This window comes from Choloepus didactylus, chromosome 5 (genome assembly GCF_015220235.1).
Source record: "Choloepus didactylus isolate mChoDid1 chromosome 5, mChoDid1.pri, whole genome shotgun sequence".
Lineage (NCBI taxonomy): Eukaryota > Metazoa > Chordata > Mammalia > Pilosa > Megalonychidae > Choloepus > Choloepus didactylus.
Window position 1 is genome coordinate 154,675,270 of NC_051311.1, and position 72,089 is coordinate 154,747,358.

At 35.7% G+C, this 72,089-nt stretch overlaps 1 pseudogene; it reads right to left on the reverse strand.

The window, feature by feature from the left end:
- Nucleotides 1–13,408: 13,408 nt before the first annotated feature.
- On the reverse strand, nucleotides 13,409–15,605 carry LOC119535479 (annotated as a pseudogene).
- Between the last annotated feature and the right edge of the window lie 56,484 nt (nucleotides 15,606–72,089).

Sequence of the window (72,089 nt, forward strand, 5' to 3'; positions counted from 1 at the left end):
ATATAAAAGCAAATATATATAATACAAAAATATATACTATAAGAAATAACAAATGATATTTTATATATATATATATATAAAACGTCTTATATATCCATTGCCTCTTTTATTTACTGCTATATCTCTAATGGCAGGAAGAGTATGGGGCACAAAGTAGGTGCATAATAAATATTTTTTTGTATGGAAAATATTTTACAATGGATTGAGAGAAGTAAAGGTATCAGAACAGAGCCTTGCTTCATCAGCAGCATCAAGGATGAGAATGGAGGCCCAGGTTCCCAGATATCGGGGGCTCAGAGCACAAGTGTCAGGGCTCAGAAACTTAGTGCAGGGGGAGTGGGCAAGCTATGTGGGACAAAATCAATTTTACATGATAATTAAGAGAATGGGTGACAAAAAGGATAGGGAAAAAGAATATATATATATATGTACACATACATATACATAGGATAAAAAAATCTTAAAGGAAACAGTTTAAACAAAAAAGAGAAGTCAATATTAAAAATAACTTAAAAGACAAAGATTTAACTTAAGAATTAGAAAGGACCCAAAACAAAAAGGAAAATAATTTAAAAAATAAATGACTTAAGGGGCATGAAAATATTATTTAGTAAGAAGATAAACAAATGATTTTTGGAAGAACTCATCAACCTAATCATTAAATAAATATCTTAGGACATACCATATTGGTTATGATTTTCTTTTAAACTAAAGTCCAGTTTTGTGGAGAGCACAGATGAGTGGGAACTTACTGCTGGTGGCAATGGAAATGACTGTAGACTCCCTAGAGAGCAAATTTAAAAACATATATTTGTAGACTTAAAGAATTCACGCATTTTTTCCCACTCTATGAGCGTCTTACTTTGCCAGAGCTGATATGACAAACAGCATGAACTGGCTGTATTAAACAATTTAGAGCTTTGGAGGCTAGAAGTCCAACATCCAGGTCTCTGCAGGCCATGCTTTTTCCTGGATCTGGTGATGGTGTTCCAATGATCCTCCATCACAGAGAGAGCTGTCTCTTTCTGTCTCCTCTGGTTCCTGCTACTTCTGGCTTTTACTAACTCACTGCCTCTAAGTTTCTTCTGATTATTAGGACTTCAGCCATATTGAATCCAGGCCCACCTTCGTTCAATTTGGCCTCACTGTAACCAGTAACATCTTCATAGGTCATAATGACAAATGGGTTCACAGCGACAGGACCAGGGTTAGGATTTGAACATGTCCTTTGTGGGGGGCATGATTCAAGCCTCAAACATCAGTTAAGATCTGGTCAAAAGAAGGAAGCTATGCCAGTTATTTCAGCAGACAAAAATTAATATAAAGAATTTTAATCAGGTATTGAGGTTGAAAAATAGAACTTTGAGGTATTATGGTGGTACAGCTGCAGGAATCATCTCTACACCTAGGTCTGGGGGAACAGAAGGAAAGGGATGAGATCATTGACATTTAGAAGCTTGGAGGAGCAGCCCAGCCCAGCTGACATGCAGGCCTCTGAGAAGGAAGCGCTGCTCAGCTGGTACTGATGCCCCAGAAACCCAAGGACGGACCAGTGCAGCTGGGCCCTGAGACTAGGGTGTTTGGGAGGAGGGGAGGCACAATGAGGCTAGTTCTGGGAGCGTTGCAAAAACTTCAGACTGTAGTCAACAGCTGCTTGCTGGAATCAACAGCCACAGCTTGGGAGATGCTCATAGGGAAATGAAGCCAATTAGGAACAGACAGAGCAAGTCCTCACCCATTCTCAGCCTTCCAGAGTCCATCTGAGATCCTCAGTGGCAGAACCTGACCAAAAGGCAGTTAGAAGAAAAAAATGTGTTTTGCTGAGTCCTTATGCTAAGCATACAAAGCCGAGTCTAAGTGGGTTTGCGGCTGAAAGACACACTGGCACGCCATGCTAATTCTGTCTTTAGGACATTGATCTAGTAAGTTATCTCTGTTATACAGGATATGGTTAAATAAATAGCAAAACTATCATTGGTTGAAACATTACATAACCATTAAATATCATATTTACAAAAAATTTAATAGGTGGAAGACTGTATTCAATAAGGACACCATAGAGGGCATAGTTCGTAATTTCATTTTATACCGAGTGACAATAATATGCTATTAAATAGCAGTAGGAAATGCAGTGATAACATAGCAATAACAATAATAAAGTAATAACAAAATAGTAGCAGTAAAAATAATATCAGTGATAATGATGAAAGCCAACACTTTTTCACTAATACTTATTAAGCTACCTCTCACTTCTTGCTAGACATTATGTTTTTTATTCATTGTATGTTTCAATCCTCACAACAAGCCCGTTGGTAGCTATTGTTCTTAACTGACAGTAAAAAGGAAAAAGAAATTCTGAAGGTGGCATGCAAAGATGCTAACTCAGGTATCTGAACCTAAAACCTATGAACTTCATATCTGACAAATTTCGATATCATACATATGGTATACATCACTTATATGTGTATTAAACATTGAAAAATAAGGCATATATATATATTCTATACATATCCTCCAAATACATCTTTCTATGTGTTTGGAAAGAAATTTGTCACTTGTTAGCAGTTTCATCTCTGCTTTTAAAATTATGGGATATAATTTATTCCTTTTTTCCATTGAATTTTCTTTTTTCTTTATTTCCACACATTTCTAGAATGATCCTTTTCATTATACATTGCATTGATACATTGTCCCATGTCATTAAAACATGATTTTCAAAGCTTACCCATATCATACTGCTTTGAATACATTATGGCTCATTTAACTTCTTTCAATATATTCACTATTATAAATAATACAATAATGGAAATCCTTTTACAAGCTCTGCATGAATATCTGTGACTTTTAAGGGGATACATTTCTATAAGTGAAATTACAGGATAAAATAGTGTGGTCATTTTTAAAGCTCTGGGGAAAAAAAGCCAAACTGTCTCTAAGAACTTGTCAATTCAGACTCCCATCAGCTGTGTATAATAAAGCAGGAATTATAAAGTGTGCCTTCCAGAGTTCTACATTTAACCATGATGTTGGTTGTTTTTTATTATTATTAATAATATTAATATTTTATGCCTTTATTTCTAGTAGTTATTATTTTATTTTACACAGAAATGGATTAACAAATATCTTTATAACATCTTTAATAATGATATGGCTTATTAGATTACTTTGATATGATGATGGATTTATTAGAATTCATTACTAATTTGCATTAAAGAATAATTTATAACAGCAGGTACTGACAAGCTTTTTAAAATGAATGTAGGAAGAAACAAATAACGCAAGGGAAGTAGAGAGCACATAAATTTGAACAGACTCTTCAACAAAGAAGAAAAAAAATCCATATACAATATGCTCATGAAATGGTGCTTGCCATCAGTTGACATTGGGGAAATGCAAGTTAAATCCACAATGAGACACAACTTTATAACTACCAGGATGGTTAAAATTGAAAAGACTGACAATAATAAGTGTTGGAAAAGATTTGGGGCAACTGGATCACTCAGTTATCTGGTCAGTTATCTGGTCAGAAGTAAAATGGTAAAATCACTTTGAAAAATTGCTTGACACTTTTTTATAAAATTAAACACACATAGACTTCATTATCCAACAATTCAATACCTACATGTTTACCAAGAAAACTGAAAAAAATGCCTTCCAAAAACCATATGATCTAACCACATATGATCCAACAATTCTATACCTATATGTTTATCAAGAAAAATAAAAACATGTCGGTCCCAAACTGTGTTATCAAACATTCATGACAGCTTTAGTCATAGTAGCCAAAACCCAGAAAAAACCCAAATGCCCATCATCAAAAGAAGAGATAAACAAATTGTGGTACTTTCATACAATGGCACATTACTCAGCAATACAAAGCAACATATTATTGATACATGTATCAACATGAATAAATTGCTAAACCATTATAATGAACAAAAGAAACCATATATATTGTATGATTCCTATGTAAATCCAACCTATTGTGATATAAAAACAATGTTTACCTGGTGAGGGTGGAGATTGACTGGAAATTGTCAAAAGAACGTATCACAAGAAATCCATCAGCCAACTGTGATGGAAATGTCTCCAATGGATGTTGATTTCACAGGCGTATAAATTTGTCAAAACTCATTGAACTCTATAGTTAAGAATCCATGCAGTTCATTTTACTTGAATTAGATCTCAACAAGTCTCATGCAATGTTTTAAACAAAGAGCTAACAGACAATGATAAAGAAACCTGGGCAAAATGAGATAAAAAGATAAAAGAATATTGGGTGCAATTCTTCTCAGGAATTCAGCATAAGAACCAGAATTGTCCCATGCAGTATTTGGGAAACTGAATAGAATGTTATTTGATGAGGCACCTAAAAATTCAACCGCAGTGACCTGAGGTCCAGGGATGCATTTTTAAAAACCTTCAAGAGCCAATAATTCCTGTGTTACATTAGATGATTTAGAGCAAAAAGTAAAGAACATACCTAAAGCCAGAGCTATAATTATTCTGCTCCTAAAACAAAAATCCTAGAGTAGTAGATTTTAAAACTACAAATTATGAGCACAGATGCAAAATCCAAATATTAGAATAGCAAATCAAATAAAAAGATATACTAAAAGATGAGCATTACCATGACTAAGAGTGGTTTATTCCTGGAATTAAAAAATGATTCATTATTTTTTTGTATAGGAATAAGGGCAAAAGATTTTGAATGGCAAGGAAGGATACAGGCATTCAACTAGAGGCTCTGGATTAATGGATTTGAAAAAATACAAACAAAACAGAACATAAAATACAGTTTTCAACCTAGAACACAATGGGAGCAAAATATTATCCTGGGGGAATTTTGGATACAAATACATATACTTTAAGCAGAGTCTGGATTCCCATCTAATTTAATAATTCTCCTTGTAAGCCCCTCAATTTTTAATCAATTAATTAATTTTAAATGAACTTTATCTTTAGAGCAGTTTTAGACTTACAGAAAAATTGCACAGAAAGTACATAGTTACCATATATACCTCCAACACACGTAGTTTCCACTATAACTTATGGCTTGCATTAGTGTGGTACATTTGTTAAAATTGATGAACTGATGTTAACACATTATTAATAACTAAATTCTTTAGTTACATTAGGGTTCACTCCTTGTGTTGTACATTTCTATGGGTTTTAACAACTGCATTTGCCCTCAACATGGCATCATACAGAAGAGTTTCAGTGCCCTAAAATGTCCTTTTCTCCATCTCCATCCCACCCCGCCCTGCCATAATCCCATTGCAACTACTTAACTTTTCATTTGTCTCTACATTTTGCCTTTTTCAGAATGTCATATGGTTGGAATCATACAGTCTGTAGCCTTTTCAGACTGCCTTTTCACTAAGTGATAGCGTTTAAGACTGCTCCATGTCTTTTTGTGGCTTGATAGCTCTTTTAAAAAAATAATTTATTTTTAATTGTGGTAAAATATATGTAAGTATGATTGATATGGGCTGTAGGTTTTTCATAGATGTCCTTTATTGTATTAGTTACAGTTCTCTAGGGAAACAGAATCAACAAGAGATATCTATAAACATAAGATTTATCAGAGTGTCTCATGTAACTGTGGGGATGCTCGAGTCCAAATTCCATAGGGCAGGCAGCAGACTGGCAAGTACAAGGAAGATGTTCGATGAACTCCTCAGGAAACAAACTGGCAACTTCAATGAAGTCCTCAGGAAATGCTTCACTGGTCAGCCAAAGAAGAAGTGAAGGTCCTCAATTTGTCTCACTTAAAAGTTTTCAACTGATTGGATTAAATCCAGCTGATTGCATCCTCTCATTGTGGAAAACATGCCCTTCATTGACGTAATCAGTTACAGCTGCAGCCAATTGACTGATGATTTAATAAACCAGCCTTCTGGTTTATTAACCAGCCACAAATGTCCTTGCAGTAATGGTTAGGCCAGTGCTTGCTTGAACAGACACCTTGGCACTATCACCTGACCAAGTTGACACATGAACCCAACCATCACATTTATCAAGTTGAGGAAGTTCTCTATCCCTAGTTTGCTGAGGAATAAAGTTTTTAATGTATTTTTCTCATTTATTAATGATTCCTGCTAAATAATTATCTAATTTATAGATTTTTAAAAGGACCTGTTATTGGATTAATTTATCCATTCTACTGCCTTTTAATTTATCTTTTTTGTTCTATTTCTGAAATTTGTCTTTCTGTTTTTCTTAGGTTTATGTTGTGTTATTTTTTTCTTTGAACCAAGAGCATTGTATAAGGGATATTAAGTCACTTTCAAGGAAGTTTAAATTTGGGGGCATTTTGTTATTTTGTAGTTTTATTTTTGTCTCTGTCAGCCCATGGGTCCTATATTATTATTACTTTGGGTAGTATATGAGATATTTTTTAATGGCTTTGGATGTAATCAATGTTTTTTGCAATGGTCTGAAGAAATTTGAGAAAAAAAGAGCAATAGTTACGAGGCAAAATATTTAATATATCTTTGTCTAATCAAACTTCTTAATTATATTACCTAATTATTTATTTTTCCATGAGATACATTTTTTTTCTAGTAATTTCTGACACTCTTTTAAAAATACATGGATATTAGTCCATTTGCATTGTATGACTCATTCTGTGGCAATTACTTATGAAGACTATCTTATCTACGTATAGGATTTTTACATTACAATTTTTTTTTCTCACTTCAACACAGTAGCCAGTATTTCGCGGTTGTCTTGCAGGACAATTCCAATTTCTTTTGTATACAAGTTTTTCCACCCTGAATGTTTCCTAAGTTTTTATTCTATTCCTGAATTTGGAAAAAGAAGAAGGAAAGAAGGAAAAATCAGGATGGCTTCTAGTTAGTGACAACATAGAAAACTAGCAAAAGTAGGTGACCTGTTCCCCCCCCCCCCCCAAATAGTCTTTCAGAGAAGTGCTGGACAAATGAGAAGTAGGAATCTGAAAAACTAACTCATGAACTGTGACATCTATCTGAATTTATAGAAGACAATTCCTAATCAGGTGCTTGGGTGAGGGTGGGGGCAGCTACCTAGGAAGGTGTGGGCAGGTCTCCAAGTTCAGGATTGAGACTGGAGAAAGCTTACTGCTACTCTCTTTTCCCCACAGTTCCTTGGGTACTTTTTTATTTTTTGTCACTTAGATACATGAGGTGATCTCTATCTTATACAAATAAAAGCAGTAAAATTGAAAAAGAGAAAATTTTCCCAATTCATTTTATATGGCTGGTCTAACTTAGATTTTCAAACCAGGTAAGGACAGCATAATAACAGAAAATTAGAATTCATGGGATCTGGGCATTGCTTAAATGTGCCTTCTGCTCAAAGTCTCATCAGGCTGGAATCAAAGTGTTGGCCAAACTTCATTCCATCCAGAGGCTTGACTGGCACAGAATCTGTTTCCAAACTCATTTAGTTTGTTGGCAGAATTCCGTTCTTTGCAGGAAAGAGGTCCCTGTTTTCTTGCTGGCTGATGGCCAAGGTTTGCTCTCAGCTAGTGGAGGGCACCCTCAGATCCCCACACATGGGCTCCCTCCGTAGACAAGTAACAGTGAGGCTGCTATCTCTTCAATGTCCACAGGAGAATCACTCTCACCTTGAAGCTTCAGCGAAGGCCTGGACCCTTTTTTACAGGGCTGACATAATTGGGTCAGACCCACCCAGGATGTTGGGGCTAGAATCATGTTCCCCACAAAAAACATGTTGCAATCTTAATCCACATTTCTGTGGGTATGAACCCATTTGTAAACAGGACCTTTTGAAAATGTTGTTAGTTAAGTGCAGCCAAATTTGATTACCATGGGCCTTAATCTGTATGACTGGAGGCCTTATAAAAAGAGAAAATTTAAGCACAGTCAGTAGAAGCCCAAAGTCAGTGGAAACACCAACTTAGAAGAAGCCCAGAGAGGAGAAAGAGATCACTATGTGATGGAGGCCTGCCATCACCAGAACGATACTAACCCTGGGAGAAAGCATAGCCTTGATGAGATCTTCATTTTGGACTTCTAGGCCTTCAGAACCATGAAGTAATAAATGCTTGTTGTTTAAGTCAACCCATTGTGTGGTGTTTGTCATAGCAGCTCTAGAAAATAAGGCATATTGTCTTATTTTGCCAGAGCTGCTCTGGCACAAGATGATCTCCCTTATGACTAATCCACAGTCAACTGATTGGAGACCTTAATTACAAAATCCATTCCCCTTTGACATATTACATCATCTAACTATTGGAATGAAATCCCGTCCTGTGCATAAGTCTTGCCCACACTCAAGGGGAAGAGGTCAGGCAGGGCTTGCACAGTAAGGGGTGGGAATCTTCGGGTCTTCTTAAAAATCTGTCTACCACAGTTGGGAAAGATCATAAACCTAAAACCTACAGGAAACATCATGCTGGATAGAGAAAGCTTAGAGTCTTTTACTTTAATCTAACAATGTCTGCTATTTTTGCCCCTTAACACTATACTAGAAGCTAAAGACTCATCTATAAAACAAGAGAGAGGAATACGTGGTATGAGTTTTGGAAGGAAAAGAATAGGATCTATAGATAAAATTAATAAAAGATTCTGGAGAGGTTTCTGGATGCAAGAATAATTTTAACAATTAACTGCACTTTCTAGACCTGAATAAGAGGCTAGAAGTTATATGAAAAAAAAATTTTCAATAGTAATAAAAGAATAATTAGAAATTATTGAAGCTTAATTATTTGTGTATATGTGTTTATATACATACATATAAGTCTAAGAGTTTTAATGGGTATAAAAGAGATATGAATAACTAAAAAGATACTCCATGCTAATACTTAACAGTACAAAGACACCTATTTTCTTTATTTTATTGGGTATATTTAATATAATCCTAATAAAAATGCACATTTTAACACACTCCCAGCCAATTCTGATGTGGTTCTCAGATCTCATTCTCCTGGGAACACCTACCCAAATGACACTCAACTTTATTAATAATATTTTCTCCTCATTATATATTAACACCCTCACACTTACCCAGATTGAGGATGAGAGCTATTTTTGAAAACCACTAGATCTGGCTTTTAGGTTCTCTTTCAGAAGAAAAGTGTTGGAACAATTCCTATCAAACAAAACCAGGACATAATCTATGATCAATAAATATTGGACTTATGAAGGAGTTTACTAAGTAACACAGATATTTTTCTTATTGGTGATTTTATGATACATGTTAATTGGTTTGTGAAAGCCCGTTTCCATGATAAGTTTTTATTTAAATCTTCAAGTATAAATCAATGTAAACAATTACTTAACGTAATATATCTTATATTAAATATTTTTTAAACTCAGGTCCACTTACATTTTAAAAAATCTACACTATGTAAATTATTGTCTTTTATCTATTTTCTTCAGATGTTACCTCTTAGATTCTTTTGTTCCTCCATGTAAACCCTATGTAAAAGCAGACTTTGGCTTAAATTATCTTGATACTTAATGTTTCCCTAGGGAACAGAGTTATGGGGTTTCTCTATGTTTTTGATACTATTACTTCAGAAAAAAAAGAAATATTTTGCTTTGTTTTTTTAAAATGTTGCTTAGACTTACCTAGGAAAGGAAAGAATTCTGCTTTCTTACAAGCTAGTCCAATTAGGTTAGGATTTATGAAACTATATGCTGTGTTAGCCCTGTTCTAATTTAATTAAGTGAAACTAAAATCTCTACATTGCTAAATCTCCCTTTTTATTGAAAATTATTTATATTTGATGATCATATATATTTCACCAAGATATAAATTTAATAGGGAGGCCTCTGTCCTGTTTGCCATAATTTTTGCAGTAGCTAAGGAGATAAGGCCATTTTGAAGCTTCTCTCTTTGACTCTTTTCTATTTAAAGTTTAAAAAGTTTTCTCAAAAGTTTTAGGAAAGAAAATTTTCTATAAACTTTTTAAGTAGGCTTTGCTTTCAAGCTACTTCAATTCTATTCAAGATTATTGGAAGATGGTCTGATTTGATTGAAAAAAAAAACTGAAATGATAGTTTGCATATAAGACCACTAATTCAATAATGACACTTCCAATAGGTCAGAAAAAAGAAATTTGGATCTGAACATAAAATGACCCCCTACGTAGTATTCTTACATTAAATATTTATTGAATTAAACAATTGAATAGCTGGAACAGAAATATGACCAACTCCACCCTCCACAACATTTTCCAAAGTCAAAAAGCCCAGAAAAATTAACCAATATCTAGATATAACTCTAGACCATGGCAGAAAAGAGACTGGAACCCACCTTTCAAATTTACTGGTCAATATTCTTTTCATCAAATGATACTTCCATGGAAACACTGTAGCCTTGGGTTTTCTGAAATAAGAGTGAAAAGTATTATCAGGTACCCCTCTCCCAATATCCCAATTTAAAACAAGTAAAGCCATCTTATTAAATGAAATTGTTAATACCCCAAACCAAAACATCAGTTATCTAAGCAGGGCTTTCATCCACTATTTGTGCAAAAACAGTCTGTGAAAGCTTTTGGTGTCACACCCCTGGGAGAAGGTAGGCAGTGGGGGCATAAGAAATATCAGATTTGAGTATTATAATTCAATTTCACAAATATTTACTGAATCTAGCTCTCAACCTGGCCTTGTAACAAGTGCTTGGGTAAACCAAAATGAATACGACGTGAGATCTTTGTCCAAGAATTTCACAGTCTGGAGTGAAATAAGTGCAAAGAAAGTAGTATTTTAAAGGGAGCACAGAAGAGCTGACCTGTGAGCTGAATATTAGACATTGAGTAAGCATTTGTCTGGAGGAGGACAAGGAGAAAGGAGAAGATATTTATGCAGATGAAAGAGAGTGTGCAGCAGCAAATTCCTGTGAAACATCTTAATACTCAGGGAATTTTGGTAGCTCAATTTTGTTAAAGGAAAAAATGTCATAAGTAATGGAAGGAATGATTTTGGAGTCATCAGGGTCAAGGTTATCAAAGAGTTTGTAAAAGATGCTAAAGAAATGTGAATTTATTTTTGGTATTATGTGGAGCCATTATTTATTTGTTTAAAAAGAATATTTAGATTAGCAGCCCCTGAAAGAGGTGACAAGAAAATGGCCCAAAATTTGAATTTAGAGAGGCAGCAGTCATGGCAAAGATCAAGAGAAGGAAACATGATAAATTCTCTCAAATAAAGGTGTTTGCTGAAGAAGCATAGTTTAGTTTGGTTGTTACAGCTTGGTAAACAGGTTCTGGCAAGACCTGGCTCAGACTTCATATGGTATCATTATTCTCTGAAGTTTTCCCTAATCTTACCAGCACTATATATGAGAGATATTCCCTCTAGTTTCAGATACACATTACAGTCCAAATGGCACTATTTGGTGGCAAAGAGGAAGTAGCTAAGGGATGAAAAGCAAAGATGCTGACTCTCAAGTAGTCTCAAGTCATAGTCTCAGAGGGGATCAACACAGGGCAAGTCTAGTCCTCACCCCCTGGATTCAGGATCCTGTTTTTGTCAACAAGTCAAGAGAAAACTAGTTATAGGCCATGGAAATTTTTTTTTCCTTTCTTTCTTTCTTTTTTTTTCTTTTATTGTTCTCACACAGTTTATTTAGAAATTTAACAGTTAAAACATAGACATCTTCCCCTAAAATATATCACCCCTGCCACTCCTCAGCACACAGGCTCCATCCACCACCACTCCTGTCACTTTTCTCTACCTGGGTTCACCACACCCTCTTGCAATACATATGGTGTCCAAGACCCCAGCTATTTGGTAATACAAAAAGACTACAAACTTACACAAAAGAATCCCATTTACTTCCTTTTCATTAACACTATGAATGAAAGATTGAAGGGCAAACACATTACCTTCATCCAGAGTTGAGACTTCCCAAACATTCTTCTTTTTTCTTCCCTTAAGACATTAAAACCCAAAGCAGTTTCACAGACTACTGTAACTCTGATAATCCATTTTGCTTTTCTGGATGGCTAAGCTAGGGCATACTTTCCTTTCAAAGGTGATCTTAACTTCAAGACTGCCAGAAAGCAGTCTCCCAGTTGTAGCTTGGTCATGACTCTGCAACAGGCAAAGTTACCACACAGATGCAAATGATGCTTTAAGAGTTATCAAAACTTTTAAAAAAGTAATAGTGCATTAATATGGAGCCTCCGCATTTTTATGATGCAGCAAATTTCTTGATAGGTGGCAGCTTGAAAGGGAAGGCACTTTGTGCTAAAATTCAGAGGGTCTCTCATGAGAGAATGCCACAACAGAGAGGCTCCGTGGGCCCAAGCTGCAGGTGACCCTTTAGAGTGGGGAAGGAGTCTCCCCCAGCAAGGCATCTGCAAAGGAAAAAAATTTCAATCTTGCTTCCAAGGCAAAATGGTTACTTAAACTTGGAGAATAGAAATACCAAAAGAGAAGATAAGACACAGTTGAACAAAGGATTGAGGAGTGAACTTCCCAAGGCTGGCTCTGTACTCTCTATTGGATGGTTCCTTCGCCACTTCCAAGGAGCTTTTGGAGATCTTGCAGGAGCAGGAGTAGCACCTTGGCCGAGAGTGTTCCAGGCCTCCTGCCTCTGACTGGGCTTTCCTAGATGTGTTCTCAGGAATAAACTGAGTTCCTGTTGGTAGCACTTGCAAGTATTGATGGTTTGTGGCAACATCTGCCTTCGGGGTTTTTTGACACAGCCATGAAGAGAAAGTTAGGGCTTTCCACAGCAGCCAGGATTCCATGGCAATGCCCAATAGCTTTCTGGGCCTTCTAGAGCAACAGTGGATCAAGATGGTATCCCATCTACACTCAGAAAAGCATCATGAGTATTTTAAAGGGGGTAGGAGGGAAATAAATGAATGGATTGAGGATCTTTATCGTAGTACCATAAATAAAGTGCACCATGAATGGAGGCTATAAAGAGTCACTCGCTAGACACCGAGGTATAGGGAGAACTAGTGTCACCCCCTCCTCAGAGGAGGGTGGATCAATTCCTTCAGCCAGAATGCAGGCTGCTGAGGCTTTCTTTGTTGCTTTATTTCCTTAGTACTATGGCAATTTTAGCTGTAAACTAAAAAGAAACACTTAGTGGGCTTGGCAGGTAACATGTCACAGAATCACAGAAATTGGCTGATATTTGAGGAGTGTACGTTACAGTCTCAATAATGTTGGATGATGGCTGTTTTTTTCCCCCTTCATTCTGATGAACTTAGGAAAACTCAAGTTTTTTAAAATACCTATCAAATTAGCTTATGTGCCTTCTAAAGAAGCTGTTTATGGCTGATGTAGTAGAAACAGTTGTCTTTGTTCTATAAGTTTTCAGATGCATCATGGAAAAGAATCTATTTACTATCACATTTCAGGAGACTTTATATGACATACTGTGGGTTCCATAAACTTCTTGGAAGCTCTTTAGAAAGAGTTTATGTGATGTTGTATTAAGGACTCTGCTCGTTTAGGGTTCCAAGACAAGAGTACAATTTTGCTTTCTTCCTGTAGGAAGGTATTGTCCCCCTTAAGCCCTCAAAGTGCTTGTAGGTATAATTGATGAAGACCCAATCTTTGTTCTTATAGTCAGTCTCAGGGTGATTACTTGTTGTCTTAAGAATATCAGATTCTGGAAACTCATCGAAGTTTGAGGTATCATCAATGCTTTTGATTTCAATAGAAATTGCACCAGGTGTGTCTCTGATATGTTCCCATTCGATGCCTTTAAAAAAAAGAATTACTTTTGATTTCCTCAACACCAGGGGCTCCAATTCTATGTTCTCATTCACAACAGAATCTCAAAATTAGATCCTTGGCTTTCTCAGAGATGGGAACTTCTGGAGAAAAAGTCAAAGTTTCTTTCTAATTCATCACCTTCTTACATGTTTCTTGAGGGGTCTCAGAACAGAAAGTTGGGTAGCCGAGTAGCATCTTGTACAGGATCACCCCAAGTGACCACCAGTCACAAAGCTTGTACCAGGTCTGTATGAACATCTCAGGAGTGCCCACTGCAGAGAAGGCTAGCTGGCATCTATTTCTTTTCCAGGTTTCTGCTTTCCTTTTGGAATTCATGTTTTGGAAAGTGAAATTATTGGGGAGGCTGTGGTTCAGATTCCTGTAAATTCTCTTCTACATGCTTTCTTGAGTCTCATGCAAAGGCCAAAGTCAGAAAGTTTCACATGGCCCTTGTTGTCCAGGAGAAGGTCACCTGGTTTGATGTCTCTGTGGATGAACCCAAGTTGGTGAATGGAGTCTATGGCTAATATTGTTTCTGCTGTATAAAACCGAGCCTCCTCTTCTGTCAGAGTGTCTTTTTTCAATAGGGTCTTCATGTCCCCTCCAGGCAGGAACTCCATGATTAGGTAGAGGTTTAGCCTGGAACTTAAAATGGCAACTTGTGAATTTATGATGAGAGGTACATCTGTTGTCAGCAGAACTGAAAGTCTGAGTGGACAGATGAAGGCATTTGTTAAGCAAGTTAACTAAATGGAAGCTGAGTTTTGGTGGAACATTTGCCTGTGGGTGTGGAATCTGGAGAAAAGGTTGCATATGTATGATATATAAGGAAGACAACTGACCCAAGGACCCATATGCTCTGGCCTCTGTGAAGACATCCTCTCCCCAGCTGGGACCATATTTGGAGTCACAGGGAACAGTGATGCTGGGTTTCTGGACTCCTTGTGCCAGTATGGTTACCACTTTGAGGTACACAATGTCTTTATCCCAACATATGTCACTATAACTGATTGGATTTGTACTTATTACATGACAGATTCCAGCCCAAGTTTTCTGAGATTAGATCTGGGTTGCAGTTATTAGGGTTTGAGTGTTTCCAAACACTGACAGAATCTTGATGTACTCCCAAAGATGACTAACGCTGTCTGTTGTGGGTGGGTTTACTCTTTTCACATTTTGCTTTTCCACAAGTTTTGAGAAAGGACCACATGGCAGCCCACATGCACCCACAGCATGAACAAAATATTGACAGGCAATATTAAAAACTTAGTTGACAGTGATGAGTCTATTTCTACTACTTCTGTACATTATAGCCAGTTTGGTGGAAATCTGAAAGGGTGAAAGTTGGCACTTGTGATGGGGTGGGCTGCCATCTTGTTTGGACCAATTCAACATAGAATCAATGGAAAGAAAGACCACAGCAGAAAAAACAAGAGCAGTGATTTGTGGTCTCAGAGAAGTATAATCCTTCAATGAAACATATTTTTAAAACAGAGGATGTGGAGAGAATATTACATTATTGTAGACCAAAACAATGGTGAGGTGTGTGGGTGGGAAGTAAACATATTAAAGTCCTATTTTATAAAAGGGAGCCAAGAAATACTATTTTGGTTTCCCCTTAAATGTATGTAAAATATTAGGGACCAACTTTCACAGTCTAAGTGAGATCTGTCTCTTTCCAATCATTTTGGACTCTAAAATCAAGCAAAACCCATACATGGAGAAAACTAAACACTGAATAGGAGAAACTAAACACAGGAAGAAAAAGATAGCACCATGATCTTTTAAAAAAATGACTTACAGATATCTTGGATAAGAGGAACGAATACCTTTAAGATTTGAGGGCTTCTTTGTGTCGAGACAGTGGGAGTATTCCAAAAAGGACTGAGCCTGCGGATGATTCCCGGTCATGACAAGTGGAGCACCCACCAAAGGTTATGGCCATTTGTCTGCCCCAGATGAAGGAAAATGTCTTCTTTCAGATCTCACACTGACAGCATTCGAATTTTGCTTAGGCTTTTCTATCATTTCAGTTATTTTGTATGGACACATTCATTAAATGGGAATTGAAAATAACATTACTATTTGCTTCCAGAAATTGGAATTTCATTAAGTACAAAATGCTATAAAAGAAGAGACATTGAATTTTGAGAGATTCTAAGAATATAAGGAGGGAAATTATTTCCGGAGAATAATGTATCTCTCTCAGTGCTATTAAGACAAGCATGATTAATTTAAATTCATTGGTAGAGGAAAAAATATTGACTCTTTATCAATTTTGGGGGCAAATAAATTTAGGGGGCAGTATTAAATTATTTGTGACAGAAGGAGGATTTTATTTTTTGGCGTTTTATTTTTTTTCCTCTTTCTCTTTTTAAATTTCATACCACCCTTTGGAAGGAAAGCACAATAACAAATCCCTACTCCATGTCACTTAAATATTTGATTGGGAAATTATTTTTAAAGGCCCATTTTTATTCTTATTATAAGTTATCTCTAGTTTTAAGCATTTTGAATAACTCAGAAATTAAAATGTGCTATCAAAGAGGAATAAAATGTACATGTAGCACACAATAATAAATTGAAAATGACAGTGACATTCTGGGCACAGAGCCTTTATTTCAGCCTCTTGGTTAACATTCACTCTTGGTAAAGGTTTGATTTTTCTGCTTGCCTCTTTGTTACCAACTGTGACACTAATAGGGCTTAATTTCTCTTCACAATTCTTATAGACATATTTCTGGGCCAACTGCAAATATCCGTGAGACTGGAGGAGTTAATTAGGGTTGGCAAACTTTTCACTGAAGCATTGCAAATTAGTTACTTCAGCTGCTTCATATTTCAAAGTAGGATCTAATCTTAATACAAAATTGAACTGAAGGAATTTTTCAATGTCTTTTGAAAGGCTTCCATGCATTTAAGCAAGTGGAGGGCAACTAATTGTTGGTGGATGTCTTTGTTTACTAGAGCTGCATACCAAACTGCCAAAACCTCGGTGCTTTAAACAACAGAAATGTATTGTTTTAAGGTTTTGGGGGATTAATGTCTGAAATCAAGCTGTTGGCAGAGCCTGGCTTCCTCTGAAGCCTGTGGAGTCCTGGTAGTGTCTTGCCAGCCATCCATGACATCCTTCAGCTTGTGGCATAACTCAGTCTCTACCACTGCCTTTCTCTGTTTCTTTGTGCCAAATTTCCTCTCCTTGTGAAGACACCAGTCATACTGCATTAGGCCCACCCTAATCCACGTAGACTCATCTTAACTAATAACATCTTTAGAGACCTTCTTTCCAAATAAGGTCACATTCACAGGACCATGTCCATTTTGGGGAACACAATTCAACCCATAACTGTGGACTTGATGAGGATGCATCCGGAGGCAGTGGTACATGCATGGACTCTTCCTGATCTTAGAGATGTTACTCATTTCACGACCGTGAAACAGAACATGTGATTTGAGTGAGCATGATGCTATATGCACTTGTTTTGTCAGTCAGAGTTCTGACCCCCACTGTGTTCATTCACTGCTTGATGGGCAATCGCCCGGGGCCCACTCATCTGTCACTGACAAATGCCAGATCCTCTATGGTCAGGCCTTGGAGCAGCCTCCAAATGACAGCAGTGACTGAGAGGAGGCAGATGCCCAGGTGCTGAGTGTGCAGTTTCTGAGTGTCCTATTCTCCACTAACTTGCCTGTCCAGGAAAAGTGGTCTTGCAAAGGAAGACTGACAGTGTGAAAACTGGTCATAAATCATGAAAGGGCTCTTCCGATTGCATGGGACTGGCTACAGAGAATGAAGGTGAGAAGGGAAATGGATAAAGTCTTTTGAGAAATGTGTGTCTGTAATGTTGACTTTGTAGGTTTCATTATGCTACATTACACCTTTGAATTAAATGTTATGTGTTAGTGCCTGCCATCACAAGGATATACCATTCTGCCTGTGATGTTTGAATTTTATTGCAACACCTTGCCTGTGTCTACATAGTGGATCATATATATTATTACAACAAATTTCTTAATGCTAATCCATTCTTAAAACATTCTTTGGTCATTGCAATTTTTTTACCATAATAATGTAGACTATTTACTAGTATTTTATTTAGGATTTCTGCATCTATGCTAACGAATGATGTTTCTTTTTGTGAGATATCTCTGTTGGGTTAAATTGTATGTAGCAACAAAGCCATAGAAATTTTATAAACTTTAAAACATGTATTTGGTAGCTATTGGCCCATTCAAGGTTTTTATTTCTTACTTAGGCCAACTTAATTTTTTGTTTTATATTTCCATGCAAATAGAGACAGAACATGTAGGCTAAACATGTGTATAATTTTCTGACTCCATAACTATTAAGAAATTACCCCATGTGACCTGCTAAGATTATTATTCATTTGCCTCCTTAATTCGATGGGGGTGGGTGATCCCATATGTTTAAAGCCAGAATATCTGTTATCACATTTTCTAGTCCCCACAATTAAAGAAACCTACTAGGTGAGAGGGTACTCCATCTACAAATGATTCCAAAGTCCTTTATGACAAAGTGTAAATCTAGGCCTCTCAAGCTAATTCTATACTGGCGAGCAGGCAGCCTTCACTGCAGCTACTTTTTTTTTTTTTACCTATTTTATTATGTTGAGAAGAAAAACATCAGTGTTTACTCCTATATCCTCATCCTTTGACTTTGCTTCTTCTTCCCATCCCCATTGGCTCTCTTTTAGTCCACATCAACCTTATCTCTTGTATGAATCTTTTTAACAGCCCTTTAAATGATCTCTTGTCTATTCCTACTCCATTCCAATTAATTAGCAACACTATAACTAGGGAAAAAATTTAAAAAATGCAAATATGAGCATGTAATCATATGTAATCATGTGCAATAATTTGTAATCACATGTGATATAGTGATGTAATCATATGATCTCTACTGAAATAGAGATCCTATGAGTCCCCTAATTGCCCTTAAAATCAACTCTGACCTCCTCGACATAGCACAATAAAAGCAGCTCTCTAACCTCTGGCCCCATCTACATCCACAGTCCTGTCTCACGCCCTTCCTGTTGCAAAGGACCCTCCAGCCACTTACTTCCTTACATGCCCCTGGGTCTGTCACCATATGACCCTTCCTAGGCCTCCTCCCTCCAGCACACATCCCCTCTTCCCTCCTATAAATATTTCTCCAAGCCTGATCAACTCCTGTTTATCCTCCAGAGTCCATCTTCAATGTGACCCATTGAGGCTTCTTTTAGCCCCTCTCATGTTAGCTTAGGCCCTCCTGCTATTTGTTCTCATGGAATCTTCTCTTGGGCTGACAATAACACCCATGCCACTTTTTCCTAACACAGTGTTTAGTGTCTGTATGGCTCAGTAACCTGTAAACTTTACAAAGTCAAAAGCCAAGTCTTTCTTGTTCAAAGCTCATAGCTGTTCCCTAATTACTAGCCAAGTGCCTGGCATACAGTAGGTAGTTAATGTTTGTTGAAAAAAATGTTATAGCAACAAGGAAATAAGGAAATATAAAATGACAGGATTTTGCTAAGAGATATATTAGATGCGACTAAAAGGAGCAATACAGTCTCCGCTCATATAAGAAGATATTTTAAGAAATTTTCTCAAGTATACTTATTTAAAAAACTCAAAAATTATAGAATAGATTTTGTAATTCAGAAAAAGTATTCTAAAGTTTATCCAGATGAATAAACACAAAAGAGGGAAAAAAGCATTTTGAAAAACCATATGGGAGTGTTATAGTTTAACCAGATACTAAAATGTACAATGAAGCTGAAATAATTAAAATAATGTGTTATTTGAGCAGGAATAAACATAAAAATTAATTTAACAGCATAGAACCTTCAGAGATAATTTCAGGCACAAATAAAATTGGGTGAAAACAGGATAGCATTCTAAATGAGTGTTGTGATAACTTAATAAACAACTGTAAAAGAAAAAAATTAGATTCTCAAATCTTATACATAAGAACTAACAAAATTTTGTTATAAGAATGGAAGTGTTTATAAGTGAGCTTGTGCATTACCATTGGCTAGGCAAGGATCTTTAGGCATGACAGCAAAGGCAAAATCATACATTAAAAAAGATAGATATGAATACATACATTTAAAAATATGGTAATATACTATAAATAAAGTTAGAAGATACCCATAGTCTATAGAAATAATTTCGACGTAAATTGAAAAAACTGGGTTAATATCCCTAATGGTTAAGCTTTTTAAAAAATCACTGAGAAGACCAATACAATATGGAGTAATACGCCAATGGCAATCGATTTCAAAGTATGAAAAAGGTCTAGCTAACTAATGGACGCAAAAAATATTCAATCACACATAATCTGAGAAATGCAACTAGAAGTCAAATCAGATTCTACTTTTTTCAACTAGACATTGATAGAAATAAGTCATATCCAATATCGGTGGGTGACATGGGTGCGAAGGGGACATGCTTCTAAGCTGCTGGTGAGAGTTTAAATTGGTACTGATTTTATGAAGGAGCATTTGGGGATGTTCACATCTTTTAACCTTGTTATTCCAATCCTGTTTCTATTAGTGAATAAAGTTAGGACTTTATAAAGCAGCATATTTATTAACTGAAAGATGTGCCTGGTGTTTTGTTGATTCGATTTATATTTAAAAACAAAAACAAATTATAAAACACATGTTTTGGAAACACATGCTGGTTAAACCAACAAAACTTGCATGTGTGTGCATAGAAAATTAAGCATGAAAAGATAAACATGAAATATTTGCGGTAGTTATGAATTTCAGAGAATTATCTGGAATTTCTCTCAATCCCTAGTCCACGGATAAGGGACTGTTGGAGGGAGGGTACAAAACTCTTTTCTTGTGGAAACACTACCAGTGCCTAGTTATCTTGCTTCCTCTTGGGACTCTTCTTTCTGCTGGCCAGTGGAATCCTTCTTATTTTATGATACACCATATATTCATCCAAATATTGGTCTTTGACAGGACCTCAAAATTTAAATGCAAAAGCCAAGAATTTAAATAGTTTATTCTTTATACTCTGATCTTAAAAAAAATCCTCCCTGTAGGCAATAGTGCAGCCTGGTGATCTAACTGCCCTGATCTGAGAGAGTCTCAGGGTAACAAATGTAGCAAGGGTGGGGGAAAATGAATCACAATGATTAACACAATTAAAATAGTATCCTTCCATATTTTTCTATAATGAATATTTTACTCATGTAACTGAAAATGGAAATAAGACAGCATTGGCAACAATAATATTTCAAAATACATAAGATAAAGCCAAAACTTCTCTCAGAATTCGTAGATGAACTGCTTTTGTTATTACATTAGGGTAATGGATTGCTCTATGCCAAAAACAGTGATCGCCATTTTTTCCACAAACATGTGGCTAACACCTACTATGAACTAGCCTCTATTCTAGCCAGTTAGGATATAACCAAGAATCAATGATCCCTAACTTCATAGAGCTTTTCAGCTTATTCCTCAGCTTTCACATCATTGGGAGACAAAGGAGAAGAGAAATTGCTTGCAAGAAAGTGGTGACTGTAATTGGAAAGTAAATGTAGATGCTTAGCTGAGAAGGGATTAATTACATTCACCTTAGTGATCAAAACTGGAGCTGTAATTTGGGGCTGTCCTGGGAACAAACAATGAGGTACTCTATCACTGCTTCTGATTCAGAAAATACCAGGTGTCTACATTTTCCTCTTCATCCTTTTCCAAATGAGCTTAGACGGCACCGCTACTAGAGGGAGAACTACCAGTTGAGAGGACTCATCCAGAGGAACAACTACCAGTTCAGCCAGTGCTGCTACATCCAGGAGAAAAGCCCTGACTTGGGGGCAGGAGTGGGGTGTGGTGCAGGAGAATCCCTATTCTTTTAAGCCTGCAGCTATTACATCATTTTTGTTTGAATAACCAGCACATCCACAGTGCTTGCTTTGATTTTCCCCTTGGCAGAGAAAATAGACTGGAACACTGGCTGCATTCAAGTGCCCAAAGAATTTCCAACAAGGTTGTCTCATGAAACCCCAGTTCCCAAGAGGCATCTGTATCCATGCATAAGGCTCACCGCATTATCAAGGTGAACAAACACATGTAACCACCATTCAAGTGGGGAAAAACAGGAACAAAAAACAGAACATTTCCAGCAACTAATGTAAACTGTTTCTAAGGAGAACAATGCTATAACAATTCCCCATTTTATGGGGGCAAAGTATACCTGTAAACTGAGGCTTACACCAGAAAGGAAATGGTTATATTACTGCAATGAAGTCCTGATGCGTGTGAGCAGCCCAGAATGCCAGAAAAGCTGGTGGGTTGAAGCTTACTCTTGACGAACATGTAAGCAGGGGAAAGATGCAATCCCTTATAGTTCTGTTACACAGAGATAACATTGCTAATGCTCTCCTACACAGCTGTATCCTCTCTGTAGCACTTATCAGCCTACCTGCCATATTATATATTCAAGTATTCATGTGGTTTTTGACTCTTCCTCCCAAATTCTCAGGCTGTATGCTCCATGAAAGTATGACCTTTTCTTTTCAGCTATAAGCCAAGAGACTAAAACAATGCTTGGCATATAGTAGGTGCTCCATAAATACTCATTAATTTGATGATTGAATTATAAAATAAATAGTATCTTTTTTCATTTTGTGCAGAGCTTGTTATAGAGCAGGGGGAATATGTAGTGACATGGGAAATGCTTCTAATGAAAGAATAATGCCAATAACAGGATATACCGATATCCCGACTAGAAATGAACCCTGGAAGGAAATGCAGCAAATATTATGCCTAAATAGTAGAATGATTATCGCTTGGTAGGGATGCATTGAGTTTTATTTTCTCCTCTATGCATTTTTAAATTGAAAACACTGTCTACAATAAGCACACATTGTCTTTGTACCAAAAACAATGAAAAAATAAAACAAGCAATAGGTGATTTATTTTTAGGAAAGTTATTCATTTGATATTGAGGACATTTAGGGAGGGACACGAGTCCATCAAGGTGAATAAAGCTTAATTTTACAAAAGCAAGAGCCAATCAAGGATGTTTAACCTAATCATGATTAATGGAGGAAGATGCAGCCCAGTCAGGTTACACAGGAATCATTGTACTCAATGCATGAAACTGACCTAATCACAATCAATTGTGTGGTGATGGTCTGAAGAAAGTTGGATTGGAAGTTTCTGAAGCTGCAATTCTCTTTCTATTCAATGTTGGTATAAGAAAGAATGAAAAAAAAATCAACCCCTTAAGGTACCCAAATAAAGGCATTCCAAAAATGTTTGGGGGGATATGAAAGATAAAAGAGTCAGAAAGCAATATTTAATCAATATACCTCAAATAAAGTCTTATTCTGACAGACAAAACTATTACAGTTTGCTTGAAAGGTATAACCTAGAGGGATTTGTACTTTATTTTGTAGGTGATAGGAAATCATTTCATACTTTTAAGCAGGGGATACGAAGTCACTTTTATTATAAATCATCTGAAAAATCACTTCAATTCAGTATTTTCTTTGCCAGTATATGCACGTATGTATACGTTAGTACATATATATGTATGAGTTTAAAAATATTACTTGTTTGTTAATTATTTATGACCATTTATCCTCAATCCAATGAATATGTTTAAAAAATATGTAATTGAGATAGAGTGCATATGATTCCTAATTAGGTTTTTCACTAGAGGCCAAAAAAGAGATTCTGATCATTTTTTGTGTGTGTGCGTAACTAAATCTATTCCTGGATTAAAGGTATCTTAGTGATTGAAGTGATTTATCTATCTTCCCCACTCATGACTATTTTATCCTCTTCCCTACATCCTTTAATAGTCATTTCTTTAATTGCTCTCCAAAACATATTCAAGTTCTGGGTAATACTAATGGTAAAAAAGCCCTTGATTTTAATGAGTTGATAATTGATTCCCATATTAAAGCAAAGGAGAGCAAAGGAGATAAAATAAAATGCTTGCTTTTGTGGGAGCATAATCTTACTCACAAATACATTTTTTTCATGACCTGCCTTCCTGGATCCCCAACATGAAGAGTTCAGTAATCTAATGACTCAGAACCGGAGTAGAGTGGTAGCCAAGAACACATTTTATGACACCTTTAAACAGTTTCAATCCCCTTTACCAAGAGTCTTTGCTTTGACTTGGACTTATACCTGATTTACCAGCAGTGATAATTAGCTAAAAACCAGTGAATCAGAAAGGAAGTCTCAAATGAGGGTGGGAAAAAGTCAAATGAAATTAGTGTCTTAATTTTGCTGAACCACCCATTTTAAATGCCAAAAAGGGAGCTGTCGATTAAGCATTTTAATTGATTCATTCATTTGTTCATTCAAGTGTTCATTGAGTACTTACAATGTGTGAGGTATAGTGCTAAATTTACTTTAACATGCATTTCATTTTCAAATTGTTTTGGGATTATTGTGTGGTAGAGTCAGTCAAAAAAGGGTATTTTTATTCCTCCCATATGCAGGGAAGTTTTTGACGTAAACATTTATTTACCCAAAAGAAATATGCTGCTCACAATGTTGTACTAAGGAACACTGAATTATTCTTTGCACTTATTTAGTCTTCTTCTTAGGAAGTTCCATCTATATTTAGATAAATATAATCATAATATACCATCTGCAAAAGAGGAAATTAGCATTATGCAAGAAACAATAAATGAGCAGGATATAGTTAGAATAATAAAAATACTTAGAAATGTGCATATTGAGCAATAAATATGCTTCTCAGTTTGCTATTTCCCACAAAGGAGCAAATCTCAACAGTCACAAAGGGTATTAGGCAGCACATATTTCCAGAATCTACATTTCATTAAATAGTCATATTTCTCCTTGGTTATTTTTAAGATAGCTCCCTCATTGTGTAGTCCAATTAAAACTTTCCAACTTGAAAATATGAATGATTATGATTAGCTAATTTCCAGAGGCAGAGTGAGTCACAGATTGGCAAAATAATGTATCTTACTGATTGGAAGTGGTTAAAACCTGATTTTCAAGGAAGGAGTAGACTATTTTTCTTTTAACTACTGGACATGTCAGCTAAAGGTATAATTCTTTGTGCAGCTCCATGTCATGTCCTAAAAAGTAGGCAGATTTCAGACAGAACTTGTTTTTAACACAAGGTTCATCCAAAATCAGAATGAGATTTGTTGCAAGGGAATAAACTACTCTTTGGAAAGCATTCTTTTGTGTTATAGAAAAAAATATAAACATGCTCAGTGCCTCTAAGCTCTCTTTATCATTCTGCTAGGGAAAAATATTGAAATACTGAGAAGGAACAGGATGCAGGGCTGGATATTGGTGTATAAATCAGCCTCAACTGATTTCTTAAAAGTAATCTCTTCTCTGCAAACAGAAATAAGGATCAAGATATATAAACCTGGATTGGTTAAAAGTCCCTTTCTTGCTGTTGTCTCAGCCCATGTGGTGCCTAAGACTGGAGAGAAGAGTTTTTAGATTTGGCTAGAAGATGTTTCTGAAATGTTTAGTGTTATAGGACAGAAACCCAGCTGGGAAACACCACAGTAGAGTTATCCAGTGCCTGGAGAAAGCCAGTGCTCCTAGGTCTTCCGATGCTCCTAGAGCCAAGTACAGTTTGATAACATGGAGAAGAGCTGGGACTCATATCAATTTTTTTTAGACAACAGTAGTACAGAATTCTGAATGTGTGTTATGTTATAGAGACTTTTACCAAGGGAAATACAGCAAGAAATGGAACCCAGCTCAATTGCAGCAAGGAATTACTGGGGCTATTTACACTGAAATTGTGCTGGTGAAGAAACCAAACTTCAAAATAAAATACTCTGCCTATATGGTGACCTAAAAACCTCTGGAAGTTTTCAGTGAATTTACTTTTCTTTTAGATGAGAGTACAGAGTTGCAGCTTCAGTATTGGATGTGTGGGTACTAACTGGGTAGTCTGTTGGGATATTCAAGTGTCTAGGTAGAGCATAAACAGTTTTAATCATCTTCCAGATAGTTCTGGGGCTCAGGCAGAATGGGCACTATATATAATATACTGTAGTGGGTGGTCACAAACAGACCTACTACCTTTGGTTGATATAAAATGATATAAAAATGGGTAACCATTTTTATTTGTCTGCATTAGGTAGACCAGAGATAAGGCATAGGACACAGAGACAGTTGCCACCAGGGGCTCAGTGACCTAGAGCAATGATTCTATACTTTAAAGGACATAAGAATACCTGGAGGACTTGTTACAACCCCAGTTTCCTGGATTTCATGCCCTAGAGATTCTGATTCAGTAGGTTAGGGTGGGGTTTGTGAATCCGAATTTTTAGCAAACTCCTGAGGCTTTGAGAACCACTGCTCTCACACAGTGGTTCCCAAATTTAGTGTGCATCAGAATCACTTGGAGGGCTTATTAAATACCCACAGGTTTTTGGATTTAGTAGGAATGGGATGGGGCCAAGTGCCCAGGTGACGTTGATGCTGCTGGACAGGGGACCACAATTTGAAAACCACTGACCGAGAGCATGATGTCATAGGTAGCCAGGGGTCTGCGTGCCCATGAAGGGGACAGTGTCCAGCTCCAAATGGGAAATGCTCCTGAGGCATGCCTTGAGACTCAAGAAAGAAGTGCCCATTCTATTATTTTGGATAAGGGCAGGGTCGTTCTTGGCAAAATACTCTTGTTCTAAAAACCTGACTCTACTCAGGTAGAAGCTGAGGTTTCTGGGAGGGAGAGTTTGGAGCCACAGGACAACCATCTGTTCAGTCCATGTAGGGGGAAACATTCATGGACTTGGCTCCTGACACTGAGGAATACCAAGTCTGGACATTCAACTTACCCTTCCCCAAGAGTTATTACCCATTCTCCTGACAGACAAGATCTATTATGGATGGACATAGTCATACCTAGATGTCGGGGAGGCTCATTTGTAAACTACAACTCTAGAAGGGGCACTGGGAGTCATCCCTATATTTAATTGATGGAACAAAACTGGAAAAAAAAATTCAACAAGGTTATCCACAAACTTACAGGTCAAGTAAGAGGGACTGGTAGTGAGTCACATGAGGAAGGTGGGACAGCAACACTGGCATGAGGCTCCAAGCTACCTGTGAAAGCTTAAAGAACCAGAGACTACATAGCAAGGAGAAGGAAAGAATTTTCTTGCTGGACTGACATCGACATTGCAGAAGTGGTTCCCGCTTTGGGAAGATGAGAAATCCACCTCAGATGGAGATGGAGCTGTCACTGACCCCAGGGAAGCACTCCTCAAATGGTGTAGTTCTGTTCTGCATGTGAAAACCATGGGCCCTCAGGGTCCTGGGGAAACTATTCGAAAGCTTCTTAGACGATGTGTTTTGCCTTCCACTTACCTACAAGTTAGAGTGCTTTAACATGTCCTAGTAATGAAAGAGAACAATAGAGCATATAACAATAAAAGTGATTGGCTTCTTCATTCAACAACTCCTTACTCATACACTTGACTTCTGACATGGCAATCGGCACCAGTGGAAAGGTTTGGCTGGTGTGTGTCCTTCCACTCCATGAAGTTCAACCCCAGTCCTGACCCACAGGAACCTGGCTATACAATTGCTTCTGCAACAACAGAAGCAACTTCCTCCCTCATTCAGATTTGCTATTTCTTATTTTGCTATTCTCTTGTCCTCAGAGGCAGTCTCCCCTCCCATTAATGCCAAGATTATAATGAATATAAAATAATCAACTATTTTGCTTACATTACTACCTGAGGAAAAAAGATGAAAGGATCATTTCATTGAGGGAACCCTATTAACAATCTCCATGTATAACCTGAGTTTGAAATGACAAGATTAAACTTTATTCTTTCATAGAGTTTAGTAATTGAAATTACAGAAAACTGGAGTGGAGAGTCTAAATGAAATGACACTTATTAAAGGAGAGGTAATTGAAACCAGGACACTCAAGGATGCTTATCAAATATGTTAGAACCTCATTAATTCCATTCCTTCATATGAGAAAAAAAAAACCCTGCAGGGCTTTTAATTATTAATATGTTCAAATATTATTTTTCTGCAAATTAGTCATGATTAAGAGGAAACCTACCTAAAGCAAAAACTGTGTAAAAATATTCAAACTTAAACATTTATAAGAAGGCTCTTAACTTCTAGGAATAGAAATTTAAATTCATAATTGAAAGTCCTTGATACTTATTATATGTTTTATATAAAGTCTGAACAATGAGATCTATCTTTTATAACTGATCTGATTTTATTCACTAAATACTTCCCACATTTATTTCTAGAAATATATTTTCTATTAGAAATTATCAGAACTACCTTTAAATGTGTCTTCTAAAATGTATGTGATTCTTTTGGAATGATTTCTCTCTTTTTGCCTAAAACTCAACTTCTCTTCTCCAAACTACTTTTCTTACCAAGTCACCTGCCTCCACTAATGGCCTCTCTAGTCTTTCAATTACTGAAGGCAGAAACTTAGAATTATTGGGGAATGCTTCCTTTCACATATCCCCTCATAATGATTTAGTCTCTAAGTTCAATAAATTCTACCACCAACTGCAAATCCTGCCTGAGTTTGGGTTCTCAACATGTCTAATTTAAGCTATCCCATTACCCATCTGAAGTGTTTCTCTAGCTGCCACTGGGATTCTTCATTTGCTTCTTTGCTCACAAACACATACACATTGAATATATTTACCTGTTCCTTTATCTGCCAATTTGATATGATACTTCCCTGGTTAAATTTCAGTAAAAGCTCTCAGGTGCCTAAAATTATTAAGGCCAAATCCCTTAATATGACCTATAGAGCCTTTTATCACTATTTCCTATTTACCTTTCAATCCAGATGCCCCATGGATTTTATGTATATGATCTGCCCTCCTGTCTTTTGAACTCTCTGCTTTTCCCAGATGTACCTGGCTGCCTCCCACTTTTGCATGTGCTTGAACATTTCTAATGTCTTTCTCCAATTTTCAAATTCCACTTCATCTTTCAGTAAACAACTCAAACCATCACCTCCTCTGAGAGGCTTTTCTCATCCCCTCCTCAGGACAATCAACAGAGTCCAACTCTTTTGTAAAAAGTGCATGCAGTATCTTTATATGTCTATATCCCTTCCTTTAGGGAAGGAGCACATTCTCATTTAACTTTAAATTGCCACTGCATAGCAGGTGATCAATAAATATTGACTGACTGAATGACTGGCTGGCTGAATGAATGAGTGAATGAAGGGAGAAAGGAAGGTGGACATAGGTAATCCTGCTCTTTTGTGCCATTTGATTACGTTGCCTCTTCTGAATAATACTCTCTAAGAAGGATGTAGATAAACTGGAGAGCATACAAACAATGGTAAGGGAATGTGAAACTTAGTGGTTAAATAAGAGTTTAAGATACTGAGGAATGACCAGACCGGCACAAGAGAATCAGCAGAGCCATCTTCAAGTACTTTACAAGGGCGTCAATTGAAAAATAACTATTTTATGCAACCTCAGGGATTAGACAAAGATTAATGGATTTAAGTCACAGAAAGGGATGTGCCAGTCACTCTCCCCTATATGGACTGTACTTGGAAATAATATTGGCTTCTAAAAGTTGAATTAAAGAAATCTATACCTACTACATGTGTAATGTCAATAGGACATGTCTGTCAGCTGAAGGTTTCAATGTATTTCAAGAAAGAATATGTCAATAAAAATAGAAATTATTAAATTTCTTTAAATTAATTAAATCATTAAATTAATAAAGGGAGAATTGCAGAGTCAAAAGTGGCCATTCAAACCCTTTATAGGGGAAAAAGTGCCTTGTCAAGTTAAGGAAAGTTTCCAGCCAGCCTTGCAGTAAAAGTTCCCTTTTAGAGAGGTGCACAAAGTTATCAGAAACTAGTAATAGTGAATTTTGTTCATATAATTTAACTCCTCCTGTGAGGCTATGTTGATAGTCAACCTCATAAAGATTTATTTACTTTGGGGAGAGTATACACATCTTAAACTGACACAAGCATCTAATCTACCTAATAACTAAAATTAAAATTTTAAGTTATAATTGTTTTTATCAATCAGTGTCATGTGATTTTTGGTTAGAATGAATAAGCATCTGGGACTATTTTCAACCTGGGGCACTGATGAAATTAATTGCCTGGGTACTAAAATAGAAGAGAGAATCCATGAATATTAGAAGATTAACAAAATAAATGGAGCCGTGTTACCATGGGTAGCAAGGTAGCTCTAGAAGGCACCCTTTTGCCTTGCTTTAGCCTTTACTTGGGAAAAACGAACATTTCTATTTCCCCACCAAGGTAGCAGGGACTGGGAGGGACATGAGCAATGCCAAAGCAACTCCAAGGAGACATCCCATCCTGTGCTCAGTCCCTGAAGGATGTCAAGGCATTTGCAATTCAGAAGCAGAAATAGCCACAGGAAAGAACATGATGGAGGGACGCTCAGCACCGAGAAACTTTTGTTATAACATTTAAAAAAGGAAAAAGAAATGCTTTAGAAGGCTAGTCTTTCCAAACGGTAGTGCATTAGTTTATAGACTGTAGGCTTGATTACCTGAATGTGTATACTCTTATTTTCTGTGAAAAGTCATTGTAGTCACACAGAGAACTTATTTTCTTGTTTTGAAATGTTTACTCCACACTTTAAGGGAAATTCCAAAAGGTGCATTCTTTAAAATGAACATCACTCCTTCATTGTGGATAAAAGATCCATTTACTTTATGAAACCATAACAAGACTAATCATGTGAATGTTTGATTATTGACAACCCAGTGGAGATAACTTCATTCTGCATTTGTCAAGATCATCTCAGTCCCAGCTATAGTTTCACCCTCTGTGTTTCACTTTTCCTCCCCACAGTCCTGGTACTTAAATAAAAAGCAGTCACATCACATATAGGTATGTTAAAAATTTGTAAAAGACAGTTACAAATTGCATCACACACGAAGATTTTTATCAAGATCATGTGGAACCATTTCTCCTTTTAAGGGCAAATTCAGATTAGAGTTCTCAAAGGAAGACATAAGGATAGTGTAATAACATTTGAGAGTGTTCAGGCTGATATAAAGCTGTATAAAATACATGACAAAAGCATAAAAAGTAGAGAAACAGAGAAGAAAAGGAATTCATTGGGTGGTAGATACAATATAGTCAAATAAACATTTAGATATGGTATGCACACAGTTCAGTGAACATAGCAGAAGCACCCAATTTGTCTTGGAGAAGCAGGACAAACCCCTGAGAGAAGTTGCTATTTGAGTTGAGACTTGAAGGATGAACAAGAATTTGTGCATGGAAAAGTAGGAGTAGCTCACTTCAATAAAGCAGCACAGATAATCTCGTGCAGGGTTAAGGAGGTGAGAACACGATGTACAGTCAAAAGCTTCTAATAGTTCAGGACTCCTGGAATGGGAAATTTGAGTGGAAGCAAAGGAAGGAAGTGGGGTTAGACCGGTAGGCAGGGGCCGAGGCATGAAGCAATTTGATGCAAGAGATTTTAGATTTCCATTCAATAAGAAATTCAATAAGCAATATATTGAATAATTTTGAGTAGGTGAGTGACATTTGGGGTTTTTTAATGGGAGAGCTCAATAGGGCAACAACAGAATAATTGATTGGAGAGAGGCCAGACTAGAGACATTCAGGAGCTAATTTATAGACCCACAAGAGATACTGTGACCCTGAACCAGAAGAATGACAATAAGGTTGGGAGAGAAATGACTGAATTACAAGATTTTTCTGTAGATTAAAATAACATACTTTAGGGATAAAATTGGAGCCCAAGAGATTGATGATTCATTGGTTTCCAAAATATTAAGATCTTTTATTGTGAATTCTTCCTACATAACAGCAGCATGCATTGTTTGTGCCTTATTTTTATCTTCTAATAACATTATTTGTTTTTTTTTCCCCATTAATTTTTGCTCTTTGGTTTACTTTGTTTCATTCTTATGTATAGTGTGTCATCTATGGGGCCATGGTGCCTTGCTATATTTTTCATAAATATTCATTCTCCCCTCCCACAATAGAAGGAATAAACTTCCATCCCTGTTGGGCATGGCTGTGTGATATGCTTTAGAATTGGAATGTGAATGGATATGACACATGCCTCAGTTGCACAGAAGCTTTAACTGCCACTGTGGGCTTCAGTTGAGAGTTTTGTGTCTTTGCACTCTGCTAGGGGAACAATATATCCTAGGTAGGGGCAGCTCACTCAGCCTGGGTGCTGTCATAAGAAGAAATACGTTTGCCCGTACAGATCAACCCAAAGATTTTATGTAATATGAAACAGAAATTAATAAGCTTGTGCTAAGGACTGGGATTTTGGGGGTTTTGTTACTGTAGCAAAACCTGACTAATTCAGGGACTATGTGCTCTTTGGGAGCACAAAATTTACACTTCTCTACCTAGACCTCTTTTATCGTGGTGTGTCTTAAAGAGGAATTTTCAGCAATGGAGAACCCTAAAATGAAGACTTAATGTGAAGGGTAGGGGATTTTTAAAAGTGTGCCCACTTTGGAATCCAAACCAGGGACCTGACACTTTTTCCAGAAAACTAGTTTCGAATGACTACTCATTTGCATAATGACTTTTCTTTTGTTCCCTTTGTATTCCCAGCTAATGACTTTATAATACCTTCCTAGAATTCTGCATCTTTCTGTTCCTCTTATTAGAGATCTGGACATTCCTGATCCAATATTTCCCTTTTTGAGAGAGTGCTTTAGGGAATAAAACATTGGGAGATATGAGAAGTCTGAAATGATGATGAATCATCAATGTTGTAACCACCATGTCCAATAGAAAAAGAGAATCAACAGAATCTTCTCCTTCTGCCTCTTTTATTCTCTTCATTATGCAATATGGGCTTTTGGTGGTAGAAAGAGGTCAAATTTAGACAAATTTGTTATGGATTAAATGGTTGCCCTCAAAAAGATGTGCTGAAGGCTTAGTCCCAGAATTTGACCTTAGTTTTGGAAAAGGGTTGTTACAAAAGGAATTAAGCGTGAGGTTGGACCCTTAATCCAGTGTGACAGGTGTCCTTTCAAAAGGGGAGAGGAAACACAGGGAGTCAGAGGTAGAGTTGACACCTCAAGAAAGAACGCAAAGGACTGTGGGCTACTGAAAGAAGCCGGGAGAGAGGCATGGAACAGATTTTTCCCTACAGACTTCAGAGCGAGTATGACCCTTCTAACATCTTGATTTTGGAGTTGTAGCCTCCAGAACTGAGAGACAGTACATTTCTATTGTTTTAAGCCATCCAGTTTATGATACTTTGTTAGGGCAGCCGTAGGAAACTGAGATAAGATTGAAGACCATGTTTTAACATTTGTAATGTAAAACATCTTTATGGAAAAATTCCTTTGACATCTTTGAATCAGACTACAGATCCCTAAGATTTAACTTGGACCCCAAAAGGAAAGGATTCTGGCTTAGAGATCTGGATATTCTAGACCCATAAGGATATTCTAGACCCATAATAATCATCTTTTACATACTTCCTGAAGTGAAAGTATTATACTTATCTTAATGTCAATATTAATAGTAATAATAACAATAAAAAAATAATAATGCTAGCTACCACTTCTGAACTTGCCAGGCACTGTGGATTTGCATACATTGTCTCATTCAAACCTCACAACATTCTTAAGGAGAGATATCCTTAATTTTCCTAACATTCCCATTTTATAGACAAAGAAACTGAGGTTGAGAGAGATTAAGCGACTTACTTATTAGCACCGTATTGAGGCTTTGACTCTTAGTCTGCTGATGTTTTTTACCCACTGTTTACTTCCAGTACATGCTAGAAGGCATATACAAAGCTACATGATAATTCTAGGAAAAAACATTATTTGAAGTCTACCATTATTCCATCCCACAATTTTTGTTTCTGATTCCTAATTTCTTTTCTCCTTGAGCACACATTTGGGTCATTAAAAAATCACAGCCTGTTGAGCACACATCCTCTGCAGTGACAGATGTTAGCTGTAACTCTAGACTGAAAGTTACGACTACATTGGATTTCCAAATTCATTATGTATGTGGACTTAGTTATTAGGCATGACTCTTTTCCAAATGAATTATTTCTTATAATTGAGAACATTTTGTGTTCATAAGAATTAAATCATTTTTATTATTTAATTTTCAGGACATTTCCTCATTAAAAGAAGAGGGCCAACATGGCCACAAAAACCTTGTTTCACTGATGATTAAAACAGAGCTACCACATCACAGGACAGAACACAGGGGTCATTGCATCTTTTATGGCTATATAAACTAATAAGCACCCAGTCACTGAAATGTACACAGGCACACATACAAACATACACACCCAAAGAAAAACTGACACTTACTTTTTTTGTATGCTTTTATCCCAATTTGAAGTAACAACAGTGGTATCTATTTTAAAGAACTTTAATTTCCAACTTTGAGATTTACTTCGTATATTAAATTTTTTAAAATTAAATTAGAAATCTTATGCTAATCATTGTCCAACTTACAATTACTACAGGTGTTTTAATTCTTGAGGTAACAGGATACCTGTTTTGTTTCTTTTTTAAGAAAAAGAAACAAAATTGCATATTAATCAAAATTTTACATCCTTTTTCTTGTATCTAATAGTATCATTGATGCAATTTGAGTATGCAGAAAATTTACTAGGAGAGGAAATTTTATTATACCAAAAGGAAATGCAATAAGGAAATGAAAAATTGTTTCTGTTTTCTTGAATTGCTAAAATTTTAGTCCTCCAGTTTCTCATTATGTTCAACAGCATAAGCATAAATGATTTCTCAAGTTTTGTTCAATAACATGCCTACTATGTGACTATGTGCTACTTCCTACAACTGCAGAAATTAGGAAATAAACCCAGGTCTTTGGGGACATAGCTACTTGGATGTCATTTATCTCTCCGTTTATGATTTCAGGAGAGCTTACAGACTCTAAATAAAATAATTTACAAGTGTTTTAAAAGACTTATAAGTGCAACTATCTTCCTCTGGAAAGGGAGGCTGGCTGTATTTTCTGCATCACTGAATTCTCAAACCTACCATTCTATAAAAATGCAGAATAAAGAAAAAAGTATTGCCTATTTTCCTTTCAAATTACTTCTTTTGTGTTATTCTCACTCAGCTGATTTTTGGGCAGAGTTAGAGTGCAAAGGAGAAAAGACCCAGAATGAATGAATGATTGAATGAATGAATGAATGAGACAGAGAGTAAGAAAGAAACTATCTATATAAGATTCACAGTTTTTCATGTATTTGCCTTTCTAAAATCAGGATACAACTCGGAATCAATGAGTATTACAGTGTGCATTTGTCAGGCAGCAGTCATTTATTTGGCATGCGCAAAGCTTGTTCTCCATCCTGGTGACAAGTCAGGTGCAGTGTTTCAGCTCAGAAAAAATTTTAAGAACCATTTGAGAAAGGATTATGAGTCCTGGTTGTTATCTATTGGGATCAAGAAACTGACAGCATCAAAACTTGCAGAAAAGTATCAGTAGCTTGAAAGAAACTCCCAGAGAAATTGTGAAGCACTTATGTGACAGTCATTTTGATGGCAAGGAGGACAATATTTTGTAGAAATATGAGCATAACAATAAATATGAGTCAAAAAATTATTGTAAGAATTGATCTCTGAAGATGAGGAAGTTTAGGGATACCTTAATCAACTCCTTTTGCTTATATTTTCTTTCTCCTGTATGCACAAAGCTGATTTTTGATAAAAACTAATCTTAAAGGGCTCTCTTTTAGTAACTATGAAATAAAACCTGAGTTATAAGGAAGCAGTATCATCAATTAATTGGCAGTGTTTTCTGTTTCTTAGTTATACATAAACTAATGTTACATTTTATTTTTAAAGTGATAATATACATTTAATTTTACTGGAATTTAATTTAAAATAGAAAAAAGTGAAAGTATAGGAATTTCTAAATTTCAAATGATGCTTCATCAGTAGAGATCTCAGTTTTTAAAAGATAAGGATAAAGAGAAAAAGATGATTAAAAATTAGTTTGAAATCATTAATACTTTTGATCAAATTCCATTTTTAGATATAGATGTTTAAGGCATTTTTCCAGTGAGATTTTTTTCTAATTTACTGAGGTTATTAGTATAAATAGCACGGCAAAATGGGAAGCGCACTGAACTATAGTCACACATCCTGAATTCCAGTCTTGAAAAGAATTAACTTCAACAGCTATGTTAATTATTTTTGAACAGGTTTTCTTTCTTCCAATGAAACTCATGTTCTGTGCCATTTATCATTTCTTTGATTCTTCATTTCTAATTAGCTTCCAGTCTGTGCTGATGCTGCTGATCCACAGAGCACACCTTGAGTATCAGGGCTTCAGAGGACCATACAAGGCTTTAAAAATGTCCATATTTGATCTTTTAACACATTTCTTTGTCTGGAGACTTGGACTCCTGACTATTGTAACGACTTTGAACAACCCCATGGTATTCCAAATAGGTCATAAATCCTCTAGTCTTTCTAAAGCATGTTTTGGAAAGTCCTTTAAGGAAAACATATTATAGGGGTTTCAGCATATTTACTCCATCAATGTCTGTCTAGTCAGATCTGGACTAATACTAAGTGTGCAAAACTGCCTTAGCCTCATTTCCTGAAAAATTTCTCATGGATGCTTCGCTTCGTAAACTCTCCATGAGTTCCATGCTATTGGACTGTCACTTTTCCTCCCTGCCAAACCCTTCTCCCAATAAGCTATTCATAAATTTGGGTGAATTTAAATCAATTACCTCTTTCAAGGATATCTCCTAAAACCATCATTCTTTTTTTCTTAATTGATCAAAATGTTCTTTTTCAGTAGGGGAGGTTAATTTTTGTCAGTCATGCAATATTAATTGCTAATACTATCTGTGAGTTGGGTTTAAATATCTCACAATATATCATTAAATCCTTCAACAATAGTTTGGAATAGACATTATTATCTCTGTCTTAGCAAAAAGCAACTCAGGCTTAGGGATTTAAAATGAAGGCCACTCAACCAGCAACTAGCCGGGCCAAGATACATTCCGAGAATGACCTCTCTAACTCAGAACGATGGCTTTGACCATTACACACACTGTATCTATATAGGCAAGTTACCCATTCAGCTTCGGTAAGTTGGGTTTCTCAGCAAGTTTTGGAGGTCTAGAGACATATCTATGGAGAAATAAAAGTCTTATTCTAACCTCAACAACTCTAATTTATACTAAAAGGAAGTGAATTTTGTATCTTTCTATAAGAATATCTTTCTGTCCAGTATTTCACCTAGAAAGGGTCAAAACCATGTGCTATAAGGAAGAAGGGAGGAGAACTGGTGGAAGGTGCAAAACTTTTAATAGAAGAGTTGGTATTAGAGGGACATGCAGAATTACTAATTCAACTCAGTTATTGTTATTATCTTTATTAAATATTCATTGAAAGGTTATGTACATAAAGTGAAGATACTATTTATTGTCCAAAATGGAACCATTTTAACAGGAAGGGAATATGAAAATAATTAAAATTATATAATACCTGAATTATAATATAAGAATTATATATATTCTTATATAATTCTCATTTATTTATTGAGTAATGAATAGTGTCATTGTATTGCTGGATTTATAAAATATTTTTTCTAATTCATGAAAATAACATGTTATCAGTACACTTTTAAGCAGCAAAATAGCAAATGTTTCTATGCTGATTTTCCAAACATTCAAAATAACATATTCAGAATTCTTATTATTGGGATGTATGCACATACTTTAATCAGCCTCTTAGCCACATAAATCTAATATCATGTTACTTGTATTTTTTCAGTAATCTATACTTTTTCTATATTTATGTGTCTTTAATGTCTTTTTTTAAATTTAAGATTCCTGAAGTCTTCCTTTCACTTTGCATATCATGGTTATTGAATTGGAAATCACTGACAATTTCAATTCACTCTTCTTTATACTTTCTTTCCTTTTTTTTACATAAGAAATCCCCCGTAGGTGTTGAGAAAACTAGTATCCTTAGATTAAATATAGGATATAGGATATAGGATATTTTCACAGATAATTTCTTTTTAATATGATTTTTTTAACTAGAGAAGTTGCAGGTTTACAGAAAAATCATGCAGAAAACACAGAGTTCCCATATAACTCTTCCCCCATTATTCCTATATTGCATTAGTGTGAAAAATTTTCTATAGTTGTTGAAAGAATATTATAACTGTACTATTAATTATCGTACATGGTTTACATTAGGGTTTATGTTGTCTAGTTCTATGTTTTTTTTTTCTTGTGGTTGCTTTACTTTTTAGTCTGGTAAAATATATACAATCTAAAATCTCCCCTTTTAGCTACACTCAAATATGTATTTAAAAGCTGTTAATTACATTCACAATGTTGTGCTACCATCATCACCATCCATTATCAAAACTTTTCCATTCCTCCAAATAGAAAGTCAGTACTACTTAAGCATTAACTCCCGTTCCTTATCCCACCCTGGTCCCTGCTAACCTGTATTCTAGTTTCTGACTTTATGAATTTCCTTCTTCTAATTATGTCATATATTTATCATACAATATTTGTATTGTATGAGATCATTCAATATTTGCCCTTTTGTGTCTGGCATATTTCACTCAACATGATGTCTTCAAAGTTCATCCATATTGTCACATGTATCAGAACTGCATTACTTTTTTTGGCTGAATAGTATTCCATTATATATATATAATAACGTGGTGTATATATACATACCACGGTTTTGTCTATCCATTTATCCATTGATGGACATTTGGGTTGCTTCCGTCTTTTGTAATTGTGGATAATGCTGCTATGAACATTAGTGTGCAAATATCTGGTGAAGTCCCTGCTCTTAATTCTTTGGGGTACATACCTAGAAGGGGGATTGCTGGGTCACATGGTAATCCTATACTTAACTTTCTGAGGAACTGCCAAATGCTCTTCCACAGTGCTGCACTATTTTACATTCCCACCAACAATGAATGAGTAGTCCTATTTCTCCACATCCTCTCCAACACTTGTAATTTTACATTTTTTTAAATAGTTGCTATTCTGGTCATTGTGAAATGGAATCTCATAGTTTTTATTTGCATTTTCCTCATGGCTAAAGAAGTCCCACATCTTTTCATGTGCTTTTCATCCATTTGCATATCCTCCTTGGAGAAATGTCTATTCAAGTTTTTTGCCCATTTTTTAAATTAGATTGTCTGTCTTTTTGTTATTGAGTTGTAGGATTTCTTTATATTTTCTGGACATAAACCCATATTAAATATGTGGCTTCCAAGTATTTTCTCCTATTGTGTGGGTCGTCTTTTTACTTTCATGATAAAGTCCTTTGAAGCACCAAAGTTTTTAATTTTGATGAAGTTCTATTTATCTAATTTTTCTTTTGTTGCTTGTACTTTGGGTGTAAAGTCTAAGAAACCATTTCCTAACACAAGGTACTGGAGCTGCTTTCCTATGTTTTCTTCTAGAAGTTTTATAATCCTGGTTGTTATATTTAGGTCTTTGATCCATTTTGAGCTGATTTTGGATATGGTGTGAAGTAGGGTCCATCTTCATTCTTTCGCATATGGGCAACCAGTTTTCCCAGCACCCTTTGTGTAAGAGACTATTGTTTCCCCCTAAGTGGACTTGCCTTTTGTCAAAAATCAGTTGGCCATAGATGTGGCTGATTTCTGAGCTCTCGATTCAAATCCATTGGTGTACATGTCTGTCCATGTGCCATACCATGCTGGTTTGATTACTGTGATAAATTCTAAAATAAGTAAGTATGAGTCCTCCAACTTTGTTCTTCTTTCTCAAGGCAGCTTTGGCTATTTGGGGCTCATTACCCTTTCATATAAATTTGATGATTGGCTGTTCCATTTCTGCAAAGAAGGCTGTAGAATATTGATTGGGATCATGTTGACTATGTAAATTGTTTTGTGTAGAATTGACATCTTAACAATATTTTGACTTCCATCCATGAACACAGAATGTCCTTCCATTTATTTAGGTGTTCTCTGATTTCTTTTAGTAAGGGTTTGTAGTTTTCTGTGTACAAGTTCTTTATATCCCTGGTTAGATTTATTCCTAGATATTTTATTTTTTTAGTTGCTATTCTAAATGGAATTTTTTCTTGATTTCCTCTTCAGATCATTTATTACAAGGGTACAGAAATTCTACCACTTTTTACATGTTGATCTTGTACCTTGCCATTTTGCTGAATTTGTTTATTGGTTCTAATATCTTTGTTGTGGATTTTTCAGGACTTTCTGTAATGTCTTTTTACCCACATTTAGTACCTTTTCTTCAACAAATGTTTAAGGTAAAATACATCAAATAATGCAATTCTTTTGAATGTTGTGCCAAATTTATATGCTGTAAAATCAAAAGAACTTCTCTATTTAATTTTATTCTAATAGATGGGAGCTATGCAACATAATGTAATCCTGAGGTTTGGTAGAATGATGTGGTGTGTTATGGCCCAGAGATGCCTTTGAAATACATTTATGTCAATGAAGACATGTGCCAGGAAATTAGCTTAAAAAATATCCAAAATGTTTAGAATTAGCATGCCATACTGAGGCCAGAGGGGCTATTATTAATGGGAAGATTTGCTATGAGAGCAGTTTCCATCTTTTCCCCATTGAAGCACCAAACAAGTCAGATAACAGTGCAGTGCACTCAGCCAAATCCAGGGACATCTCTGCCAGAGAAATAAGGACCCAGTGTGCTGACTTGCTAACAAGAGAGGTTAGTGTAGAGAAGTTAGCTCTGACAGATTCATTCCTTCACACTGTGGCCGGCCATAGCACCAGAAGGGAAGCTAGCTAATGCTGTTTCAGAAGTAAAGCATTTCCAAAGACATATTTAGACAGGTTTTATGATTTGGTGGTCTGACGTATGCTTTATAATTTCCAAATTATAGTTTTAAATGTCAAAACAATTGAATTTAGGAGAAAATATTTCAATTGTATGTGTATGTTTATAGCATTTATTTTAACTTACTTCCTTTTATTTCAAGAGATGTAACCTCTTGTCCTCTCTCTCTCTCTCTCTCATCTTTCTCTTTGATTTGGTGGAGGTGATGACAGAAACATATAAGCAAGCTTTGGGTGGCATCCCTCCAACTCCAAGATTAGGGTCCCAGTGGAGAGAAAAAGGTAGAACCACATGCCAAGAAGGGGAATAAATGATTTCCTTTGTTTGCTCCAGACTCAGGTTTGGACATGGTGACTAGGGTGGGGAGAGGGAGTGATGGTGTTATCTCAGCAGGCTACCAGACTTCTCAAACCTGGGCTCTTATTCTCTTGTTAGAGCAGCCCTGACACTGCCATCTGGACTTCTTGTGTGTTCTGTACCTTCAGCCTTCCTTGGAGAGATCTCTCCTTCCCCATCATTCCCACGTGGAGGCTGCTGGCACTGGTCTGACTCCATTGGGAGCGTCAGGGTTTGGAGGCCCAGAAGCAGCCTAGCCAGCATCGATGGTGACTCTGGAAAGATTAGAAGACACCTTACTGCCATCTGCCATAAAATTCTCCTAACAGCTATGACAATGATGAAGTGAATGGGACTCTCAGGTCAAATCCCACTGCCATTTTACACCTCATCTCTATTCCCGTTGAACCAAACAAGACATTATTGACTGGGTCAGCTCTGTCGGAAGTCTGTGCCAAAAGCCTTCACTCTCAAAATCCTCACACACTCTTCTGTGTGACTGTGAAAACCTGGCGGCTCACATTCCCTTTATCCAGTGTATAGACAGATGAGTAGAAAATTGGGGATGAAAACTAAATGAAAAATAGGGTGGGGATGGAATGTTTCAGGTGTTCTTGTTTCCTTTATTTTTATTTCTTTTGGAATAAGGAAGATGTTCGAAAACCAATTCTGGTGATAAATGCACAACTGTATGATGGTGCTGTGAATAATTAAGTGTTCACTGTGGATGATTACAGGGTATGTGAATATATCCCAATAAAACCATATTAAAAAAATCCTCTCACACTCTCGTTTAACCTTCACTACATCTCACAGCACTTCCTCATATGTTGGGTTATTATTAAAGTATCACCTGTGCAAATTACAATTGAGTTTCTGTATATCATTCTCCGGTTTTTCTTTTCCAAGTGGAAGTTTCAAAGAGAAGATGTCCTGTGACCCAACTTTATTTTTAGTTTTCTGAACAGATACCCATTTGTTTCCAAAGTGCTTATACTATCCTCCACACTTTCATCACTGATTTAGAACATCATTTTTATAATTATGAAATTTTCATATTTGTTTCTCTTTATTTATCTTTATTTCCATCTATGCTTATTATGCCAATAACACATTCTATTATTGTAGCTACAGATATATTTAAATATCAGAAAGAGCAGAATTTCCTTTCATTGCTCTTATTTTTCCAAATTTTATGCTCTTACAGAATTTTCCATTTGTGATTTTAGCTTTATGGGTAAAAACATACACACAGTTGTGATTTTATAGCATTTATGGATGAATTAGGATAAAGGCATGTTTAAAATTTTTGGATTTATAAACTACAAATTCAGTAAATAAATCCCATTATTCATGATCTACATGCTCCTTTATGTTCTACAGTAAAGTTTTGTGACTTTTGGTAATAGATGAGTCAGTTAACTTTATTACTTGATTTTTAAAAGGTTTTACTTGCTTCTGTGAAGAGATTCCTTCCTTCATTGCATTTTCTAATGGATTATTTTTGGTATATGAGAACATTTTTTTGTTGCTTATGATCCCATTTTGTGGTTATTGTTGCCTTTCTAAATTTTATAACTTTTTGAAAAAAATAACATGTATTATACAATTTTAAAAGTGCAAAAGGAAACACTGGAAAACCTGGATGTTCATTAAAGGAAGTTTTAAATATATAGAAACGTATAAGCAAACACAATTACTCATCACTTCACCATTGTTTAAACATTGAAGTAGTTCCTGTCTTGCTTTATTTATGTTTATGTATATAAGTGAAATTGGATAAAAAATTCTGTGCCTCAATTTTTCAGTTAACATTATGTTTACAAAAATATTTTCATGTAATATTATTCTTCAAACACATAATTTGTAAAGCCTATAATATACTCTAGAATATAGCTGCAACAGGCATTTCAATTATTTAAACAGCTTATATACTTTCAATTTTGTTAGAATAATTAATATTCATTAGTGTCATTATACATAAATTTTTATGTGATTGCCATAGTTTTTTTTTTTTGTAGTTTAACTTCATAGAAATAGAATTCTTGGCTCAAATGATTTGAGGTGAATTTTGGGCCACAGGGAGGAATTAAGCCAGAGGAGGTAGCAGCTTGGTTCTTGTAAAATAATGGTGGAATATCTCCAGAATTTCTCCAGACTTCCTGCAAAAAGTCATAGACATGAGCAAAAAGTTGTAGACATGAGCAAAAAGAGTATAGAACTAGGATACAGAAAATAAGAAAAACAATTTACATAAAAGTGGAAAATGAACATCTGAGCCTACATCAGGGCTGAGAATCAGGAGTAGAAGACAGGAGAGGGTGGTTGGGACACAGTGGTGATGAACATACATAACTATAACTAGGGTTCATCCACAATGGGATGGGGTTTCTCACTGAGTGGGAAACATTGAAGACCCACGTAAGACCTAGCAAGTCAGATCAATGGCCACTGGGAAATTAAAGGGACACTGCTTGGAAAGTACATGAGTGGAGAGGAATAGGACTGGAAGGCACCATGTCTCAGGGAGAAACAGGACCTTGAAAGGAAGAGGGGAAACGAGCGGAGGCTTGATCATAAAAGGAAAGAAGGAAGCAGGGAGTACTGAACCAAATTAGAAAAAAATTATCCAAAGAAATCAGACCAAAACAGCATTGGCAACAACATCAGGCTCCATTTATTAAAGAAAGTGTAAAAACTGTGGCAGCAGCAGAAGGCAGTTTTGAACCAAGAAACCAAGGAAGTCACCTAACGAATATCCCCACCCCAGGGTGACTTGCTGTTGTTAGTCCAGGAATATCTAAATGAAGAATGATGAAAAGATCGTCATGAACATCCATACAAACTAACTAAAATTAAAACTGAAATAGTACAACAATTGAAAATATTTTAAAAAGAGAAGAATCATTAACTAAGGAAAAACTGTAACAGAGGACCAAAATGAATCACATTTAATTAAAAAGTAATTGCAGATAACAAAGAATAGCACAAAACTTAGAATAGAAATGGACATTTAAGAAGAAATGGACCACATTCTTACAGTATATTGAAAATGGAAACAGACAAAGCCATCTCAGAAATAATGACTAAATTACAAAGACTCCAGTGTAGAGGAGATATGACCAAAAGTACAATAAAGAGCATGAAGGATAGGAATTAAAAGAACCAAGAAAATGAAAGTATAATAAAAAAGAAGCAAATAGCATCAGATAAAGTTTTTGTCACAGTTATAGAGTACAGGTGAAGAATATCAAAGATATATGATTGGAATAAAAATTAAAAAAAAAAACAAAAAATAAAAGTATATGATTGGAGTCAATGAAGAAAAAGAATAGAACAATAAGCCAGAACTAATATTTAAAACTATAACTCAAGAAAAAATTCTGCAAAAAAGACTTTACATTTGGGAAGGACCATAATACACTTGGGAAAATTGACCCAGAATGGTCAATTGTGAAAACTGTCCTAGTAAAGTTATTAGATTTTGGAGATTAAGGTAAAAAAAATCTTGATGTCTTCCAGGCAGGAAATCCGAGTGACTTAGAAAGGAAAGAAAATCTTTCCAACAACGGGTAAACAACAGTGGAGCAACATCACCAGGAAACTCAAGGAAGAAAAGCGTGAATCAAGAATTTTATAACCAGTCACACTTCCTTCACTTTCAAAGTAAAAGAAAATGTATTTAAACATACAGGAACTCTGGGAATCTTGTATTCAGCAACGCTTCCTGAGGAATATACTAGAAACCAAATTTTACCCAAACAAGAGATGATTGAAGAAATTTGGCAAAAAGACAGGTGGACAGAATTGAATATATTTAAGTGTAAAATTAAGACTAAAATAAAGGAGGGAATGAGGTAAAAAAATAAAATAGACTTGTGATATGATCTACAACTTTAATAGTCAACTTAAAAATGGGAGCTCAAAGGAGAAGGAAATGGGAAAGACAGAGCAAACATTGTTTTCCAAATAGGTAAGGGGTGAAAGTCAAATGATAATTTAAAATTGCCAAAGAAAATGTTAGAAGACAAAGAAAGAGAAAAAAGTTGACTATAAGCACTTACATGCATTTATTAGCATAAATGTAACCCTAAAATGAAAATAGCATCCTTGGAAAAAGACTAATTGAAAAAACAAAATTAAAAAAAAACAGTAAGACCAAAAATACTTGAGAAAAGCAACTTAACAGTAATCATCCATACGGGTCAACTGAATTGATTACTCCACCCTTCAATCTTAAAATGGGACCCACTGGACAAAAGAAGCATTCAATATTTTTAGCCACCTATGCTTTCACACTTGGTTTAGGCCTTAAGATGGTGACTGAAAGCATGTTAATAACTCCTGTGGGACAAGACCTTAATGGCCGCCGCGCGCACCGACATAGATGCTCATTCAGAATAGGGAGTCGGGGCGGAAAGGGTTAAATTTCCTGTCGAAAAGCCGGAAGTAGACCACGTCAATCCCATGTTTTGATCAGGATTCAATTCTCTTAATATATTCCTTGTTCTTGCCCTGACCATTGCCTGCTCCTTACTAATACATTTGCTTGAAATTATTTATCCCAGAATTTTATGCCAGAATCCTACTTCTCAGATCATTCAGGAAAAGCAGTATCTAATTACTACTGTCTTAACTAAAGGAAAATTTAACCATTATTATGATAATAATATGCTTGTGTCCAGGTCTTTTGGCTGTGGCATTGCAGGTTTATAAATAAAATTGATTATTTCCTCTTTTCTAATCTGACAAATCAATGTAATAAATACATTGTTTAGGAAATTTCCTATGTAAAAAGTCTGAACAAATAGCCAAGTTTCCCTCCAAAACTTGTATTTTCATCCCAGTAAGAGGGGCTCAATTTCAATAAATCATCACTAATATTACATTTAGTTGCATCAATATTGCATTATTAATTTATTAAATTAATGAGCTAAAAACAATATCTCTTTATCTTAATTTCTATTTCTTACCTATTAATGTGACTAAAGAATTTTTCATGTTTATTAACCTTTGCATTTATTTTGCTGTGATGTGATGCCTGTCTTTTGCCCATGGTGAGTTAGTGATTTTCCTTTTGTATTGTAATAACTCTTTATGTGTTAAAGTAATATTTTGTAATAATATTTTGTAATATTTTGTTTCTCATACTTACTGTAATTTCATTTCCTTAGCTTTTAGTCTATTATTTTCTAAAGTAATTACATAATTTGCCACATATAGAACTCTATGATATCGTTAAACAATAGGATATTTTAAAATTTTTAATTAAGATTTTTTTATTATATGGGAAAATTATGCATAAGATACAAAGTTCCCCTTATCAACAGGATTTAATAGATGTTTATAGAATACTCCACCATACAACAGGAGACTAGACATGCAAGTGCCTATGGAGCAGATGCTGACTTAGATCATGTCTTAGTACATTGAAACAAAACAAGGCAAAACAAAACTCTCAGCAAATTTAAAAGCAGTCAAATCATACAGAGTGTGTTCTCTAACTACAGTGAAATCAAACTAGAAATCAATAACAGAAAGATAGGAAAATCTCCAAACAATAAGAAACTAAACAAAACCCTTCTAAATCCATGTGTCAAAAAGGAGCTCTCGAGAGAAATCAAGAAATACATTCAACTGAATGAAATTGAAAATACAATATACCAAATTCGTGGGACATGGCTAAATAGTTTTTGGAGGAAAACTTCTAAGACCAAATATTTATGTCAGAAAAAAGTCTCAAAACAAATGTCTAAGCTCTCACCCCAAGAAATGAGAAAAAGAAGAGCAAAATAAACACAAAACATGAGGAAGAATGAAATGATAAAAATAAGAGCATATATCAACAAAATTGAAAATAGAAAACAATAGAGAACAAAAGAGAACATAAAAGCTCAAGCAAAGAATAAAAGAGAGAAGGCATAAATTACCAATATCAGGAATGAAACAGGGAATATCACTACAGGCCTTTCAGAAATCAAAAGAATAATAAGGGTTTATTACAAACAATTCTGCATACTGATAATTTAGAAAAAATGGACCCTTTCCTCAAAAATCCCCAACTATCAAACTCACCCATTATGAAATAGATCCTTTGAATAGCTCTATAAATATTAAGGGAATTGAATTCACAATTTACAAACTCACCCTCACTCCCCACCCCCCAAAATAACTTCAGGCCTGGGTGGTTTCACTGGAGAATTTTACTAAACATAAGGATAAATTAATACCAATTCTACACAGTCTTACAGAAAATAGAAAAGGAGAGAACACTTCCCAATTAAGAGTAATATGAAGTAGTCATTGATATCAAAACCAAATAAAGATAGTACAAAAAAAGGAAAGAAAGAAAACTATAGACCAACCAATATCCTTCAGGGTTATGTATGTATAAATCTGTATTCATGTAAAATATTAGCAAATAGAATTCAGCATCATCAAGTGAATAAGGCTGGTTCACTATTTACAAATCAATAGCATCACAATATCCATTCCATTAGCATGTAACAGAAGAAAAATATCATATGATCATATCAAGTGATGCAGAGAAGGCATTTGAAAATATCCAATACCTACTCATAACAAAAATTCTCAGAAAACTATATATACAGGAGAACTTCTCTATTTGATAAAGAATATTTTTATAAAAACAAATTAAAACCCTGTAGCTATACCTAACAGTGAAAGACTGAATGCTTTCCCCCTAAGATCGGGAACAAGGGAAGAATGACAGCTTTCCCCATTCTTATCCAGTATATTGCGAGAAATTCTAGCCAGTACAATCAGGCAAGTGAAGGAAATAATAGCATACAGATCAAAAAAGAAGAAATTGTTCCTATATGCTGATGACATGACTGTAGTTTTAGAAAATCCCAAGGAATTGATTAAAAATGAAAAAAACTCTTAGAACTATACAGTGTTTCAGCCAGTACGCAAGGCAAATGATAAACATAAAAATCAACTGTATTTCTATATGCCAGTAATAAATACATAGAAACCAAAATAAAAGACACAATAGCATTATAATCAGTTCAAAAAATAAAATATGTATCTGCAAATATAACAAAACATGCACAGGATTTATATGCTGAAAACTTCAAAATTAAGAGAAATCAAAGATCTAAATAAATGGAGAGAGATAACATGTTCATGGATTGGAAGTTTTGAGAGAGTAAAAATGTCAATTCTCTCCAAATTGACACACACACACACACACACACACACACACACACATAAACACACACACATTAATGCAATTTCTATCAAAATCCCAGCAAGAATTTTTGTATGATAAGACAAAGGAATTAGAAGATCTAAAACAATTTTGAAAAGGAAGAATAAAGTAGTAGGGGTCACTCTACCTGATTTTAAAATTTATGTATCTACAGAAATCAGGACTGTGTGGTATTGGCAGAGGGAAAATGAATGGAAGAGAGTAGGGAACACTGAAATAGATCCATACAAGCAGAGCCAACTGATTTTTTACAAAGAAGTAACAGCAATTTAATGGAGGAAGGGTGGTCTTTTCAACAAATGGTTCAGGAACAATTAAATATCCAAAGATAAACAATGGACCTTGATCTTATAGGAAAACTACCTCTAATTTGTCATGAACATAAATATATTCGTCTTTTAAAAGAAAACATAGGAGAAAATCTTTGAGACCTAGGGCTTGCTGAAGAATTCTTAATCATGACACCAAAAATATGATTCATAAAAGGAAAAATCAATAAATTGGACTACATTAAAATTAAAGACTCTTATTCTGCCAAATACCTTGGTAAGAGGATGTAAAGACAAGCTACAGGCTGGGAGAAAATATTTGCAAACCACATATCTTATGTTACAAAGGATACATATCTAGAATATATGAAGAACTCTCAAAATTCAAAAGAAAAACAAACAAAATACCCCACAAAACCCTAACAATAAAACTAGAAAATGGATTAAAAAAAAACAACAACAACCTGAAGAGGATATATGGGCAGTAAATAAGCACACAAGAAGATGTTCAGCATGACTAACCACTAGGGAAATGCAGATTAAGACATGATGAGACAACACTGCACACCTACTGGAACAGTTAAAATAAGATATAGCAATAATGACAAACAGTGGTGAGGATACAGAGAAACCGGATCTACCAGACATTGCTGGTGGGAATGTAAAATGGTACAGTCATTCTAGAAATAGTTTGACAGTTTCTCAAAAACTGAACATACATTTACTATACATATAATATCCCATAGGAAATGCAAATGGGGTATCCCATAGAAAGTATTAATGGTATTTTCTGTCCCATAGAAAATCCCATTTTCTAGAGAAAATGAAAATGTATTCCCACAAATAAACTTCCCATGATTGTTCGTAACAGCATTATTTCTAATAGCCACAACTGAAAAGAGCCAGTGTGTCCTACAGTAGGTGAAGGTTAAACAAATTGTGGTACATCCACACCATGGAATACTGCTCAGCAATCAAAGGAATTAACTATTGATACATGGGACAATTTGGATGAATTCCAAAGGCATTATGCTGAGTGAAAAAAAACACATACTGTATAATTCCATTTATACAACATCCTGACACAATAGAAATGGAGAACAAATTAGTGGTTTCCTGGGATTAGTGATAGTACAAGCTCTGGGGAGAGGGGTAGGGCTATGACTATAAAGGGGTAGCACAACTTATAACTCTGTGGTAATGGAATAGTTTGCATCTTTTTGTCTTTTTCGAGGTGATGCTTTCATGAATCTACACACGTGATAAAATGATTTAGAACTACACACAATAACCATGCCAGTTTGCTGGATCTGATGTTGTACTATAGTTATCTTAGATGTGTCCTGTGGGGAAACTGGACAAAGGACATGTAGGACCTTCTGTACTATCTTTATAACTTCCTGTGCGTTGATAATTATTTCAAAAGAAAAACTATGAAAAATCACTTGCTGCTTTGTAAATACATGTTTTAGATATTGTGTAAAATTATGGTTAAATGTATAATAATATAATAATTAGAAATGGTAACAATGAAGTGGCACTTTATGTATCTTAATCAGGAACTTCATGCACATTCAATGATCTCTCTATATTCATTGATCAAGTTTACCATTTTGGTTTAGCTGCGTTCTACTGTTTTATGATCTTACTTATTTGTAGTCCACAGAAATGTGCCACATTTTAGACAACATCAGAGCAATGGTAGGAGGGCAATTATCGTAGAGCAATTTGTCCTGAATTAACAAAATGACATAACACTTACTGGCTTTAGTTACTGCTCATTAGTTTTTGATATCTCACCTATCTGCGTCAGCATTTACAGTTTGTATTTACAATTGTTCAGCTGCTCTATTTCTGTTTTCTTATTTTTTTTCAGCCTTTTTTTCTCTGTATCTCATTTTGAATAGTTTCTATTACTATGTCTTTGAGTTGATTAATCTTTCTTCTGGAGTATCCAATCTCTTGTTAATCCTATCCAGTACATTTTTCATCTCATTTTTCTTCTCTAGAAATTCAATTTTTTCATATCTTCCAAATCTTTACTTAATATGCTCAAGCATTTGTTACCTTCCTGAATATCTGGACCTTACTTTTAGTAACTGTTTTAATGTCCCTGTTTGCTAAATCTATCATCTATGTCAAATTGTGCTCTGTTTCCTTGATTGATTTTTCTCCTCATATTTTTTTCTTCTTTGCATATCTGGTCATTTCAGCTGGAATGCCAAACATTGTGTATTTTACCTTGTTAGGTATTTGATGTTTTTGTTTTCTTAAAAATATGCTTAAGTTTAGCTCTGGGATGTAGTTAAGTGGCTCTGATATGGTTTAATCCTTTGGAAAGTGAGTGACCTTTGTTTGCTTTTAGTCTGGGGCTAATGTCACCCGCTACTTAGCAAGCCCTCTGAGTGTTCCACCCAATGCTCTAGGCCTTCTCTGGCTGGTGGGAACAGAATTATTCCTGGACTGTGTGAGCTCCCAGATTTCCCCCTCTGCACTTTTCTGGTGATTCTTTCCCCAGCCTCAGGATGTTTCCTCACAGACAGGTGCTAATCAGTGCTCAGTTGTAGACCAGAAGGGGACCTGCAGAACTTGACAGCTGGGGATCAGGACTATCTGGAGTCATTTTCATTCACATAACTGGCAGATGATGCTTGCTGTCCATTAGGACAGCAGCTGGGGCTGATAACTGGAACCCCTACACGTGGCCTTTCCATATTTCCTAGGCTTATTTACAATATGTACTTCTCACATGGTGGCTCGGAGCTCCAAAACAATGTCTCCTTCAGAGAGGGAGCACCCAGGTGGAAGCTGTGTTGGTTTTTACTATTCAGAGTTGGAAATCACACCGTGTCACATCTGGCTATTTTTATAGGCTTTCCTCCATTTTCTTATTTTCAGTCAAAGTTTGTCTCGATTTCAGAGGAGGAAACTTAGACCCACCCTGGGTGAGAAGGTGGCAAGGTAACGCTGTAGAAGAGGAGGTGGGAAGAGGATACTGTTGCAGACATCATTGGGAAATACAATTTGCAACTGCATCTCAAATGAAATAAAACATAGTGTAGGAAGAATGCTTTGAGAAACTAGGGCCAAGGTCTAGAGAGGACAGAAGGGTGAACTCTAAACAGTTTTGGAAGGCTTTCATGGGAAGCAGTGATTCAATCGGCCCAAATTATCCCACAGGACAGCATTTACACCAGTGACTGAGAACCACAGAATAGTGTAATAGCCCACATGCCCACCCCACAATCAGATTACATATTAAGTCTATGTCACAACCTCTGTGTCTTGAGAAAGTCATATAATCCATGTAGGCCTCAACTGTATCCTCTGTCAAACATGGTTTGTGAGCTAAATTCTCTATACGATTTCTTTCAAATTCAAAACTATTTTTTATAGTTCCAAAATACTGGGAGGTGAATTTCTACTTTAGGTCAAGATGAAAAACACCTAAGAGTTAGGATCATTTAGAAGTTGAAAGCAAGACTCACTTGAGATTTTTACTCATTTTGAGGGAAACCATAGGAAAGTGGAACAAATATATCAAATTGCTAAGTATTGACTTTATTTTTTCCATCCGCTTGCCCTGATTTCATGAGGTACTACATCCACAGTGAACATAGTTACCATCAGTTAAAGAGAAGCACATCCAGCCCTGATATCCTCAGAAATGTTCCAAGGATGAGCAGTTCCAATAAAGTTGGAAAATTGTGTTAACCTTCTTCTGAGAAGTCTTCCTATAACCATAACGTCAATGTTTAAAAAGAAGAGAAATAAATAGGAAAAATGATAATGATATTGTTTCTCTATGAGGCTTTCATTTCTAATACTGCTTTACTTTTCTGTCATTTCCATGGACTTTTCAGGTCTAAATGTCAGGTAGCAGAATTCAAAGTGAAACTCTTTCCCTTACTTATGCATGTTTCTTTTCCCCAGAGTCCTGAGCCTAAATTTCAGATTCTATTTTTATAGTCCTGGCAGTGGAGAGTGATGTGGATCATATTGATTGTAGCCAGTTAAGTGTTGAGAAATTTCTTTTACTAAAAGCTTTGCATGGCTTGAAAGCAGAGATTGCTGAGGAGCTTATAAGCCTTAGTATTCAGGAAAAGATGTTTTCCAATGAGAAAGCTTGCAATGGTTACTTATAGCCTAGTGTCCCATCTGGATCCAACAGCTATAACAGAACCTATAGAAATTCCTTGAAAAAACTCTTCTAGTCTTACATGATGTTTATCTGAACTTCACAAATGTTTCGTTGATGCTGTAGGCTGATTACTTTTTCCTTTACACAAAATAAGATATTTTTATAGATCACTTACTGTACAGCAGGTAACAAGCTATGTGTGTATGCTTGGGGTATCTATCTATTCGATGTTCTCTGAGCTTCTCAATTCTGTGGATTAATGTTTACCATTAATTTTGCACAATTTTCAGCCATTATTTCTTCATATATTTATTTTGCACTTCTCCTTCCTTCTCTTTCTGAGGTTGCAACTATATACTTGTTGGCACTTTACATTTCTCTGTATCTCTTGTTATTTAACTCTTTTTTTTCTCTCTCTGTGCTTATTTTGGGTAATTTCTATTGACCTGGATATGGTTTCCATTTTCATCTCACCTTTTCTTTCTTGGAGAAGTGCCTTTCCATTCCAGAGACAACCATTATCAGGGAGAAGACAACTCTCTGCAGGTGTGGTTGCTGGTGCCTTTGGGCCTGTTCATGAAGCTGAACATTGTTGTGTAGTTCTAAAAGGAGAGGACAGAGCTTCAAGGGCAATGTCACCCTCTCTCCAGCAGCATACCCTCAATTCCTCTTTCCCCTCTGAAGAAGAGTGCTGAAGTGGAGGGCTAATTAAAGCTGCCCTACTTACTTACTGTTCCAACAAACTACTATCTTTGTTATTCTTAGTGACACTACTGCTTCCTGGTACTGGGTAAGCTGCTGCCTACCTTTTAAAATGTAAATTAGATCTCCTCATTCCCCTGTTGCAATAGCTGTAGAATAAATCCAGAGGCTTGACTTACATGAGTAGACCCTGGTCCATCTTCCTAACCTCATTATCTTCCACCGGTCCCCCTTGCTTTCTTCTTTCTAGCCACACTGGCTCTTCACTGTCCTGTGGGTAAGCCAAGGAGATGCTTTTTGTCTGCCCCATTCAAATAACTCCCCCATTATCTTTTCATCTCTGCTCAAATATTTCTGATCAAATATCTCTTACACCCCACTCCCTCTCTCTCTCAGTTTACCCTGCACTTTTTTCCTTCACAGAACTTACCACTTCCTGATCCTGTATTTCAATTTATTTGGTTTCAAATGTCTTTTCCCCTCAACTGGAATGTAAATTTTATGAGGGCAGAAACTTTGTTTTATTCACTGCTGTATCCCATGAACCTGTAATAGGCACTCATTAAATATCTGTTGAATGAGTACATGAATGAATGAATGGAAGAAAAATAAATTCTATGCATTAAGCTTACTGTAAATTAGGGGGAAGCTTTCAGTTTGGTATGACTCTATTTCCTCTTAGACAGACTAGAATAGTTGTCTGCACATTGACCTGCAGGAGTTAGAGAGATTCTGGTGGATTAGTTCCTTCCCCTCCAAAGGAACCCTCTTTCTTGCTACCTCTGCCCATCTAGTCATGCTGTATTAGGTGTATTTTGCCTTGATCTCTTCCATTGACTCCTTGCAAAGAATTCTTGCTTTATCCAGAAGATGAAATCTGCATTGACCCTTTGTGTCCTTCTCCAATCTGCTCTTCCCTATCCTAATCAAATGAAAGTACAATTGATATATATCCCCAATATCCACTGTTGCTGCAAGCATTTTTCTTTTGGTGATTTCTGGGAAGGGAGGTTTGGATGCTTAGCAAAATATTTCCATTATTCCCAGAAATTTGGATTTCTCATTGTGGTAGGCAGAATAATGGCTCTCTAAAGATGTCCATGCACTAATCACAAAAATGTGTTAATATGTGGCCTTACATGGCAAAAGATACAGATGTGATTAAGTTTGGGGTTTTGAGTTTAGTCTGGATTATCTGTGTAAACCCAATGTAATCACAATGGTCTTTATAAATGAGAAAAGAAATAAGAGAGTGGGAGTCAGAGAAGGAAATGTGATGACAGGGGCAGATTTTGGAGTGTTGCCATTGCTACAAGGGACCATGAACCAAGAATTGCAGGCAGCCTCTAGAACTGGAAAATTTAAGGAATGGATTCTTCCCTAGGAAGGCAGATCTCTCAACCTCTTGATTTAAGCCCAGTGAGTCCTGTTTTGGACTTCTGACCTCCAGAACTGTAAGATGATAAATTTGTGTTGTTTTAAGCCACTAGGTGTGTGATAATTGGTTATAGTAACAATAGGGAACTGATAAAATCATCTAGAATTGTGTAGACAATACCAGCAGATCACAAAAATAAACAGACAAACTTGCAACTGCTTCTTTTAGGAAAGGAAGGAAAATGAGATCTTAAATATGGGCAAGTGTTTTGCCCTCCCACACTCCAGCCTCTCCTAATTTGTGTTCTAGTTTTCCACCAGGCTGAGAGCTCTGCATCAAACTTCATTCCATACCTTCATCCCCTTGACCAAGGTTCTTCCAGTGTAGTCTACCTTTGCAAACCCTTATCACTAGAATTCAACAGGGACTGTTTCCCTTATCCCCCTTCCCTAGCTTGTATCCTGAACTGCAGTGGACAAGGCCCAGGATCCATATGGTTGTCATATGGACTCAATTCGAATATCAGCAAAATATGTAAATATTCCTGCTACCATATTTCATCCCTCAGATTAAGACACCATTGAATATCAGTTTGCAATCAAATCGAGACTGAAATATTCTTATTTCACTTATCAATGAAATTCAGACTTCCAGTCAATGCCCTGATGGCTGCGGTGATGAACATCTCATTGACTTACACATAAAATTACCATGTCACTCCCCTACTTCACACCTTTGAAGGATTTTGCATTGTTCTAGGGTAAACTGCAAAATTCTTAATATTGACTTAAAGGTTTGATTGATCTAAGTCTTACCTTCAGCTCATCCGGCTCCACTCTCTTTGTAGTTTTCTATGTTCCAACCACACTGACCCTCTTCCTTTCCCTCAATTATGTTAAAATACCTCTCAACTCAAGGTCATGGCATATTCAAGTTTTCTCAGCCTGGAACATCTCCCCACCACCACCACTTTGCCTTTTTTACTTCTTTAGACTTCTGCGTTCTGAGGGAGGCGTTTCATTATTATTCAATGTCAGGCTGCCTAGCCTAGTTACATTCTCTTTGTGTACTCCATGCCTTTCTTTGGAACAATGATCTCAGTTGTAATTAATCAATAATTTGGTTTTATTGCTTGCCTTCCCTATTAGGTAAGCACAGGCACAGTGTCTGTCTTGGTCTTCTATTTGCAACAATTAGCAGAGTACTGGCTTTTAGAAGCATTCAATAAATGCAGATCATATATTCTTTTTTTGTGTTTCTTGTCACTGAGACATTAAGTTGCTGTGGGCACAATCTAAATTATGACATCTATTACTAAAAGATTGTGCTTTAGAGTTCTTTTCATCTCAGGGTCTCAAACTCCTCTGTTAATTATTTCATCATGATATCCCATTATGCTAACCACTAAGCAATGTTCTCTTTTTTATAATTATAATGTGAAATGACAGAAGAAAATTGAAATAGAGGCAAAAAATTCTTTGAAAGCTTCACAGAAAATGGCTCATACAGATTAAAAATGCTTTTAAGTCATTCTTTTCTCCAGTAGTAATTTCCTTCTCCATACTTACATAATTTATAAATATACCTTTCTCTTCACATAAGGCTATTCCACACAAAATAAATCCTTTATTTTAGTCATGGATTGAAATAAATACATCTATTAATTTCCTCTGTTTAGGCGATTTTGTCATTACATACTTGGTTCTGGGTTAGTGGGCAAAGACTGTTTTGTCTTCTGGTATAATAGCTTACATATGTACCATGTTTTCCCTGTAACACAAATGTTAAAAAAACAACAGTCATATTTCTTTTTCTCATGAAGCCCTTGGTTTCAAGAGCTATGTTAAGTATTTGGAATTAAGTTGAAAAAACCTTGAGATTGGCTAATTTTAATATAGAATCTTATCTAACTAGATTATGATCTCTTCTGTTGTAGTTCAAGAAATCCTCAAAGGCTGTTTTGATTTGTTTTGTTTTTATACAGAAAACTTGTAAATTAGTAAACAATATCATTAAAACAAAGCTTTCTAAAAGAATGTCTTACCAGATCTGAAGCCAGCTTTGATAGTGATGAAAGTAAATTTCCCTTGCCAACTGTTTCATTGCTTAAGTTGCCATATAATTAAAATGTGTCCCCTTACATTTAATCTATACTTTCTCTACCACACACTCAATCATTTTTTTATTTCTATTATCTAATCTAATAATAATAATAATTACTACCTTTTCCCCGTAGTAGACACATAATGATAATTTGCGGAAATTTTTTTATTACAATAGCATGTCATTGTTCTCCATCCAGTAAAAATTATTCTGAGTTTCTTTCCAGTCTTAAAATATGACAATATAGTTTATCTCATTCTATTTCATATACAGCTTGCAAAGATCTATTATATTTTTAATGGTTTATGAATATTCATACTGAAATTTCCTTCTGATACCCCAGATACAATTTACGGCATCTGATTGAAGGGCACCTTCACCTTGTTGTGCCTCAGGGGAAACAATGTAGATGATAGATAATTTTCCAAAGAATTGTGACACCTCCTGATACTCATACATAAAAGTCTGAATACCTTTTTGTTTTTAAGGTAGCTAATTTAAGTTTTGTCAGATAAAGGATCTCAACATGAGATATCTTGAATAATTTTGATTTATCTTCCTATCCCATGGGATGTCAATGATATTTAATGCTTTGTATTTAAGAGTCAGCCTATTTTTTTCCAAAAGGCATTATTGACATACCTCAAATAATGGAAGCCAAATTGGATAGCAAGAGCAAGAAGTAAAATATCTAGCATTTATATCCCCCATATTCTTCTTCAATATGAGAGAATTTCATATGAGTTTGGAAAAGACATCTTTTTGTTAATACCTAACCTTGACTTATATTTCTACCAGGCTCCAGGAATTCTTCCATTTTGCAAACCAAAGTCCTGAAAAATGATTCTGGATTTTAACAGAATCACACCTGGGGAAATTTATCCATGGAATTTTCATTCATTGCTACTGAAATTATTTTCAAGGGATGTTGATTGATAGTGTGTTCCCTTTCTAAGCATTTCTGGTTATTTATAACATTTATACCAAGCATTAATACTATTAATAAAGTACAGATCTTCTTGCCAGTGAGTTATTATCAACTGGCAAAAAAAGTAATTAAATATACATATCAATGAATGGGCACATTGCATACTACTGATAATTTCCAAATGACATATATATATATATATATATATATATATATATATATATATATATCCTTTTTTTCTCCCTGGACCATGTAAAACTGTGAGTCTTCTTCTCCCTGATGAAGCTCTAAGAGTATTCTGGAAAGCACTGCCTACGAAAGAATCAAGAATTCTCTTTCAGGTTTCCTTGAGTTAACAAACATACCTCCACTCTTCTGCTCATTAAAGCCGAAGAGAAGGGAGCAGAATTCCTTGCCTCAGAGATTGCCATCTTGTTTTGCTTTACTCTACTTTACCTGTCTCACCAAGCAGTGCCCACTGAATTCACCAAAACCTTTGCACTAATTTCTATAATTGCTGGATTTGGTTCAGTCTCATTTTTGTGATAAGATCAGAAGTGAGAGAGTATAAGGTTTTTGAATGAGTATAATATTATTTCATATAATTAATAACATCAATTTAATTAATATTAAAATGGAGGGTGAATTTCAAAAGTTTGAAAGCAATATTGTGTTCAAATATTAAGGTTTGTAAAAAATATAAAATTCATTTTTGTATATAAAAGTGTGAAAGAAGTTCATTTTATATATAATATCCCACACTCTAATATTTCCATGGCAGACTGAAGGTGTTATCTTCCCTTGAATTAGCTTTTCTTTTATTAGAGAAGTTGTGAATTTAAAAAACAAACATCCTTAAAATATAGGATTCCCATATACCACCCCACCACCAAAACCTTGAATTGGTATGGAACATTTGTTATACTTGATGATGGCGTGTTTTTTTACTTTGCCTTTTTTATGCATTTTATTGGAACTTTAACATATGTAACATTGATAGCTTTCAAAGTACGATTTGAGAAGTAGTTAGAGAACAAATTTCAAAGAATATTATGGGTTACAATTCCACAATTTCAGTTATTTCCATTACCATAAAATATAACATATATACAAAAAGGTGTTAACTTTCAATGTACAGCTCAACAAGCAGTTATATAGGTAATTTCAAAAACTGTTTTGGTTTACTGTCCCACAATTTCAGTTCTTTCCTTATTATGAAATATAAGGTATAGAAAGGTGAAACTTTCAAAGCACAATTCAGTGAATAGCTACAAAACAAATTTCAAAGAATGTTATAGGTTACAGTTCCACCATTTCAGTTATTTCCTTCTAGCTATTCTAATACCCTATCATCTAATATATATATTAAATTATTATATAAATAATAGATTATATATAATTAGATTATGTATATAATCTAATATATATTTATATATATAATATAAACAATTAGATATAATTAGAGATATATCTATAATTAGATATATATCTAATAGATATTGTTCTAGTTTGCTAATACTGCTGTAATGCAAAACACCAGAAATGGATTGGCCTTTATAAAGGAGGTTTATTTGGTTACACAGTTACAGTCTTAAGGCCATAAAGTGTCCAAGGTAAGTTGTCAACAATCAGGTACCTTCACTGGAGGATGGCCAATGGTGTCCAGAAAACCTCTGTTAGCTGGGAAGGCATGTGGCTGGAATCTGCTCCGGAGTTCTGGTTTCAAAATGGCTCTCTCCCAGGACGTTCCTCTCTAGGCTTCAGCTTGTCTCCAAAAAGTAACTCTCAGTTGCTCTTGGGGTGTTTCTCCTCTCTTAGCTTCTATGGAGCAAAAGTCTGCTTTCAAAGGCCGTCTTCAAATGTCTCTGTAAACTGCAGTTCCTCTCTCAGCTCCTGTGCATTCTTCAAAGTGTCCCTGTTGACTGTAGCAAGCTTGCTCCTTCTGTCTGAGCTTATATGGTGCTCCAGTAATTTAATTCAGACCCACCCTGAATGGGTGGGGCAACACCTCCATGGAAATTATCCAACCAAAGGTCTTGCCTACAGTTGATTGAATCACATCTCCATGGAAACACCCAAAAGATTCCAAAATCTAATCAACACTAATATGTCTGTCCACACAAGATTGCATCAAAGATAATGGCATTTTGGGGGACATAATTCATCAAACTGGCACAGATATCTAATAGAAATATATCCAATAAAGAAATGTAATAGATATCTAATATATATAACTAGATATAATTAGATATATATAGATATATATAATTAGATATATAATAGATTATTATATATATCTAATATACATAAATATATATCATATATATTTATATAAAGTTTCAGTTAGTAACCCTTTGTTAAATCCTATCTTGTCTGTTGCTACCCCTTCCTCTTGCTTAATCTCTTTCTCTGTCTTCAGAGTTGTCTAGGCAGTGACCACCCTAACTTGTTCATATTGAAAGGGGGTGTTGACAGTATGGGGAAGGTGGCTGCATCTGATTGTTGTACTTAAAGAAGCTGCTGCCTCTGGGTTTTAGGACTTCTTTGGCATAGGAACACTGGTGGATTTAAGTTTCTGAGAGATAAAACTTGGTGAGTGTATGTTCTATAGCATCTCAGATAAGGACCTAGGTATTTTGGGAATACTGTTTGTAAGGGCATGGCATACTGTGCATGATAGTGCTTTTTTATGATTATATTGTTTTTTAACAGTAGTTAACTTTGTTACAATTGATGACAGATTATTAAAATAGTCTATCATACATTATTTAACTACCCAATTATTACCACCTTGTATTAGTATCATACATTTGTTGTAATTAATGAAAGAACCTTTTTATACTTGTACTTTAAGTATTGACCATTGTCTACAAGAGGGTTCACTGTGCTGTACAGTACTATGTTTTCTTTTACTTTTTACTCTAGTAATATATACAACTTAAAGTTCCCCCTTTTATCATATTAACCTATATATTTCAGTGCTGCTGATTATACTCACAATAATGTGCTAACATCACAACTTCCATTTCTAAACCTTTGCCATCATCCTAAATAGAAATTCTGTACAACTTAAGCATCAACTCTCCATTCTCTAACCCAATCTATCTACTGGTAACCTATATTCTGGATTCTAACTCTGTGAGTTTGTTGATTATAATTAGTTCATAACAGTGGTATCAGGCAGAATTTGCCCACTTTTACATTTGGCTTATTGCACTCAACATAATGTCCTCAAGGTTCATCCATGTTGTTGTGTGCATCAGGACTTCATTCCTTCTTACAGATGAATAATATTCCATCATATGTGTATACCACATTTTGTTTATTCATTCATCAGTTGATGGGCACTTGGGTTGCTTCCATTGCTTGGCAATTGTGTATAATGATGCTAGGAACATCAGTGTGAAAATATCTGTTTGAATCCCTGTTTTCAGTTATTTTAGGTATATACCTAATAGTGAAATTGCCGGATCATATGGTATTTCTATACTTAATGCTCTGAGGAATTGCCAAACTGTCTTCCACAGTGGCTGCACCATTTTACATTCCCATGAGCAAAGAATGAGTGTTCCTATTCCTCCACATCCTCTCCAACCCTTGTAGTTTTCTGTTCTTTTAAACAGTGACCACTCTAGTTGATGTGAAATGATATCTCATTGCGGTTTTGATCTGTGTTTCCCTAATACCTACCTGATGATGTTGAACATCTTTTCATGTGTTTTTTTAGCAATTTATATTTCCTCTTTGGAAAAACATCTTTGCCCATTTTTAAATTGAGTTTTGTGTCTTTTATTGCTGAGTTGAAGTATTTCTTTATATATTCTGGAATCAAAGTCTTATTGGATATGTGGTTTCTGAATATTTTCTCCCAATAAGTAGGTCATGTTTTCACTTTCTTGACAAAGTCCTTTGATGCATAAAATTTTTCAGTTTTGAGGAGGTCACATTTATCTATTTTTTTCAATTATTACTTGTGCTTTGGGTGTAAAGTCTAAGAAACTATTGCCAACCGCAAGATCTTGAAGATGTTTCCTTACATTTTCTTCTAGGAATTTGATAGTCCTGGTTCTTTTATTTGGCTTTTGATCCATTTTGAGTTAATTTTTGTATAAAGTGTGAGATAGAGGTCCCCTTTCATTGTTTTCCATATGGATATCCAGTTCTCCCCGTACCATTTGTTGAAGAGACTATTTTATCTTAATTGAGTGTGCTTGGAAGCCATATCAAATATCAGTTGGACATAGGTGTGAAGGTCTATTTCTGAACACCCAATTGGATTCAATTGGTCAATATACCTGTCCTTATGCCAGTACCATACTGTTTTGCCCACTGTAACAGTAATATGCTTTAAAGTCAGGAAGTTTGAGTCCTCCAACCTCACTCTTCTTTTTCAAGATGTTTTTGGTTATTTGGGGCCCCTTACCCAACCATATATATTTGATAATTGGCTTTTCCATTTCTGCCAAGTGGGCTGCTAGAATTTTTATTGGGATTGCATTGAATCTATAAATCAATTTGGGTGAAATTGACATCTTAAGAATATTTAGCATTCTATTCCATGAATATGGAATGCTCTTCCATTTATTTAGGTCTTCTTTGAATTCTTTTAGCAAGGTTTTGTAGTTTTCTGTGTACAAGTCCTTTACACCCTTGGTTAAATTTATTCCTAGATATTTGATTCTTTTAGTTGCTATTGTAAATTGAATCTTTTTCTTGATTTCCTCCTCAGATTGCTCATTACTAGTTTATAGAAACACTATAATTTTTGTGTGTTGATTTTGTATCCTACCACTTTGCTGAATTTGTTTATTATCTCTAATAACCTTGTTTTCAATTTTTCAGGACTTTCTCTATATAGGATCATGTCATCAGCAGATAGTGAAAGTTTTGCTTCTTCCTTTCCAATTTGAATACCTTTTATTTCTTTTTCTTGTCTAATTACTCTGGATAGAATTTCTAGCTCATTGTTGAATAACAGTGTTGACAGTGGGCATCCTTGTCTTGCTTCACATCTTAGAGGACAAGCTTTCAGTCTTTCACCATTGAGTACAATGTTAGCTGTAAGATTTTCATATATGCCTGTTCTAGTTTGCTAATGCTGCCGGAATGCAAAACACCAGAGATGGATTGGCTTTTATAAAAGAGGGTATATTTGGTCACACAGTTACAGTTTTAAGGCCATAAAGTGTCCACATCAGCAATTGGGTACCTTCACTGGAGGGTGGCCAATGGTGTACGGAAAACCTCTGTTAGCTGGGAAGGCACATGGCTGGCATCTGCTCCAAAGTTCTGGTTTCAAAATGGCTTTCTCCCAGGACGTTCCTTTCTAGGCTGCAGTTCCTCAAAACTATCACTCTTAGTTGCACTTGGGATATTTGTCCTCTCTCAGCTTCTCTGGAGCAAGAGTCTGCTTTCAACGGCCATCTTCAAACTGTCTCTCATCTGCAGCTCCTGTGCTTTCTACAAAGTGTCCCTCTTGGCTGCAGCTCCTCTTCAAAATGTCACTCTCAGCTGCACAGAGCTCCGCCTGTCCATCATCTCATTTATATGGCTCCAGTGACTCAACTTAGACCCACCCTGAATGGGCAGAGCAACACCTCCATGGAAATTATCCAATCAGAGTCATCACCCACAGCTGGGTGGGGTGCATCTCCACAGAAACACTCAAAGAATTACAATCTAATCAACACTGATAACGTCTGCCTGCACAAGATTACATCAAAGATAATGGCATTTGGGGGACACAATATATTCATACTGGCACAATGCCCTTGATCATATTGAGGAAATTTCCTTCTATTCCTGTTTTTCTAAATGTTTTTATCAAGAAAGGATGCTGGATTTTGTGAAATACCTTTTCTGCATCAGCCAAGATGATCATGTGGTTTTTCTCCTTCATTTTGTTAATGTGGCACATTATATTGATTTTCTTGTGTTGAACCACCCTTGCACACCTGGGATAAAACCCACTTGATCATGGTGTATAATTCTTTTAATGTGCTTTTTTATTTGATTTGCAAATATGAGGATTTTTGCATCTATATTCATAAAAGAAATTGGCTTATAATTTTTTTCTTATCTTTATCTGGCTTTGATATTAGGGTGTTGTTGGCCTCATAGAATGAGTTGTGCAGGGTTCCCTCCTCTTCAATTTTTTGGAAGAGTTTGAACAGGGTTGATAGTAATTCTTCTTGGAATGATCTGTAGTTCCCCTCTGAAGCCACCTGGTACTGGGATTTTCCTCTTTGTGAGGTTTTTGATGACAGATTCAATCTCTTTACTTCTAACTAGTATGATGAGGTCTTCTATTTCTTGTAGAGTACCTGCAGGTTGTTTGTGTGTTTCTAGGAATTTGTCCATTTCATCTGTTGGCATCCATTTGTTCATAGCATCCTCTTATGATGCTTTTAATTTCTTTGGGGTCAGTAGTAGTCCTACCTTTCATTTCTGATTTTATTTATTTTCATCTTCTCTCTTTTTTAATTTGTCATTCTAGCTAAGGGGATTGTCAATTTTATTGATCTTCTCAAAGAACCAACTTTTGGTTTTGTTAATTCTATTGCTTTTTTTTTTCTCAATTTCTTTTATTTCTGCTCTAATCTTTGTTATCTCTTTCTTTCTGTTGCTTTATGGGTTAATTTTCTTTTGCTAGTTCCTCCAGGTGTATAGTTAGGTCTTCGATTTTAGCTCTTCTTTCTTTTTTAATGTAAGCATTTAGGACTATAAATTTCCCTCTGAGCACTGCCATCACTGCATCCCTTGAGTTTTGATATGTTGTGCTCTCATTTTCATTCATCTTGAGATATTTACTGATTTCCATTGCAGTCTCTTCTTTGACTCACTGATTGTTTAAGTGTGTTGTTTAACTTCCATTTTTATATGAAATTTCCAGTTCTCTGCCTGTTATTGATTTCTAACTTCATTCCATTATGGTCAGAGAAAGTGCTTTGTATAATTTCAAACTTTTCAACATGTGGTCCATCCTGGAGAATGATCCATAAGCACCTGAGAAAAATGTATATCCTGCTGTTTTGGAGAGCAATGTTTTGTATATATCAGTAGGTCTAGTTCATTTATCATATTATTCAAGTTCTCTTTTTCCTTATTGTCCCTCTGTCTAGATGTTATATCTGTTGATGAGAGTGATGCACTGAAGTCTCCATCTATTATTACAGAGATGTCTATTTCTCCCTTCAGTTTTGTCAGTGTTTGCCTCTTATATTTTGGGGCACCATGATTAGGTGCCTAAATATTTATGACTGTTATTTCTTCTTGGTGGATTGCCCCTTTTATTAATATACAGTTATCCCTTCCACATCACAACTTTCCCCATCATGGTTTTTATATATCACAGGTCAGTGTAAGAAATTAAATGGGAATTTTTGGGGGAGTTTTGTGGAAGCTGCAGACAATATACAAAGGCCAGCAGATGACACAGAAAAATTTAGAAACTCAGAAATGCATTAAATGTAGGTATAGTGTTGTATAATATCAACATATTTTATCTTTTAATATGAATGAGGTATGGTAAATATCCATAAAAGAAAAAGGAAAAATTCAGACTACTTTGGTATGAAGGGAGGTCCAAAAAATTTTGTGTGGGTTTTCCAGATCATGAGGGTACCACACCCCTAACCCTCGCAATGTGGAAGGGATAACTGTAAAGTTTCAATGCTCTTCTTTGTCTCTTATAATAGTTTTGCATTTAAAGTCTATTTTGTTCCATAATAGTCTAGCTACCCCAGCTCTTTTGGGGTTACTATTTGTATGGAATATCTTTCTCCAACCTTTCCCATTCAATCTGCTTGTGTCTTTGCATCTAAGGTGAGTCTCTTGTAAACAGCATATAGTTGGATTATGTCTTTTTACTCATCCTGCCAATCTATGTCTTTGGATTTGGGAGTTTAATCCATTAACATTTCATGTCATTACTGTAAAGGCAGTACTTACTTCAGCCATTTTATCCTTTGGTTTTTACATGTGATACCCTTTTTTGTCTCTCTTTTTACTCTTTCAGTTACCCTGATTATCTTCATTTCTTTACACTACTCCAAGCCACTCTCTCCTGTCTTGTCTGTTCAGTCCCCAGAACTCCCTTTAGTATTTCTTGTAGGGCACGTCTCTTGTTGATGATCTCTCAGTTTCTCTTTATCTGTGAATGCTTTAAACTCCCTGTCATTTTTGAAGGACAGTTTTGCCAGAGAAAAGAATTTTCGGCTGGCAGTTTTTTTCTTTCAGTACTGTAAATGTATCATATCACTGCATTCTCGCCTCCATGATTTCTGAAGAGAATCACCAATTAGTCTTATTGTGGAGCCTTTGTATATGACGGATCACTTTTCTCTTGCTGCTGCTGCTTTCAGAACTCTCTATCTTTGGCATTTGACATTCTGAATAGTATGTGTCTCAGTAGGTGTATTAGGATTTACATTGTTTGGAGTATATTGTATGTCTTATACATGTATATCTTTCATAAAAGTTGGGAAATTTTTGGCCAGTGTTTCCTAAAATATTCTTTCTGCTCCTTTTTCCTTCTCTTCTCCTCTGGGACACTCATGATGCATAAGTTTGTGGACTTTGTGCTGTCATTCAAATCCCTGCTCAATTTTTTTCCATTATTTTATATATGTGTTCTTCTGTTTATAAGATTTCAATTATCCTTCTTCTGTTTATAAGATTTCAATTATCCTGTCTTCTAATTTGCTGATTCTTTCTTCTGCCTGTTCAAATCTGCTCATATCCCTCTCTACTGTATTTTTATTCTCTTCTATTGCATCTTTCATTCCCATAATTTTGTTGTTTCTTTTTATACTTTCAAATTGCTTTTTTTTTTTTTTCTCACAGATGGTCTTCTTAAATCCTTTATCTTTTAGTCATATTTTCCTTCATCTCCTTGAATTGATTTAGGGGATTTTTTTGAACATCTTTGATTAGTTGTTACTAATTCTGTGCCTCACTGAAGATTTAGTTTCTTCCCTTGACTGGGCCATATCTTCCTGTTTCCTTCTATGGCTTATAATTTTTGCAGATGTCTAGGTATCTGTTTATCTTGATGAATTTACTCTGAAGGTTAGTTTCTCTCTCCTGCCTCGGGTTTTACTGTAGATTGGCTTTCTGTTAAGGCTTTCCTTTGATACTTGGTTCAACTTATTCTAGACCTTTATTATACCTGTGCTTAACTGATCAGATTTTTTCAGCTCTTCTTCATCAGCTTCTTGACCTAGGCATGAGGTACAATTTTTGTGCAACTGTTTCACCTCTGGAGATAGCTTCCTTTCTTCTGTTCCTTCTCTGGGAATGTTGCTCTGTTCTGTTTGTTTTTGTTTTGTCTCTTTATTTTTTATACTCCTTTCATTGTCTGTCTGCTTTTGCCTGGAGGGCAAATTCCTGGAGGAAGGGCATCCCATATCAATATTTACCAGCCAATATAGGGCCAGAGACTCATGAAGGGGGTGCAAACCTGCTCCAAAGTGCCTGGAGGAGGGGATCAGGAAGGATGGCAAAAGCCTCTTTGAAAACTTTCCAAAGCTATGCTTTCCTGCCCTGCCCAACAAACACAGCCCTTCAGTTAGCTGTTTCCTATGGCCCTGAGGGAAGCACTACATCTTTAAATCACCATCACATCTGCCCCTGCCAGTGGAAGGGTTGGAAACAATGGTTGCCACCACCTTTGTCCAGGGTGGGTTAAAACAGTATCTCAGAGCCTGGACCCAGTGATCCATTTTTGCTAATCAAAAGCCATGATTAGTGATTGGCTGTATCCCTTTCTGTCTCCAGTGAGCTAGCCAGGACTGGTCCCCAAGGTGTCATGCCATGAGAGTTGGGGATGGGTGCTGACAGCTACCAGGTAGAAAGAGCAACTCACTGTTCTCCACTGTAGTTTAATAGCCTCTTCCTCCTGCTCTCCCCTGGATGCTGTACAATGTTCTTCTGGCCTCCGGAGCCACAAAACAGTTGTCTCAGACAGTTCCTGACTGTTCAACGCCATCTTGGTGGAAGGACTGAGTCCCTCATCTCCCTATTCTGCCTCTTCCCCCAGAAGTCCCTCTAATTAGGTTTTGTATTGAAAAAGATTAGAGGGAAGTTGGTGAGGAAAGGGAATCTTACCAAAAGCTCTGCTTCCATTTCTTTTGAATATCCCTCAACAGGAGTGTGGAGCTATGCAAGATGGATAAGCACTATTTGAAGGACTTATTCAATGTATGATGCTGGACTATGCAGAAACTTAAGAGAGAACTTTTTAAAATTTAATGTCTTCAAAATTTAGTCAGGAGCTCTTAAGTGATGTCCAGTTTGGTTTGTAACTCTCCTAAAGTTTCAGTACAACAAAGGATTATGAGTATCTTTCACTGTAAACATGACAAGCATAGATTTTTGCATTCAGCAAATTATGGAAGTAATAGGGCAATAAATTACCACTAAGTAGCTGGATTAAAAAAAACAAAACTAAACACTGCATTGCAGAATCCTACTGTGATCTTTTCTTTCTTTTTTCTTTCTGAATAATAGATGTGCAATCATTCTCCCCAGAACTATCACAGCTTGAGTTGAAATAATCGCTCTAATTTGTATGGCAAAAAAAAAAAAAAAAAAAAAAAAAAAAAAAGTATAAAAGAAAAGAGCAAGAAAAAACACCCACATTTGTGCTGATAAAATGTAACTCATGGCAACTCCAATCCTGTGGTTTTAATGTGACTTAAAAAGCTGTCTGCAATTAAGGAATGTTTTAGAGATGCCAAAAGCTGATACTGTGTCGTTTTTGTTAAGTCTTGGAACAATTTATCTGATAGGGGTAAAACATGCACTAGATTTTCTGACAACTGATTTGTCATTTACTGAAATTTTATTTTCCGATCTAGAAACTTTAATTTACGAAATCATCAGTGTATGGAATAGCCATTAGTGTCTGGTAGTGTGTGCTCGATGTAATTGCAGTTTGCATGAAGGTATTACAAATGGCAATGAAAAGTGCTCAGAAGATAGAAAATAAAGGAGCTAGTTGGTTTGACTAAAATAAAACATTTCCAGGTGTTCTAATTCATTTTAGCCTTTTCAAAGCACAAAGAAGAGAAATGATAAAGCTGTTTTATTTACCTGGCACCGAAATTCACACTAAAACCTGAACCAATAGCTTAAACAAATCCAGGATTTCAATTTCTCAAAGGAGTTTTACATGCATTAACTCTTTTTATCCTCCCAGAGCCCTATAAGTAGTTAGGACATGTATTGTCAAGGCTTTGATAAATACCACTGAATTGTTTACTTGAAAGTACTTAAAATGGGAAATTTTGTGTTAATACATTTTTAAAAAGTGATAAAAAATCAAATTATATATTTTTAAAATAGTCAGTTGGAATCTACTTCTCAGTAAGTTTTGTCCTGTCCTAACAATCCCAATTAAATTTGTATTTCAACTCTTTCCCCTAGTGGTATATTCCACCACTATTAACTTACTTATTTTTTCCCATATATCTTATCTCCTTATAACATATAATTTACTTTTTATTTAGCTTTATGCATGTTGTTGATTCTCTGCCTCACTAGAATATATGCTCTTTAGGGTAGGGGTTTTCATCTTTTTGTTCCTCACTTCCCAGATCAGTGGCAGCTGGTGATCAATAAATCGTCACTGAGTGAGGAAATGGATTGTTCCTATGACCGCAGACCAGTAGTGCTTGTGCTGAAAAATCCTGAAAGTGGTGGTTGGGTGGGGGAAGTGTCTTGGGAAACCCCAGAGCAGTGGATCTGGAGTGAAAAAGGATTCCTGAGGGGAGGGCTTGCTCAATTCCTAGGCCGGAGAAAAGGGACCACTGAGGACTAATCGTGGTTGGAAGTCTTGACCCAGGCTGCAGTCCCAGACATCCAGAAAGAATCTCAGGGTAGAACAAAGCTCCACACTGCTTGCAAGGCCCCACCCTTTGGGGGTCTCTGTGGACAGCTTAGTGGGAGACAACCCTTCCATGAGAAAGGAGAAGTCCAGGACCTGCGAGCTCATTGCTCTACCAGAGAGCTGCCGAGTAAGTCTCATGTCCCTACAGTTCTGTTTCCAGTTCTGCCATTAACCAGCTGCGAGATTGATTACAGGTATGTTTAAGCTTTTCCGTGACTGTGGTTCCCAAATGCATTCGTTTGCATCATCTCATCTGTTTTTCCAATAGCCTGTGGGAAGAAAGCAGAATCGGGATTATTTCCATTTTAGAGCAAGAGAATTTGAGCATGTCCACAAAGGCCCCTATGCGCCTCTGGGTGGCTCTGACTGTGAATTCAGCCTGTTCTGTGTGACAACTGCTGTGATTGCAAGCCCACTGCACAGTAAGAACCAAACCTGAGTTTAACATGTGATTTTCCATTAAATAGGCTTGGAAATACCCAAATAGTTAGAAGTAATCTTTTTCATTTTTTTCTGACTACAAAATTTGTTGTTAAAAAGTAGCGCAAGACAGAAAAGCATAACAAAATTCAGACATTTGAGAGACATTTGAGAGAAGTCATGATTAAGATTTTGGTGACATATACAAGATAGTAGAAATTACACTATTTTATACAATACTGTATTCTGTTTCTTTTCAAAGTATGCTTTTATTTAAGTTTTTTTTTTTTTTTTGAATTATTTTCAATCAAACCATTTCCTCCCTCCATTAAGCTTAGTAGTTAGGCTGTCAGACTTGTTGCTCCTGTGAAAGCAGCATGTCTTATTCTCTACCTGCTTTCACAATTTTCCTTTTGATGTTGACTTTGTTTTTAGCAATAAGTGTGCTTTCTTTTTCTTTTCCTGCATGCTTTATTGTGCTTGTTGAATCTATCACCTGATGTCCTTTGTTGTTCTCTTTTCAAATACTGCTCTGCCCAAATCTCTCACTCCTCTGTCTTTAAGACTCAAAATTGTGCAGTTTAGACCTTTTCTGTACTTGTTATCATTTTTTTTTTCTATGCTTCATTCTTGAACATAGGTGAGGAGGAAATAGCCACGATACCTGGATCACACTGTGAAAACTGCTCTTTTATGGTGTTACCCTTCAAAATCCCAAGCAGTTCCCCCTTCTTCATGGGTTCTGAAGCCTGATTGCTCTTATTCTTAGTTCCATGAGTCTTTACAACATACTGCTCACCTTCTCAGCCTCCCTGCAGCCTCCTCTACGATGAGTGGCTTTCCCTAGGAAACATCTAAAAGCTATGGTTTATCTCTCTAGGCTTTCTTCTGCTTGTGGGTCTCAACTACATAATTCCTCACTATCTCATTGGCTCTACTCTGCATTAACACATAGGTTTTAAATATTTTGTTTAGTTTTTCTTGTTTTTTCATTTTGCTTTATTTTTGTTTTTAGGGAGGGTGTTTAAATTCCCTAATCTCTAATACTGGAAGCAGATCTCCCTTTATTTCATTTTGGGCAAGGTTTTCTCTATCATCTTGAATGCAAGAATAATCAGTAAGTTAAAATGTGATTACTTAAAAATATTTTATTTAGACATTTAAATTATGCATAAAAATAGTTAAGGGACTTTCATTCTGGACAATTGTGTAATGAAGGATGTGCATTATCTCCATAGTTAAATTTGTCTGTGAATTTAAATCATAGTTAAATTTGTCAAGCCATGATTTAATGTTTTCTATTTGGCAATTCTTGAGATCTGCCAAAAATACAAAACAAATAGGCAAATGCTCTTGAATATTTAACATCTATTAAGATAGCGTAAGATTTGAGGACGTGCAGAGAGATGCCTCCATTTCCTACTTGAATAAAACTTCCATAATAAAATGGACAATTGAATAAGTCAGAAGGAATTGCTCAGATGCATATTACTGCCTTCACCTGGCTAAGGTGAGCTTTCATATCTTTGGGCAGGGATGCCTCTGAGATTCTGATGAAATCTCTGAATTATTTTCTTAACAATGAAAATGGATACATACAATCTAAAGTTAATTAACATAATTTCAGGGACTCAAAGGATAAGGCCTCTGAATGTACCCTAGTTTAAAAATGCCTATGCAGATTTGAGTACTCTGGGAAAGAATCCTTTTTCATCTAAATTCTTCAAATATTTTCATTTTTTTTAATTGGAAGAGTCTGTGAATGTATTAATATACTGAGGAAGCAATGCTTGAATTTCTTTCACCTTAATGCTATAAATTTAGGCAATTTATTTAAAAAAACAGCTAACCAGAAACTCATTTTCATAAACTAGGAAAAAGCATATATATGGGCAAAATGAATGCTCGAGAGTATTTATGTTCATTTAAGGCTCTGGTTAGTAATAAATATTTAAAATTAGATGCACACATATTCTATACTGAAATAACATATTTACTGGAAACTTTTAACAAATTTCATTCCAAAGGTTTTTTGCTAGCTTCTTATATGACCTTTCATTACCACTACTTCATACCATTTTATAGATTAGTGTCTATATTTATAGAACATGGGAAAGGATGAGTTTAAAAGAATGATTTTTAGCATTCTTGTATT